The sequence below is a fragment of the Rhinoderma darwinii genome, chromosome 2 (assembly GCF_050947455.1).
Source record: "Rhinoderma darwinii isolate aRhiDar2 chromosome 2, aRhiDar2.hap1, whole genome shotgun sequence".
NCBI lineage: Eukaryota > Metazoa > Chordata > Amphibia > Anura > Rhinodermatidae > Rhinoderma > Rhinoderma darwinii.
The window spans coordinates 259,063,785-259,135,873 of NC_134688.1; the positions used below are offsets into that span (position 1 = coordinate 259,063,785).

The 72,089-nt window shown below is 41.2% G+C and overlaps 2 protein-coding genes across 2 annotated transcripts; both read left to right on the forward strand.

Annotated features, from left to right (window-relative positions):
* Window positions 1–18,951: 18,951 nt before the first annotated feature.
* LOC142741103 (gap junction beta-5 protein-like) lies at window positions 18,952–32,847 on the forward strand. The gene is made up of 2 exons (XM_075850497.1): window positions 18,952–19,042; window positions 30,693–32,847. The coding sequence occupies exon 2, from the start codon at window positions 30,712–30,714 to the stop codon at window positions 31,531–31,533; it is 822 nt and encodes a 273-aa protein (XP_075706612.1). The 5' UTR covers window positions 18,952–19,042; window positions 30,693–30,711; the 3' UTR covers window positions 31,534–32,847.
* Window positions 32,848–40,565: 7,718 nt separating this feature from the next.
* Window positions 40,566–46,205, forward strand: LOC142741105 (gap junction beta-5 protein-like). The gene is made up of 2 exons (XM_075850498.1): window positions 40,566–40,612; window positions 44,683–46,205. The coding sequence occupies exon 2, from the start codon at window positions 44,913–44,915 to the stop codon at window positions 45,699–45,701; it is 789 nt and encodes a 262-aa protein (XP_075706613.1). The 5' UTR covers window positions 40,566–40,612; window positions 44,683–44,912; the 3' UTR covers window positions 45,702–46,205.
* Window positions 46,206–72,089: the final 25,884 nt, after the last annotated feature.

Sequence of the window (72,089 nt, forward strand, 5' to 3'; positions counted from 1 at the left end):
TAAATGTCTAAGATGGGAATTCCACTTAATCTTGATCCCAGTGGTAGTCATGTCAACTAATATTTCCATAACTCTTAAGGCCCTATTACACCTGCCGATAGTCAGCCGGTGCAGCGAGCACCAATCAACGAGACATCGTTGATTGGCGCTCGTTTGCTCGTGTCACAAGGAGCTATGGATGGGGATGAGCAGTCGTTACTATGATAGCTCGTCCCCATCCGTTATTATCATGTCGGCAGCGCGTCTACCTGTTTACACAGGGAGATGTGCTACAGACAACGATAATATTTAACTTTTTTAAAACGATACGATCAGCAGATGATCGAACGTTTGCTCGTTCATCTGCTGATCGCTTCCCTGTTTACACAGGGCAATTATTGGCAACTTAGTCGCCCAGTGTAAAACACCCTTTATACTACTGCTTTCCCACAGTGGCAACATGCATGGTGGAAGTAGTAGTCTGAGTTTCTCCCTACACTGTGCTGATGTCTATAATTTGACGCCAGCTCATTGTAAGTGAATAAATCTGGCACAGCTGGTGACATCCTTCACCATCGTTTGCCCACCTACTAAATTTTGTAAAATAAACCTAAAAAAGACTGATAACAAATTGGAACACAGAGGCACTACAAGACCCAGCATAACCTAGTAATAAATAATATACAGTGGAGTAGAACAGCTGGGCGCACATATCCTAGGGCTAACATACGGTCACAGGGGCAGGCTGGACAAGAGGGCAGACTTCAGAATTCCTCAAGAGTGCTAGGGACAGATTTCAGTCTGCTGCATATAAGTGACTATCTTTTGTTTCTACAGGCTCAGCACACTCCTCCCAGTATGCAGAGTAGAGACGGACACTGACTGCACTACTCTGTGCAAGAAGTTTATGATCCCCCTTTCTTCAATGCCAACAAAACTGCAAAAAATAATGTTCTATTCTTCATATATATTATATATTGTAAGCCTGTGGTTGGGAAAGCACTGGAACGGGTATATTTCTCACCTGGCTGGTTAAGGTGGGTAAGATGTGGAATCCAGGAAAGGTCGGCCTTAGCAAACTTGGTTTTCTGAGGCATTACCAATGTTTGTTTTCCGGGCCTGGATTTCTATAGAATAGCAGGTAGGATTGGTAGAGGCATTTGCCATTCCCTCTCCGCTCCAGTACATGGTTTTCACGAGCTCAAACCTGTACAGCTGAAGCTACTGAGCTCATTATTGGACTCGATGAGTCGTAAAAACTCTGGAGTTAGTGCAAAGAGGGTTCAGAGCCTGGGAATCCACAAAAGGATAGTGTAGAAAGCCTGATCCAATGAACACTATAGTCATGGGTTATAATAGGTAAGGAAACCTGCTGTTTAGTTAGTGCCCACATGGGCTAGGTGTTTGTTTTGTTTATATGCTGCAAGTCTTGTATGTTGGATAAGCACTTGGTTATTTTTGGTTTGCAATAAAGCCAAGCGTGGACTTTAAACTTGAACTGATTCTACGTTTTCATTGGCCACCACAACACCCTTGTACTGTACATACAGATTCCCCCCCCCCCCCAAAAAAAAAAAATTATATATATATATTTGTGTGTGTGTGTGTGAGTAGAAATGACCGCAGCACTCCAAACGTTGATGTCAAACAAAGATGTGGTTTATTATTCCATGTTTTAAAGACAAGCTACATTTCAGTCCTCTCACAGGACCTTTTTCAAGCTCAAGTGACATGTGCAAAACAGGGTTTTTATATCCATGTGTAAACAATGCATAATCAGCAGTGATAAATGTCAAGTTGCACAAATCAGGCCAACATTTGGCTAATACAATGTGTAAGAAGTGCACAGTACAATATAACAATGTTAAAAACATGTTACATACAATGTATATTAAAAATTCATTGCAAAACAGTGTGTAATATCAGTTACATAACATTAGAAAAGTATAAATATTTATGAAGGGGAGGAGTCCCGAGCCACTCACCAATCGTCGAACCAACAGACAGGTGTATGCAAATAGCACTTCAATTAGAAACTATGATCCTCCAGCGTCTACAACAATCAACAGTGCATGCGTAATAGAACATTATGCAAGCAGGGACTGACAACCAATCCACAGACGGTGTCCCGCATTGCCATGGGCACAATTCCTGTCGGCCTATCAGAAACAAGCTAGTTCCATTGCTACAGTTACGAAATCACTGCTGTTAACAGCATACAAACAATGCATATTGCTTATAAAATGCTGATATTCTACGAGAAATGCCTCAATATACATCACAAGACAAAACCTTTATTCGCTCCAAGATCAGAGATAGTTTATAACTTAGCGACCGGGTCATTGTCTCAACCTCCACATAAATAATGTAGTATATAGACAATCTCCATGTCTAATATGGTCTACCACCCCCACCTTCGTGTGATGGTTCTCTATTATAAACATAATGGTCAAATGTGCATTAAGGTCGAGAAACAAAAGGAGTTTTCAAGGTTGATTTTGTAGGAATAGGCAAATCCCTTTATTATATATGAAACACAAGTTTTACAATGATTTAAGCAAGTCATACTGTCTGTTGATCATTGTTAGATTAAAGAGGAACAAACATATCAATGGATATACAAAGTATATAGATACGATATTTTGTTGAATGTCTGTTGCTCACAGGTGGTGTGTGGCTCTTCCCCATTCGATATTGTGATTCTAAATAAAAAAAGAAGAAAATATATAATATTTACTAAAAAATTACTTTCATCATGTCACCATTATACTTTATAAGACAATGACAGAAAAAAGGTTTGAGGAATGAGAGCAAGATATAAGCGAAATTTTACGAAAAATAGTAATCAAATAACATTATCTCGACATAAGTCTAGATACCTGAAAGTCAACATTCAGGCCATTAGGTCTCAATGTACCAAGTTTGAAAATCCACTCTAATTCACGTTTCTTTAGAGCAGTGAGCCTATTACCTCCACGTTTTAACACTGGTATATGATCGATGATCATAAAACGAAGGTCACGTTCCCCGTGTCCCTTATCGAAAAAGTGTTTGGACACAGGTAGATCTTTTATTTCTTTCCTAATAGTGTACCTATGATTATTAAAGCGTGTCTTCAGGTCGCACATTGTTTCACCAATGTACAAAAGTTTGCACGGCACCAAATCACATATATTACCCAATCTGAACTACAGGTCAAGAAATGCTTAATCTTAAAATTTTTACTGGTTTGAGGATGTACAAAAACACCCCCTTTTGACATTAGTGCACAATTGATGCATTCCAAACAAGGGAAGCACCCCATTTTCTGCAGTTTCAAAAATAATTGTCTTTTACCAGTATTGCCAACAATGTCCAATTTGACCAATCTGTCCTTCAGACTTGTTGGGCGTCGATATGACATAAGGGGACAAACCTTAAATTGTTTGATTTCCCCATGACCATCCCTAATTAATGGCCAATGGTGTCTAATGATATTGCCTATCTCGGGGCTCAGATCATTATATGTGGAGACAAAAGGTAATCTATCCAGACCCTGATTTTTATGATGTTTATGTAATGCCTGCTCTCTACTAAATAGTCGTGCCCTATTTCTTTGTTTATCAATGACTCATTGTGCGTATCCCCGTCTTCCAAAATTGTCAATCATAATTTTTAAAGTGGGGTAAAAAAATTTCTTCCTCATCAACGATCCTTCTAACACGTAGCATCTGACTAAACGGTAGGGAGTCAATAATTTTTCTCGGATGACAATTATCATAATGAATCAAAGTATTGCGATCGGTAGGTTTTGTAAAGAGTTCAGTATGCAAACTAGTGCCAGAGATAGTAAGCTTGGTGTCCAAAAATTGTATGGACTCATTTGAGAACACCAAGGTAAATTTAATGTCAGGATCTATCTCATTGAGAAATTTATGAAAATCCAAAAGTTGGACTTCTGTACCCAGCCAAATGAGGAAGACATCATCAATGTATCGCCACCACCTCAGCACCATGCTGAAGTGGTGGGATACATAGACTGAAGTCTCCTCAATGAAGTCCATAAAAATGTTTGCGTATGTGGGTGCGACAGTCGAACCCATCGCTGTACCAAGTTTTTGCATGTAGAATACCTCTAAAAATCTAAAATAGTTATTCGTAAGTATAAGTGTCAGTAATTCAAGGATAATTCCACACAATTGGTAGAAAAACTAGATTTAGAAAGAGCACATTTAACTGCATCAATGTACCTAACATCAAACCAAAGAAGGAAAAAACGGTCACGACCATATAATTGAAAAAGTACAAAAAATCCTTTATTATGTCAATTAGACAAATGCAGACAAACAATGAAGAAAGAGAGAAAAAATGATCCAGCGCTGAATCGTGCTTTTGGTATCGTGCTTTTGGTTTAAAAAGGAAGAAGTGTTCCCACCTTTATTGGGGAAATAAGATTAAAAATGACGGGAGACGCAGTCCCAAGATGTATAGTAGTTCTGGGTGGTTACCCTGGCCTACGTGTTTCAAGCACGTACCGTGCTCTTAATCATGGCAAAGAAGAGTGATTCTTCTTTGCCATGATTAAGAGCACGGTACGTGCTTGAAACGCGTAGGCCAGGGTAACCACCCAGAACTGCTATACATCTTGGGACTGCGTCTCCCGTCATTTTTAATCTTATTTCCCCAATAAAGGTGGGAACACTTCTTCCTTTTTAAACCAAAAGCACGACTCAGCGCTGGATAATTTTTTCTCTCTTTCTTCATTATGTACCGCCAGCCGTAGCGGGGATCCGAGCGGCAATTCTGGAGATGCATCAGACCGGTGAGCTGTAGGTTTCCTCCCTTTCTATACTATATCAGCAGACAAACAATATTATGCACAATAAAATATCATAACCCTCGCAGGATAAAAAAATGGAATCGGAACAATAGCGCAGCAAGACAACCAGATAGTAATCCGATCGAACGATCCCCCAAAAGTGCTAAAGTGCATGAATAATTTTAGAGCAGGTACAAGCTATTGAACTTTTGCACAGATTGGTATATAGATAAGTGTAAATACAATCTAGATAATCAAGTTTAAACAGCAATATACATACACCTGCAGAGTAGGAAAATAGCCGAGAGATCAAAGACCGGGGGTCTGCTGTTGAGCCCGACGCGCGTTTCGCAGGTGCTTCATCAGGGAATGATGTCCAGCCCACCCATGAAGCCCTAAATAGTCCCTCCACATGAATGATTTCAGGTGAAGCATAAACCGGTAATGATTAATGTCTCTTCTCATAGGGCGGCATTGTGTTTGGCAGCGGTCACCAATGACAGCCGACGACACATCCTGCGAGCCCACGATAGCGTCCTATCATATGGTGCCATGGTGTAGATCGCCTCCTCTAGTGTACACCCCCACCAACCAAGCATCACTCCCCCGTCAAATGCGACACGGCGCCTGAGGGAAAACACCAGGAGCAGAGAAAAAAATAAATAAAAAGGGCAGTATAGGGATATAAGCCTACATATCGACACTATATTAGTATCTAAAACACCAGCTAAAAAAGTGCAGGAAAGGTGACTAAATAGCTAAGTAACATAGTATCTGTGACGCCAAAGCGTCAAGTTGCCAAGCAACAGTGCAGTAACAACGCTAGCTGTCAGCCTTACTGAAGATAGTAAGAAAAGGTGGTCATAGCTGCGGCTGCTGTCCAAAGTGCTGAAAGTGATAGAAAGAGGCCAGAATACAGCAGAAAACTGGTACAGTGTACCGAAAAGCAAAACTGGTGCTGTGAAAGTGAAAAAAGTGAAAAAAAGGAAAGTTAAAAAATGTGTGAACAAAACGTGAACATGCAAAGACAAGATACAAACCATACAATACGTGAATAATATGAACAAATTTATTAATAGACCAACAATTTATTGAATAAATGAAAATACATACGGTACATAATAATAAATATGTCGAATAAGGTGCTAAACAAATTTGAAGTTCAAAGGGTCGACCCAGAAGGGACAAGTAACCCCTATAAAAATATCAATAGAATTCATTATAGTGCCAGATATGGAATACATCCAGGACCAGTAGTTACCAAGGGCAATAGTAATGCATGTGTTATCAGTAGCAATACAAGCATTATAAAAACCTAATACAACAATCAATGCCAATCTGTGCAAAAGATGCCGAAACGGCAAGGAAAAGGGACAACGGTACAGTGCCAAGGATACCATCAGTAAGTAATAGGCTACCTTAGAAAAGAGGTAACGAATGTGAGCCAATATGTAATAAGAATACAGATGGTGCATAGATACATTCAGTGTGGGAAAGGTACATAGAATGGGCAATCAATACCCATAAATGCAGAACAAATTGTGAGAGTAGGTATAAGATGAACCACGAATAGTAGTAATGAGTGGTGCTGGACCTCGACCACCCTCATTCAAACATGATGGTGAAGAGAATGCCAACATAAGAACTGATGTTGAATGCAGCAGCGGAGTCTAGGTCCGGAAACACGATAGGAACGCCATAGTGGGCAAGGCTGACACCACCAAATGGTGTATAATGAGCCATACTGAAAAATAACAGATATATGTAAAAGAACATGGCAATAGATGTATATCAATAATAACAATAAGATTCAATGATGTAGATCAATCAAAACCTTATATATTGGAGAGGACCGAGCATGGGTGAAACGAGAAATATGCAAACTTAAACTGCACCATATACAATGCATAAAAACAAGATAAAAAATGAATAAAATATTGGTGGACACCAATAGGAAGGTGGCAACTCAAGTATAGATATAACGAACAAACCTACAAGAATGGAACAAAGCTATTATATTCGTTAAGGCCGTAAGGGAACAAGGTTCCCAACCTCATAATCCACATGGTTTCCTTCTGCCCCAACGTTTTCTTCCAATTTCCTCCTCTTGGTCCAATTAATACACGATCAATGGCTCTTACTTTCAGAAGTGATGCGTCACAATTGTGATGTAACCTGAAATGGCGAGGGATCGTTTTCAGTAATGACACATCCTCAGTTTTAATGGCTGCTTCAATATTAAGTACGTGTTCCCGTACCCTTCTGCGGAGTTGTCTAATGGTCATACCAACATAGATTTTGTCACAGGGACAAGTGACAAAATAGATCACTCCTGTAGTGGCGCAGTCGATATGGTGGGTAATCTCGAAGTCATGCCCATGGTCAAAGTCATAAAACCTTGTTGCCTGTTCAATGTTGGGGCATGCTACGCATCGCCCGCACCTAAAGCAGCCCCATTTGAGACTCTTAGACCCAAAGGCATATTGGAGTTGTAAGCCCCTATGGTAACTGTGTACCAACAGATCCTTGAGATTTTTTGCTCTCCTAAAGGTGATGGAGGGAATCATGGGCAATAACTTTCCCAAGGTATAATCTTGTGTCAGTATTGGCCAGAATTTTTTCATTGTCCCTACAATTTGCTCGGATTTGCAATTAAAATCAGTAATCATACGAACCTTATTGTCCAATGTAGTACTCCGTCTAGAGCCTTGTAGCAGCGTCGTCCTCTGACTGCATCTTGCCCTGTCATAGGCTCGCTTGATGGAATGATTACTATATCCCCTTTCTCTGAATCGTTTCTTCAGGTCCTGGGCTTGTACCTCGAAGGACCGTTGGTCCGAGCATACCCGTCTTGCTCGCAGATATTGTCCAACCGGGATTTTAGTGATGAGGTGTCGAGGATGAGCTGAAGATGCATGCAGTACAGAGTTCGCTGCGGTCTTCTTCCTGTACAAATCCGTATGTAGCAGGCCCTGGTCGTCAACCTGAACCTGGATATCAAGGAACTCAATTATTGATTTGCTAAGTTGATACGTTAATTTGACATTAATGTCATTGCAGTTCAGATGATCAATAAACACTTTGAGCTCCTCAGATGTTCCCTGCCAGATTAACAGCACGTCATCGATATATCTAGCCCAAAGATGTACTTTCTCGATATTAGGAAAAGGATTAGACAAGAAAATCTCTCTTTCCCACAGTCCCAGGAACAAATTGGCGTAAGCGGGTGCACAAGCTGCGCCCATCGCCGTTCCCTGGAGCTGTAGGTAGAAAGACTCCTTAAAAATGAAGAAATTCTGGGTCAAGATAAATTGAAGGGCTTTCAGTAAAAAATCTTGAATCCTACAATCCAGGTTACCCATTGCCAAGAAAAATTGTACAGCCTTCAAACCATCTTTATGTCAATTAGATGTATAGAGTGATTCGACATCACATGTAAACAAGTACATATCTGGTTGAAGGTGTATCCCCTCGATCTTTCTCAAGATGTCATTGGTATCTTGGACAAAAGATGGAAGGGTTTCAACAATTGGTTTTAAGAAATGGTCTATGTACTTACAAAGTGGTTCCAAAATACTGTTGGATCCAGAGACAATTGGGCGTCCTGGGGGATTTCGAGCATCTTTGTGTATCTTGGGGAGTAGATAGATTGTAGCCACAGTCAGTGGCGGATCCCCATATGGGCGTTTCGGGCGGTCGCCCGGGGCCCAAGGCTTGCAGGGGGGCCCATAGCTTCCCACACCGCACACAAGTGAAACAAAACTCTCCAGGGCTGCTGCTGCCGGCCGCATTCTAGAGGCGGGGGGAATGTGCAGGGGGAGTCAATTGCGGCCAGGGAACAGGGGCACAGCACATCAGCTGTAGAGAGCAGACTGTCAGAGATTGTGATGGGCAGGTGCTGGAGTCTCCCTGACAGTCTGCTCCTCTGTGCTGCTGTGCACTGTCCCTCCTGTCTAAACCTCCAGCAGCTGCCTGATAACGGCAAAACTGAAACTAGAGGGTGAAGGACCTGTGGTGACGTCACAGTCACATGATTAAGGTCCTGGAGGCTGCCAGAGACAAGCACCGCAGAGGAAGAGACTGGTAAGTGTGTGTGTGTTAGTTAATGTAAGTCTATATAGTGTGTGCTGTGTATATAGTGTCTATAATGTAAGTCTATATAGTGTGTGCTGTGTATATAGTGTGTGCTGTGTATATAGTGTCTATAATGTAAGTCTATGTAGTGTGTGTGTGTGTGTGTGTGTGTCATAATGTAAGTCTATATAGTGTGTGCTGTGTATATAGTGTGTGCTGTGTATATAGTGTGTGCTGTGTATATAGTGTCTATAATGTAAGTCTATGTAGTGTGTGTGTGTGTGTGTGTCATAATGTAAGTCTATATAGTGTGTGCTGTGTATATAGTGTGTGCTGTGTATATAGTGTGTGCTGTGTATATAGTGTCTATAATGTAAGTCTATGTAGTGTGTGTGTGTGTGTTTATGTGTGTGTGTGTCATAATGTAAGTCTATATAGTGTGTGCTGTGTATATAGTGTCTATAATGTAAGTCTATGTAGTGTGTGTGTGTGTGTGTGTTTATGTGTGTGTGTGTGTCATAATGTAAGTCTATATAGTGTGTGCTGTGTATATAGTGTCTATAATGTAAGTCTATGTAGTGTGTGTGTGTGTGTGTGTGTGTGTGTCATAATGTAAGTCTATATAGTGTGTGCTGTGTATATAGTGTGTGCTGTGTATATAGTGTCTATAATGTAAGTCTATGTAGTGTGTGTGTGTTTATGTGTGTGTGTGTGTGTGTGTGTGTGTGTGTGTGTGTGTGTGTGTGTGTGTCATAATGTAAGTCTATATAGTGTGTGCTGTGTATATAGTGTGTGCTGTGTATATAGTGTGTGCTGTGTATATAGTGTCTATAATGTAAGTCTATGTAGTGTGTGTGTGTGTGTGTGTCATAATGTAAGTTTATATAGTGTGTGCTGTGTATATAGTGTGTGCTGTGTATATAGTGTGTGCTGTGTATATAGTGTCTATAATGTAAGTCTATGTAGTGTGTGTGTGTGTGTGTGTGTGTGTCATAATGTAAGTCTATATAGTGTGTGCTGTGTATATAGTGTGTGCTGTGTATATAGTGTGTGCTGTGTCTATAATGTAAGTCTATGTAGTGTGTGTGTGTGTTTATGTGTGTCATAATGTAAGTCTATATAGTGTGTGCTGTGTATATAGTGTGTGCTGTGTATATAGTGTCTATAATGTAAGTCTATGTAGTGTGTGTGTGTGTGTGTGTGTGTGTGTGTGTCATAATGTAAGTCTATATAGTGTGTGCTGTGTATATAGTGTGTGCTGTGTATATAGTGTGTGCTGTGTATATAGTGTCTATAATGTAAGTCTATGTAGTGTGTGTGTGTGTGTGTGTGTGTCATAATGTAAGTCTATATAGTGTGTGCTGTGTATATAGTGTGTGCTGTGTATATAGTGTGTGCTGTGTCTATAATGTAAGTCTATGTAGTGTGTGTGTGTGTGTGTTTATGTGTGTCATAATGTAAGTCTATATAGTGTGTGCTGTGTATATAGTGTGTGCTGTGTATATAGTGTGTGCTGTGTATATAGTGTCTATAATGTAAGTCTATGTAGTGTGTGTGTGTGTGTCATAATGTAAGTCTATATATAGTGTGTGCTGTGTATATAGTGTGTGCTGTGTATATAGTGTGTGCTGTGTATATAGTGTGTGCTGTGTTTATAGTGTCTATAATGTAAGTCTATATAGTGTGTGTGGTTTGAATATATAGTGTTTGGTGTTAGTGTGAATTGTATATAGGGTGTTTAATCTCACATTTTTTGTGTGCAAAATAATTTCCCACCCATAGAGCCCTCTGCAGTAAGTCAGATGCTCAGAACCCCCCCTGCAGTATAATCTCCCCCATGGAGCCCTCAGTAGTTATTATTCTGCAGGGGGGGGGGTCAGAGCGTTTGATTGACTGTTCAGGGTTCTATAGGGGAATAACTCCTTTCCCCCCCCCCCCAAGAGCCATAAGGGCGGATTTACACGAACGTGTAATTTGTCCGTGCAACGCGCGTGCTTTTCACGCGCCTCGCACGAACCTATGCAAGTATATGGGGCAGTGCAGACTGTCAGTGATTTTTGCGCAGCGTGAGTCTGCTGCGTAAAACTGACGACATGTCCTATATTTCTGCGTTTTTTGCGCATCACGCACCCATTGAAGTCAATGGGTGCGTGAAAATCACGCATGCCACACGGAGGCACCTCCGTGGGACGTGCGTGATTTGCTCAACAGCAGTATAACTATGATTGCAAACAGAAAAGCACCAGGTGCTACAAACATGCAAACAGAGTGTCATAATGATGGCGGGTGCGCGAAAGGCACGCAGCCGCGCATCATATGGTGATGACACACGGAGCTGTTAAGTGCCTTTTGCGCGCGCAAAACGCCGCATTTTTTGTGTGCGCAAAACGCACACGCTCGTGTAAATCCGCCCTAAGTGTCAGACACTTAGACCCTCCCATAGGGCACTCAGCAGTCAGTCAGATGCACTGGGGAGGGGTGTCTGACTGCTTAAAGGGTAACTAACGAAACTTTTTTAAAAAAAATACATGTCATAGTGACATGTCAAATGTTCTAATCGGTGGGGGTCCGGGCACTGAGACCCCACCAATCGCTGAAACAAAGTGGCAGAAGCGCTCAGGTGAGTGAGGAGCCACTTTGTTTCTGATCGTCTTTCCTCTGATAGCCGAGCATGCGGTGTATGGGCACAACAGAAAGTCTATGAGTCCGTACACCGCGACGAGGAAAGACAATCAGAAATTAAGTGGAACAGCGCTCACCCGAGCACTCCTGCTGCTTTGTTTTAGTGATCGGTGGTGGTCTCAATGCTGGGACCCCCATCAATCAAAACTTCTGACATATCACTCTCACTATGACACGCCAAATGTTTTTTAAAAGTTTAGTTACCTCTTGGGGACTGAATTTATTGGGTTGAGTTAATGTATGGGCCTGGGTCTTAATTTGCTTAGGGGTCTGGGGTATAAGACAATTTATGGTGTTTATGTCTGAATTTTTATGTTGCTATAGACGCTGAAAATGGCTACAGAATCAAGGGGAAAAGATTTCTCATCAGGAAACTGCAGTCATCAGGAGAAGTCGCCATAGCGGTCTGTGTCAGATGGAGAAGAAAAGAGAACGACCTATCAGTGAAGACATCACCTGTGAGTCATTGCATTTATAGATCTGTCACCTCTCCTGACATGTCTGTTATCGGAAATCCTTGTATTCCACATAAAGTCTTTGTGTACCCAGGACTAATAGACAAATGCGTGTTACCATTCCCCTTGTCAGGAGGATGTGTCCCTACACAGTGTGATACTGTCAGCGATGGTTGAAGACTGTCAGTGTGTAGGGACACAGCCCTTTGACAAGGGGAATCGTAGCACTCATTTGTCAGTGCTCACACAGAAAGGTGGTGTTTAATATAGACATGACGTGGCAGGGCGGTGGTGGACAAGGGGGCCCAAGCTTGTGGAACAGCCCAGGGCCCATGGTTTACTTAATCCGCCACTGGCCACAGTCAGTTCCAAGATCTGTAATCTGCCTGTTTTTTAGTAAAAATACCGTCATTACATGCCTAACCAATAAGAATGGACAATTCCTGTTGGAATTTAGAAAGTGGGTTGAATGTTAGTTTTTCTCTCTCTTATGCTGGAGTGGGCCACAAAACTATGTTCCCACCTTTGTCAGAGGGCTTAAAGACGATCCCCTTCATAGAAGTCAATTCCTTAATCGCCATTCATAATCATGCCCCTAACATGATTAATTGAGGTATACAGGCTCACTATATCGAATGAAGCCAAAAAGGCTCCTTCCGGTAAGTCTATTTCCTGTAACTTCCTCAAGAAATCTGAGGTGTCCTGTATATACGATTTAGCCCCAACAGACTTGTGTATTTTTGGTAATAAATACAATAGTGGAGTAACCGGATATTGAACAATCAAAAATAAAATAATCTCTCAATTTTTTTATCAATGAGACCATCATTGTATTTATCTTCCAATAATGTAGATATCTTTTTTTCAATATCCCATCTGGGATCATGTGAAAGTGCCTCATATGTGACCCCATCATTGAGCTGTCTGTAAGCCTCTTTATGTATTCTTAGGTATCCATAACCACGACCGCACCACCCTTGTAAGCCGACTTGATGGTGAGGCCATGGTTGTGGGTCAATGTCCTCAATGCTGTCATCTCTTGGTTGGTCATATTGGGATACTTCAATTTAATATCTTGTTGACTCGATTTTAATCTATCAATATCCTTCTTCCTTAACTCCAAAAAAAGCATCAATAGTATGCGAAGTAACAGGTGGATAAAAATTGCTACCACAAGACAGATTGTATTTTTTAAGGCATAATTTTGGTGTAACAGCAGGAATAACCACAGGTATATCATTATGCAAATTAAACCACACCTTCAATTTTAAACTATGGATGAAATTCAAAATATCCATCTCCAGTTGGAACCAATTCATTTTCTGACTTGGGCAAAAACTTAAGCCCTTACTTAATACTTGTAATTCGATAGGATTGAGACAATAAGAAGAAATATTTACCACTATTTCATTATTTCTTTCTTTTTGGATAACATCAATTTCTGATTCTGACCCTTGTTCAATTTGGCAAGTCTTGTTCTTCCTCCCTCTGTTCCTTCTCCGCCCACCTCTTCTGGTTGGCTTATTCCTATGTTGTCGCTCAATATTGGATCTAAAAAACCTGACTCCATTTGGTATTTCTGTAATTCCTTAGATCTTTTTTGTTTGTGGAAAGCATTATAATTGTCCTGATTATTAGACCAGGTGTAGAATTTACCCGTTGAATAGTCCTCAAGGTTGCGATGCCATTTATTTATTTTCAGGTCTTCAGATTCCGCTTTAAATTTGATAAGATACATGTGTTGTCTCTCGACGAATCTAGTAAACTCCTCGATAGGCAATGTCGTTTTTAATGTAGTGTCCACCTCCAATAGTTTGATGTTAATTGATGATAAGTCCTTTTGCAGAAATTCCAGATTAAGTAAGATAATGTCCAACGAATATTTGTTGGAAACTTGCTCATATCTCAGACGAAAGTCCCCATCGTGTGAAAACATATTGGGCCTTAATTGTGTCCTCATTCCTCTCGGTATAAGCTGGTTCGTAAAATATTGTCCCAAAGTAACCAAGAGTAGCTCCAGTGTCACTTTCTTTTTTGAAAAAAATTTGTAGTTACGTTTTAAGTTGATAATTGACGGAACGCTCAAAAAGGATGCATCTACCTCAAAACCTCCCAAAATTCTGCCAACGTCTGAGTCAGTATAAGAAAAAACATGGGTAGATAACGTACCACTATGTGAACCAGATGCTTCATCCATGATGCAAATGAGTGCAGGCTCTTGGCTTAATCAATAGCAAGGTAGAAGAAAAAAGCAGCACTTCATATTTGTATATGTTGGTGCGATGTGATCCTGACCTCGATCCAACGGTCCTATAGATATATGTAGAAATGACCGCAGCACTCCAAAAGTTGATGTGAAACAAAGATGTAGTTTATTATTTGATGTTTCAAAGACAAGCTAGGTTTCAGTCCTCTCACAGGACCTTTTTCAAGCTCAAGTGACATGTGCAAAACATGATTTTTATACCCATGTGTAAACAATGCATAATCAGCAGTGATAAATGTCAAGTCGTACAAATCAGGCCAACATTTGGCTAATACAATATATAAAAAGTGCACAGTACACTTGTACCTAACCTGACGAAGAGGCCGGTACGGCCTTGAAACACATTGTTGTTGTTGTACAAATAAAAGCAATTTCCAGTACAGCTGCGCCCTCGGATATTCAATTTTTTATCTCCCTATCTCCTGGATCTACATAGTGGATTTTTACCAATCTTCAAACCGGAATTTGGGCTGCAACTGTCTCTACCTAAGTCTAACTTGGACATGCACCTTGGGATGTTATGCTCCGAGCATAACAACATCAGGTCAGCACAATTGACCACTTTTTTCCTTTTGTTCTCACCTAATACAGGCTCATGCACTATGTGCGCTTTGTTTCCTTTTTCCCTATAGCGTGAACATGATGCACATGAACACTTACACAACATAAGACACCTGACGGCATTAAACACTCGAAAATAGGACATGTGACGCACATGCACCCAGTGGTATAACGGGACCCCCTGCGACCAAGTCCAGGCCCAAAAAGGAAGGGGGCCCACACCTGATCCACTCCGGCTGCCACATAACTCCCGCAGCACATAAAAAATTCTGATGCTGGGCAACGTCCTGACCTTATATGTGATACAGCAAACCACGAGGATGTGTACTTCATTGCATACAATGTCCTGACACTATTTAGTATGTAGTGGTGCAGATCACACTAGACTTGTCTGGTGCACGAATAGGGTCCCAACCCAATCGTAATGAACAAAAGTATTCGGCACACAATGTTGTAGTTAGAAGAAAATCTTGTTTTTATTAGACAATTTGCGGACAAGAGAAAGTGGTGAGTACATTTATTTTGCATATTTTTTTTAATGTCTGATCGGTAAGGGTTAGTTTGGGAGGTATGGGCCCCGGGATGTAACTTTATGTCCCTGCATACACAACTTACGCAACATAAGACACGTGATACATATGCACCACTTACACAACTTTGGGCACGTTATGCACATGCACCACTCACATAACATAGGGCATGTGAAACACATGCACTACACACACACACACACACACACACACACACACACACACACACACACAGGATGTATAAGCGCCATTCACGCATTACTCACACAATGGAAACAAGCAACACACATAGGAAACATGTAGCACACATGCCACTCACACACAGAGGACGCATACCACACATTGACCACTTGAATTACACATCAATCAATAAAACTTACCAGGTCTCACTTATCCAATAGCAGGGAGAACCGTGGTAGAATCCCTATAGGCAGCAACAAGCCCTGCACTTGAGTTCAGTTTGTCCACCCCTAAACTAAAAAGACACGCCCCTTCTGGACTCGTGCCCACTTAGGTTCTGCTCCCTAGTCTTACTGTGACAGAATGGGTGCCTCTGACTCCTTGGGACCCATGGGCTGCTAGATCTGCTGCACAGGCGGTATGTCTGCTCCTGAAGCAGAGAGAAAAGTAAAAGGAAGAGAGCAGGAGCTAAGTAACTGACCCTGCAGCATGCAGCAACAAGTTAAAGTGAAGGAGCTAAAGAGGCCTGCCAGGCAGGGACGATATCAGGAATTTCTGAGCCCCATACAGCCAATGAGTTTGGGCTCCACACTTCCTCATTACCGGGGGGCGGAACAATTAAACGTGGCAACAGGGGTAATACGCAAACTTGCAGGGGCTCTGTGGAGGGGTAGGGTGGAGACAGTAGGTGCATAGGGGTTCTGTCAGGGGCAAAAGGTAGAGACTAAGTGGCAGGACTCTGTGAGGGGGATCAGAGGGTTGGCGGAATGAATAGTGGGAGGAGCAGAAGGGAGATGCAAAATGACAGGGGCTCTGTTGAGGAGCAGGGAGAAGACGGTAGGTGTTTATGGCCTCTGTGGAGGTGTTGGAGGGGTCAACATAAAAAATAGTCTCCACCTCCTCCTCACATGTGGCACCCACGTCACCTGCATAGTTTCCAGACCAGATGCCAAAATAAATTCAGACCTTAGACCAGACCCCTCTTAAATAAATTTAGGCCTTATACCAGACTGCGAAATTGACTTATCGCTCCACAGTCCTGCCTCCTCTCAGTGCCACCTCACTAGGTCCAGATGCAGCGCTGCAAGGAGACATGACTACAGAGTGAGGAGCTGTAAGGATTCCCGTGTGTGCGCTACTGAGTGGCAGGGGGTAGACTTGAAGAAACAAGGGGGAGAGGCGACGAGGCAGGGGGAGACACGAAAAGGCAGGGGGGAAAGACACAAAGAGGCAGGGGAAGAGACGCAAGGAGGCAGGGGGTAGAGAATTGATGAGGCAAGAGGGAGAGACACGAGGAGGCAGTGGGGAAAGACGCAAGGAGGCAGAGAGTAGAGACGGGAAGAGGCACGGGGGACAGATATCTGCTGCCGAAAAGTGTGAAATAGGGCAATACCTTGGACAAGGTATGAAAACATTGGATATTTCAAGAAAACTTAAGCGTGATCATCGTACTGTGAAAAGATTTGTGGCTGATTCAGAGCACAGACGGGTTAGTTCAGATAAAGGCATAATGAGGAAGGTTTCTGCCAGACAAATTAATAGGATTAGCAGAACAGCTGCTAAAATGCCATTGCAAAGCAGCAAACAGGTATTTGAAGCCGCTGGTGCCTCTGCAGTCCCACGAACCTCAAGGTGTAGGATCCTCCAGAGGTTTGCAAGTGTGCATGAAGCTATTATTCGGCCACCCCTAAACAATGCTCACAAGCAGAAACGGTTGCAGTGGGCTCAGAAATACATGAAGACTAATTTTCAAACCGTGTTGTTTACTGATGAGTGCCGTGCAACCCTGGATGGTCCAGATGGATAGAGTAGTGGATGGTTGGTGAATGGCCACCATGTCCCAACAAGGCTGCGACGTCAGCAAGGAGGTTGCAGAGACATTTTTTGGGCTGGAATCATGGGGAGAGAGCTGGTAGGCCCCTTTAGGGTCCCTGACGGTGTGAAAATGACCTCTGCAAAGTACTTAGAATTTATGACTGAGCACTTTCTTCCGTGGAACAAAAAGAAGAACAGTGCCTTCCGTAGCAAAATTATCTTCATGCATGACAATGCACAATCTCATGCTGCAAAAAATACCTCTGTGTCATTGGCTGCTATGGGCATAAAAGGAGAGAAACTCATGGTGTGGCCCCCATGTTCCCCTGACCTGAACCCTATTGAGAACCTTTGGAGCATCCTCAAGCAAAATATCTATGAGGGTGGGAGGCAGTTCACATCAAAACAGAAGCTATGGGAGGCTATTCTGACATCCTGAAAAGATATTCAAGCAGAAACTGTCCAAATACTTACAAATTCAATGGATGCAAGAATTGTGAAGGTGAGATCAAAGAAGGGGTACTATGTTAACATGTAACTTGGCATGTTAAGTTTTTTTTTTATTGAAAGAGCTTTTGATTTCTGTAAATATGACCTCCTGATGTTGCAAATTCAACAAATTACCATTTTAGTTCTCTTTACAACCTTTAAAATGTTTCGATCTCTGTTGTGCATAATAATTTTGGGTTTTTTACTTCTAAAAAAAAATCTGTTATCATTAGGAGATTTGTTCAATAAAATTAGCATTATACTCCCACGGTTGATGGCTTGAAGATTATATTGACTGTCATTTGCACTTGTAATACTCTGGCAGTGGACTCCATAGTTGAATGTTCCTGACATCACTGTCCATATATGGACAGTGACATCAGGGCTCCTCCAGGAGGGAAATCCCCGGCCAGAGCGTTGCCGATGCTCTGGTTGTGGATTCCAGATTTTTAAGCTCCTAACTTCACTGTCCACATATGGACAGTAACGTCAAGGGCTTTTCCAAATAAGGAGTCCCGGCCATATATGGACAGTGATGTCAGGGGCTTCCACAGGCTCAACTCTTAAAGTAGCGCTATGTCTGTGGAGTTCGGGCGACGTATCTTACTGTATGCCTATACAGTGAGATACATCAGGGCCTTTAATCGGAGGTATACATCGAGACTCCTCCGTATACCTCTGACGGAAGTAAAAAAAATGTCATCTGAACAGGCCCTAAGCAGTGTTTAGCTTTTGTTTTAGGTTTGTAGTTTTTTGATAATCGCCTATATTTATGTTCAATTATAAAATATAAAAAAAGCTAGTGTGAACATAATCAAAGCCATCTTTATGTTTGAAGAGTGAACTGAGTTTCAATCCTGAAGTTTTCATATTGAAGTCTTTAGAAAATTTTATAATAAAAGAAAGAAATATTACGTTTGCATTGACTTGCTTATTGAGCATACAGTATTATGAGTGTTTGCTCACTAAGGTTTTGTGGCTATATGTCTATATGTTTTTCCTGCACACGTCTGTATCTCGAAGATGTTAAGATGATTGAAAGAAAGACAATCTGATTCCTTGGTTTCTACTCCACCTTAAGCTGTATGACACACCCATGCATTCTATTTGTGTTAGTTTTAGACAGAGACAAGACATGGCTGACAACTTGAACTATGAAGGCTGATAAAAAGCAGTAACTACAAACTGAAAGCACCAACTGATTACCTGGAGGGTAAGTTTTAGATCTTAGGTGGTCGTTTCGTCTTGTGTCTTTAGTATATGATACACAAGTCATGGTAAAAAAAAGTAGATACATAGTCTCATGTATGTGTGTGAGGTAGGATTTAATGTACGGTACTAATAACAGTGATTCACTATAGAAGAATAGAAACTGTAAACAGGATTGACGGCGATATATATAGATATAGTATATAGATATAAATATACACTATATATATATATATATATATATATATATATATATATACACACAGATGTGGCAGTTCTTATCTATACTCTAATAACTTGCTGCAGTGTGATAACATCACTTACGCCATTAATATATATATATGTATATACAGTATATGTTATATATTTACAGATTTAATGTTTTATTGATTTCATGTTTTATTTTTAAATTAACCCTACAGAAAAACATTTGCTACATTACCCAAGTTAAATACTTTGATAACAGAAAAAGTAACGTTTAACGGTTAACATCTCACAGTAGAGTGGTAGAGTTATATTTATTGCTAAAGGGAGAAACGTGTTAAACCACTAAAGAGATGATTTTGTAGTATATTTCTCTATGTCCTGCTTCAAGTAATTAGTAAGACTGCTAAATATTTAATAGAAATTCCTTTAAGAAAAAAGTCTATATTCCGTAAAGCTAACAGAATGAAAATATATTTTATAATAAATGCAATACTGCTCATCAGTGATCTGTTGCTAATAATAACTATGTTGTATATAAATGAGGTAAAGGTGTGCCCCCTACTCCTCAGCGGATTGCTAGGGATTTTCTAATAATAGACATGTGGTGGACAACTTTAATTTAAGCATGGGTGGTGATGATAAGATTCTGTTCTTATCTGTTATAGTATATATATATATATGAGCCTTATGCATAAAAACTGTTCTAAAAAAAGTGTCAGCCGTGCCTGACAACCAATCAGATTCCATCTTTTTTCTTCCCAGAGCTTAAAATTAAAGTGCAGATCTGATTGGTTGCCATGGGCAACACTGGAACATTTTCTTATACATATTTCCCACAGTATTAAAATAGTCTGAAGAAGGACCAGATGAGAAGAAGTGTATGGGTATGTTCACTCGCTTAACAAGAAACGTCTGTAAATATGGAGCTGTTTTCAAGGGAAAACAGCCCCTGATTGTCAGCCGTTTTTTAAGCATCTTGCGTTTTTTATGGCCGTTTTTGGAGCTATTTTTCTATTGTGTCAATGAAAAACGGCTCCAAAAACGGTGACATGCACTTATTTTTTACACACTGTTTTTACAAACTGAGCATAAAAAACCATCCCCGTGGAAACAAAACACAGTTTTTCCCAATTAAATCAATGGGCAGATGTTTGGAGGTGCTCAGCCCCCATATTTTCAGCCATTTTTGGGGCGTTTACGGCCCGAAAAACGGCTGAAAATAAGCCGTGTGAACATACCCTATAAGTAAGCACTTGCTTACTGTTCAAGTTTTTCCACGAATGGTAACATGATCTATTTTTTGATTACAGGAGAAGATAACCTTTCATTTAGGAGCTTTGAAATTATAGTTGGAAAGTGAAAAATGTTTAACATGTAACAGATTACGTCAACATCTGTGTCCAAGTTTGGTCCAACTGCTATTGTACGTTAGCTACATATGTGCTACATATGTAGTGCAAGTGAATTTATAGATGTCCTGGAAATGTCAAGGTTCAAAGCATCTTCTTTGTTCTATCTATCTATCTATCTATCTATCTATCTATCTATCTATCTATCTATCTATCTATCTATCTACCTATCTACCTATCTACCTATCTATCTATCTATCTATCTATCTATCTATCTATCTATCTATCTATCTATCTATCTATCTATCTATCTATCTATCTATCTATCTATCTATCTATCTATCTATCAAATATCCATAGCTATAAAAAGATGTATTCGCTAGAAGTCATCTACAAAATTGAAAAAATCTTTGACTGCAGCATAGATTTAGAGATCACACGCTGATTTTCCAAAAGTGGATCTGTTTACAAAGTCTTGCTTTATTTGAAGTTTATTGACCAGCAAAACGGAAATTGGATTGTTCATTATTATTTTTATTTTTTTATCTGTGACATGTGTTTAGACTTTGACTTATGCCATCAATGGGATATGAATTTCGTCTTCCCAGTTGGAAAGTAAATTGTTGGTTTATTTCCCTACTGTAATAAATTCACAGTAAAGCACCATATCAGATCTGTCAACTCTGTGGCTCATGCACATTGAGCCATTTTCACAGAGCCTGTACCGCAGTCCACAGAGGGTGTATGGCTAGTACAGAGCTACATAGCCTCCCAGTGTTGCTGTACAGTCTCGTCAGGTATTGTACATATGGAGATATTTGGAATTCCATCATAAGTATGGAATCCGATTAAATATGCCACATTTCTTTTTCTGACGGAATCCAACAAAAATACCCTGTATACCTCTGTATAAAATCGTAAGCCTATGTATCTACAGTAAAGGTCCAAACATCTTGGAGGGTGCATTAGCCATTATGGTTAAATCAAAGTATACCTGCACCATAATTTGGTCCTCCAGATCATCATTTTGAACATATAAAGTGTAATACCTCACATCCCTATACATAGATTACTTTTGACCAAGCATTAGAGAAATATTTGACAAAACAAAATAAAATCTAATTTAACTCAGAGAGAGGTATTAATGAGGAGAATAAGGAAGATTCTAAAATGCTTCTCATTACTCTTCTATTTGCATTTCCATAAAAAATCCTATATATAAAAACATCAGACCAAATTTTTCAGGGAAGAAAAACTGGGTTTATGAGCTTAGTCATGCAATGAAAGGAATGGAAACTAATCCGGGATGTGGCTAGATAATAATCATAATATGACAAAGGGGAAGTAACAGTGTCACATATTTTGCTAAGCAGGACGGCTCCATACCAATACAATAGATAGCATTAAGCTATAATTAATTACAGTTTTATGTCATATACAGGGTGGGCCATTTATATGGATACACCTAAATAAAATGGGAATGGTTGGTGATATTAACTTCCTGTTTGTGGCACATTAGTATATGGGAGGGGGGAAACTTTTCAAGCTGGGTGTTGACCATGGCGGCCATTTTGAAGTCGGCCATTTTGTATCCAACTTTAGCTTTTTCAATGGGAAGAGGGTCATGTGACATATAAAACTTATCAAGAATTTCACAAGAAAAACAATGGTGTGCTTGGTTTTAACGTTACTTTATTCTTTCATGAGTTATTTACAAGTTTCTGACCACTAAATGTGTTCAAAGTGCTGCCAATTGTGTTGGATTGTCAATGCAACCCTCTTCTCTCACTCTTCACACACTGATAGCAACACCGCAGAAGAAATGCTAGCACAGGCCTCCAGTATCCGTAGTTTCAGTTGCTGCACATCTCGTATCTTCACAGCATGGACAATTGCCTTCAGATGACCCCAAAGATAAAAGTCTAAGGGGGTCAGATCAGGAGACCTAGGGGGCCATTCAACTGGCCCACGACGACCAATCCACTTTCCAGGAAACTGTTCATCTAGGAATGCTCGGACCTGACACCCATAATGTGGTGGTGCACCATCTTGCTGGAAAAACTCAGGGAACGTGCCAGCTTCAGTGCATAAAGAGGGAAACACATCATCATGTAGCAATTTCAGATATCCCGTGGCCTTGAGGTTTCCATTGATGAAGAATGGCCCCACTATCTTTGTACCCCATATACCACACCATACCATCAATTTTTGTGTTCCAACAGTCTTGGAGGGATCTATCCAATGTGGGTTAGTGTCAGACCAATAGCGGTGGTTTTGTTTGTTAACTTCACCATTCACATAAAAGTTTGCCTCATCACTGAACAAAATGTTCTGTGTAAACTGAGGGTCCTGTTCCAATTTTTGTTTTGCCCATTCTGCAAATTCAGTGCGCCGATGTGGGTCATCCTCGTTGAGATGCTGCAGCAGCTGGAGTTTGTAAGGGTGCCATTTGTGAGTAGCTAATATCCGCCGAAGGGATGTTCAACTGATGCCACTCTCCAGTGACATGCGGCGAGTGCTACGCTGTGGGCTCTTGCTGAATGAAGCTAGGACAGCCACTGATGTTTCTTCATTAGTGACAGTTTTCATGCGTCCACATTTGGGCAAATCCAACACTGAACCAGTTTCACGAAACTTGGCAAGCAGTTTGCAAACTGTAGCATGGGAGATGGGTGGTCTCGTAGGGTGTCTTGCATTGAGATCTGCTGCAATGACCCGGGTACTGCGTTCACCAGACATCAACACAATTTCTATCCGGTCCTCACGTGTTAACCTCTGCGACATGTCAATGGCTGTAAACAAAGAGAAGCTTGTAAATAACTCATGAAAGAATAAAGTAACATTAAAACCAAGCACACCATTGTTTTTCTTGTGAAATTCTCGATAAGTTTGATGTGTCACATGACCCTCTTCCCATTGAAAAAACTAAAGTTGGATACAAAATGGCCGACTTCAAAATGGCCGCCATGGTCAACACCCAGCTTGAAAAGTTTCCCCCCTCCCATATACTAATGTGCCACAAACAGGAAGTTAATATCACCAACCATTCCCATTTTATTTAGGTGTATCCATATAAATGGCCCACCCTGTATACTACTAGTACTATGTGTTTTATTTCAAATATAATAATATAACATGTAAGGCTCAGCCGATAAAACAAATATATATATATATATATATATATATATATATATATATATATATACATATACATACATATATATAAATACATTCACAATATGGACAAAAGAATGTGGACGCCAGACATCTATACACCAGACAGCAATTACATCTATATGAGCTTATTGGACATCCTATTCCAAAAGCTTGGCCATTAATATGGAGTTGGGCCCTTGGTTTTGCGATTATAATGGAACAAGAACCTTAATTGAAAATAAGGAAAAAGAAAACGAAAGAAATGTTAATTATTCACCTCACTTCTCATTCAAGATGCTTTATTCCAACTTGCGGTCGCAAGTCACATCCTTGCTTATATTGGACAGTCCTTCACTCAACAGACAAGACAATTCATCCACTTTACCAGGTTCAACAGCACAATGCCAGCTATATTATGCACTTTCCCGTTTGGCATTCCCTGATTCACCTTCTGCCAAAACTTCTAGCCTCAAATATAACTCCTGAATACCATATTCTCCAATGCAATACTATCCATGCCTTCCGCCACATAATGTTAAGTATTTTTGGGTACAACCAAAACATTCCATGGCTCATCTTAAAGGGGTTGTCCGCTACTGAACAGCTGATGACCAGATAGGTCATCAGTATATCATCGGTGCGGGTCCGACACCTGGACCCCGTACTGTTAAGCCGCTCCAGCTATCTCCGGGCACCAGATGTCATGGCCCATTATGCTATGTACAGAGCCGGAAGCAATTGGCTCCGTACATAGCATAGCGGCCGTGCTTCTGAACTGCAGCTCTGCTCATATTCACTTGAATACGAGCAGAGCTGCAGTATGGCAGCTCGCCGCTATTCAGTGACTGGAGGCAACTGCTTCAGGTATGTACGTCCGGTGCTTGAATGCAGCCGGAGTGGCTTAACGGTGCGGGGTCCGGGTGTCGGTCCTCCACAGATCATGCACTGATGACCTATACAGTGGATAGGTCATCAGTTGTCCAGCTAAATGTAGATTGACCTCTAAACTGCTACTCACCCAAAATCCATCAATTCCTCTTCATACACCAATGACCTTAACATGAAAATGGACACGGCTAAACAAAGTGCTGTCCTTTAAAGAAAGCATGGATTAGAATTATACAGCCCAAACCATCAGTTCAGACCCTCTGGTCAATTACCCTAAAAAAACAATGCAGTGTAATTTCACAGGTAAAGCCAAAATAAGCCTCCCCAGATTTGTTGGCATTCTTCAAAACCTCTCCTCCAAACCATCAAGAGGCTGTTGCTGTTTAGGCCATCACATCTGCATAGGGTGCTGCGTTTGGAGACTCAACCACAGATTCTGTCAGATTTGACAGGCAGACTAGCACTGCATGTCGCGTTGTTCTTCCTGTCAAAATAACGGACAGCACAGACCACATTATAAGTCAGTGGGGTCCATTGGGCCGCTGGTGATATCCTTTATATGACGGATCCGTCAATGCAACGTGTTTTTCGTTATAAATTGTGGTTTCCATTATAAATCTCACACCCTCTATCCTTCCACTCTTTGGCCAAACACAACATTCTCCCATGCTGATCACTGATTTCCTGACTGCCATTTCCATCATATTGCCTGACATTGTGTATTAGCTCCTGTATTCTGGCTGTTTATGCCTGCAGATTTCAGGGTGTACACTGTATTCATGTCACACTAACTTACACTTATTCAATGTTCAAAGAGCATATCTTCTGTAATGAGTCCTATATTTACACTGACTACATCTACGGCATGAGTACTACATGAATGGCTTCTGCGAACATTCCTAACTTAGGAAAAATGCATTTTAAATTGGGGTTATCTCCTGATACGACTTGTGTGGTTTTTTTTTACACGCTATAAACAGCAAGAATGTTGCACAACACCAGAAGTTAGTATACCTGCTTATAGCAGATAATTATGCAAGGGCTGGGAGTGTAAAAGAAAATAATCATCTTGCTTATTTTGTGTCCCAAAAATACATGGTTGGTGAATATCTTTAAAATTTTCTTGTACATAATTTTCTAGTACTACTGTATATCAAAACTCCATATAATAATAATTAGGGTGGGTAGATAAGTGCTAAATAGAGATGAACTAAACATTTCTGCTTGGATTAGGATTCATGCCAAAATTGGTCAGTTTGTGGAGTTCACTGAATATCAAATTAACCCCTTCAGGATCAAGCTCATTTTGACCTTCAGGACCAGCCTAAGTTTTTCAAATCTGACATGTGTCAATTTATGTGGTAATAACCTTGGAATGCTTTTACCTATCCACGCGATTCTGAGAATGTTTTCTTGTGACATATTGTACTTTATGTTACTGGAAAATTGTGGTCGATAAATTCATTCCTCATTTGTGAAAAACACCAAAATTTAGAGAAAATATGCAAAAATTATGATTTTAATGTATCTGCTTGTAAAACAGATAGTAATACCACCCAAAATAGTAACTAATTAACATTTCCCAAATGTCTACTTTATGTTTGCATCGTTTTTTGAACATTGTTTTATTTTTCTAGGACGTTACAAGGCTTAGAAATTTAGCAGCAATTTCTCACATTTTCAAGAAAATTTCAAAAGCCTCTTTTTTCAGGGACCAGTTTAGTTCTGAAGTGGCTTTGATGGGCTCATATATTTGAAACCCATATAAAACAACTCATTTTAAAAACTGCACCCCTCAAAATATTCAAAACAGCATTCAGAAAGAGTTTTAACCTTTCAGGCGGTTCACAGGAGTTAAAGCAAAGTAGAGACAAATTTTTTTTTACCGAAATTCATTTGTAATACATTTTTTTCTGTAGCACAGAAAGTTTTACGAGAGAAACGCAACTCAATATTTATTGCACAGATTCTGCCGTTTTTAGAAATATCCCACATGTGGCCCTAGTCTGCTAATGGACTGAAGCACAGGCCATCAGAAGCAAAGGAGCACCTAGTGGATTTTGGGGCCTCCTTTTTTTTTTAGAATATATTTTAGGCACCATGTCAGGTTTGAAGAGGTCTTGTGGTGCAAAAACAGTGGAAACCCCCCAAAAGTGACCCCATTTTGGAAATGACACCCCTCAAGGAATGTATCTAGTGCTATAGTTTGCATTTTCACCCCACAGTTTTTTGCTAAATTTATTTGAATTAGTCTGTAAAAATGAAAAAATAAATAATTTCTGAAAAACATAGAATTTTCAAATTTTTACAAAGGAGAAAAAGCACCCAAATATTTGTAAAGCTATTTCTACCAATTACGGTATTACCCCATATGTGGTAAAAAAACAAAACCTGCTGTTTAGACCCATGGCAGGGCTCAAAAGGGAAGAAGCGCCATTTGGATTTTGGAAGCGCAGATTTTGCTGTAATAGTTTTCGGTGCCATGTCACGATTGCAACGCACTGGAGGGACCAAAATAGTGGAAACCCCCCAAAAGTGACCGCATTTTGGAAACTACACTCCTCAAGGAATTTTTCTAGGGCCATAGTTAGCATTTTGACCCCACAGTTTTGGGGTGAATTTATTGAAATTAGTCTGTGAAGATGAAAATCTAATTTTTTTTCTGAAAAAACATAGAATTTTCTAATTTTTACAAGGAATAAAGAAGAAAACGCACCCCAACATCTGTAAAGCAATTTCTGCCGAGTACTGCAATACCCCATATGTGGCAGGGCTTAGAATGGCAGGAGCGCTACTTGGCATGCAGACTTTGCTTGATTCGTATTTAGACGCCATGTTTTTTTTGCAGAGCCCCTGAGGTACCAGCCCAGTAGAAACCCCTGGAAAGTGACTCCATTTTGGAAGCTACACCTCTCAGGGCATGCATCTAGGTGTGTAGTGAGCATTTGGATCCACATGCGTTTCATAGATTTTATTAGAATTAGGCAGTGAAAATAAAAAAATTTCGTTTTTTCCAAAAATATGTAGATTTATCTCCCAATTTTTTTATTTTCACATGGGGTAATAGGAGAAAAACACCACACAATTGTTATTCAATTTCTCCTGAGTTTGGCAATACCCCATGTGTGGCCCTAAACTGCTGTTTGGGCACATGGCAGAGCTCAAAATAGAAGGAGCGCCATTTGGCTTTTAGAGCACAGATTTTGCTGGATTGATGTACGGGCGCCATGTGAGGAAAGGATCGGCACTGCTTTGGCTCTTGGAGCACTACAAGTCTCAATAATCCAGACGACCACATAGGTCTAAATGGGTTCAATTGAATCCACAACAGGTGGTGTTCAGTGCTGTGATTAGACAAACACAAGTATGATAGTAAAAAGTAGAAAAGATCCATGGCACTCTCCATTCAGTAGAATTTTCATTTAATGTTGCGGCAGGCAAAAAAAAGCAGTATGGATGTGGAACACAAGCCTACAGCTGTTTTGCGTGTACCCACGCTTTGTCAAGTCCTTCAGGCGAAATGGCCGTAGGCTTGTTCTCCACATCTATACTGCCTTTGTTTGCCTGCCGTAACATTTAATGAAATTCTATTGAATGGTGAGTGCCGTGGATCTTTTCTAATTTTTACTAGCATTTTTTAAGGGTTGTAGTGAGCATTTTGACCCCACAGGTTTTTTTTTTATTTATTAGAAATGAACACTCAGCGGATAGTGCAAAGTGAAAATTGCAATTTTCCACTGATATGCCATTTTAGTCCCCAATATGTTGTGCCCAGTTTGTGCCACTGCAGACAAATATCTCAAACTGTTAAGTGGGTTCTCTCAGGTATGGTGATGCCATATATGTGGAAGTAAACTGCTGTTTGGGCACACTGTAGGGCTCAGAAGGAAGAGAGAACCATTTGGCTTTTGGAGCGCAGATTTAGCTTGGTAATAGTTCTGCATGGATTATACTGGTATTTCAGTTTATAATGTGGGGGCATATGTAAGCGTGGCGGAGTACATCAGGGCATAATAAGAGGGTATAATAATGCGGTAAATAAATAATAATCCTCACATGTGTGGCCAGTGTCGCATGGTGGCCAATACTATCCCCCTTTTGGAACACCCGGACATTTTGTGTCGCCATATTCTGAGAGACAGAACTTTTTAATTTTTTTTCCGACTGGAGCTGTGTTTGTTGCGGGAAAATCTGTCATTTTCATTGTACCCTTTTGGGGTACATGCAATTTTTTGATCACTTTTTATTCAATTTTTTGGCAAGCGAGGTGACCAAAAACAAGCAATTCTGACAAAGATGTTTATTCTTTTTTTTTTTATGGCGTTCACCATGCGCTATAAATTACATATTGATAACAAATTCAATTTGCGAAGAATTGATTTGCTCATCTCTAATAGGAATTTCAATGTTAGTTTAATAAGATGGCCATAAACACAGTGACTTAGCTAAACTAAGAAGGTAATCTTACAACAGAACATTCTTCTGGAAACATTCAATGATATTTATCACATTAGACATTGGGAATTGGTATCATAAAATCAAAGGAATAATTCAAGATGGCGTCATTCTCAAAATTACCCATTTCATGACCAAGGCCTTTAAATGCCTAAATGTCCACAGCAAACATTCAAACTTTTTGAAATTACACATTGTAAGAGTGAACTTTTTTTTCCCCCTACTTTAACCAAATAGTAAAAAATTATATTTTCCTTTTCTCATTTTGTGATTTCATGTAATAATTGTAACCCAAAAAATGAATGGTACAAAATAATCCTCTCACTTGCTTGTGTATGACAACACCAAATTTGTGTGCTTTGAACAATACTCATCAATGCTATAACGTCCTTGTTTTATACCATGTGTATAGGACAATTTTGGTCATCCCAGCTCCTTGTCATTTTCAATAGGATTCGGCAGACACAGGGTTTAGCCCATCTCTTTAATGGAAGCACACTCTGCCATAGAACTAAAGGACATTTATATCCTAGCATTATTAATTCGGATGTATTAACAAAAATCCACAGATTTGTGGTGTGAAAAGGATGCTCTCTGGAGCATCGGAACTATTCTTACAACAAAGCAGTGCAGCTGGTGAAATTCAAAGTGACCATGTCTTCCTTGCTGACCAGTAAAAAGACTTTCGGCTATTTTATGGTCTAACATTGTACTCAGCATCAGATAGAAAATGTTTTAGGGTTTGTCCACACACAACGGAATTGCTTCAGAAAATATCTGCAGCAATTCCGTTGAAAAACGCAGACTTTCCGCTGCGGCAAATACGCACCATTTCCTGCGATTTTTGCAGCAGAAAATGGTGTGTATTTTGCTGCGTTTTTCATAATGGAAAGAGATGGTGATATCTCCTCTGAAAAACGCAGCAATTTTGGCCACTTTCCGCAGCAGGAATTGACATGTTGCAGTCCGTAAAAAACGCACAACAGGTCAATTTATGCTCAGAATTTTTACGAAGCGTTTGGATGCTGCTACTGTATTCTGCTGCATTTTTTCTGTCCGAAATGATGGACCGGAAAAAACGCGGCAATTCTATAGCGTGTGTACCAGCCCCTATTGTGTGGCTCCCAAAAATAGAATCAAACGTGTTTAATTTCAAAATATTGACAAAAAAAAACAATATTAGGCAGTTTGACAGTTAAAGACGGTCCATTTTCTCGTAATACATACATCTTCCCAAAAAACGCAAAAAAATAATTATCCAATTTAACCAACATCTGCGCTATGAATTTTGTGTTTCTGTTCCTTCATAGGAGCATAAAAACGAAATTCAATGCTGTGACAGATCTGATGACAAATACCATTTATGCACGACAGACCCCATTGACTTTAATGGGTTCCATCAGGTTTGCGTCATGGCAACTGTCAATTTAGTGGAAAAAAAAATATTTTTTACAGCATTTGTTATTTTAACGATTCTGCGTCAAGGGATCCTAACGGAATCTCAAACGCTCATGTGAACACAGCCTAAGGTATGTGGACAGAAACAAGAAACTTTAAAATAGAAAAATATTTATACATAAATTGTCTTTTCTTTTTCAGTGAATGCTGAATAGCAGAAATGAACTGGGGAGTATATGAAGCTCTACTGACAGGTGTTAATAAATTCTCCACTGAATTTGGTCGTATTTGGCTGTCCATAGTTTTTATCTTTCGGATTCTTGTGTACGCAGTAACAGCAAGTCGGGTTTGGGGAGATGACCAAAAAGACTTTGACTGCAACACTCGACAGCCTGGATGTAGCAATGTCTGCTATGACCAATATTTTCCTGTCTCACACATCCGTCTGTGGGCTTTGCAGCTTATCTTGGTTACATGTCCTTCTCTTCTTGTTGTAATGCATGTGGCATACAGAGAGAACAGAGAGAGGAAGCGTAGGGAGAAAATCGGAGAGAACTGTCGCAAGCTTTACCAAGATATTGGAAAAAAGAGAGGAGGGCTTTGGTGGACCTATCTCATTAGTCTTTTTGTTAAAGCAGTGGTGGACTCTGTTTTCATTTACGTGTTTCATCGGCTCTATGAAAATTTCTTTCTTCCTCGAGTAGTAAAATGCACTCTTCCCCCATGTCCTAACACTGTGGACTGCTTCATATCCCGGCCATCTGAGAAAAATATATTCACGCTCTTCATGATAATTAGTGCTGCTGTATGTGTTCTTCTGAACCTTGTAGAAGCTGCATATCTTATTGGAAAGAAGTGTAAAGAGAACGTGTTTTCCAATGGTCAAAAATTTTATTCAAAAGAGGACTCTAACCGTTGTGAAGTCAATGAGTGCAAATGGTCGAAATGTGACAGGAATATTCTTATTTCAGGAGATTGTAAGACCTCCATTACTGAAGCTAAACAAAATAGCATCAATCAGGATATTAATTCTGCTCAGTGACACAGTCAGTGTGGGACTAATGGACTTGTAGTCAAGGCGGTTTTTGCCACAATTCATATTTCTATGGTCCTAAGCCAGTTCTAAGCCAATATAAAAGCAACAGCTAAAGTTCAGATTGGTGGCTATATCCTTTGCTTATTTATTGACATACACATCAGGCACATTGACAACAGCTCGGCAGCCATTGGAAAATGAATGCAAAACCTAGTCATCTTACTCATCATTCTAGCATAACACACAAGAGGAATTGCCAGCCATTATGACTGCCTGCATTACATTGGAGTAAATGGATAAAACACACATACTGTTTTTATGGCATATGTAGGATTTTTAATATGTATTTATGGAATTGTTATTGCATAAAGTAAGAAGTATTAAATGACTTCATGAAATGTTAGTACTAAGTAATTCTACGTTACATTTGAAATCCGTATTTGCAACAATTCCTCTATTATATAGTCAAAGTACAGGATGTCCTGTGATAGCAGAAATAACAATCCTTCATGTACTATATTATACATATAAATGACTACAGTTTATTATGTTTCTTACTATATTTTTAAAATAGTTTCATGCAAACAATGTTTTTTCCTTTTTTTCCTCTTGTTGAGCATTGATCATAGATACCAATACCAATCATTCCAGGTCTAAAAGGTAAATATCTGGGTAGACAACCTTTGCACCATTTAGAAGAGCAAAATATATTATACCACAATACATATTAGGTTATATATTTAATACCCTTTAGGGATTGATGAATGGGGAATATTTTGGGTTGCCAAGCCCTATGTCCTAGTTTAATGTTTTATGGAATACATCATTGAAAAGTGTGATGCCGTACATCCCAGGTATTTGCAAAAAAAATTAAAATTGGCCCACATTAACTTTTAATTATTTGCCAGTCTAAGTAAAGGAGATATTTGAAGTGATTTACGCCAAATTTATTAAAAGGGATGAAATATTTTTTCATCATTTGCATCAAAATGTCAATTTTTTTGCACCTAGCTTGTCAGATTGTAAAAGTGGAGTGAAAAGGGCAAAGTTTGCAATTTGTTAATCTAATGCTACATTTCAGAAAACAAAGCCCTATTTGTATGCCACAATGATCCTGACGTAGGAAAACTGTGCTAGCTCAAAACTATAGAAAATGTTACGGACACAAAAAACAGATACAAAATGTAATATACTGTACTTATTATTTATACACCTAATAGGGTGAGGGGTTCAAAAAAAACCTAAATGGAACAAAAACCACATACATAGAATTAAATAATCACACTATATACATTATATACAGTGCATAGATAAAAAAAAATAAGACTAGTTTCAATTCATAAATGTAAAATACACTCGCCAAATTTTAAGAGTATAAATTAATTAGAAGTAAAACAAATAATTTTTAGATACAAAATTTAAATAGCAGATTCATTCATGGCACCAGTGGTCTATTAAAGGCACACACAAAAAAGTTAGCCACGTGTGTGAGGATCAAGACCACACAGCAATAGTGCCTAAGGCTGGGTTCACACGTGGCGGAATTTCACTTGAATTCAGCTGCGGACACTCCGCAGCGTTAATCCGCAGCGGTGCCGTTTCTCCATTGACTTCCACTTCTATTTAGCAGTGTTCGTTTAGACGATGCGTAAAATTCCGCTGCGGAGCATAGGCTGCGGAGCGGAATTTGGTGTCCGCAGCATGCTCTGTCTGTTGCGGACCAGTAGCGGACTGGTTGCGGACTCATGGCGGAATTTCTCCATTGACTTCAATGGAGATTCTAATTTCTGCAATGAAGTCCGCAGCTGTCATGCACATTTTATGTGTGCTGCGGATGCGTCCTGCTTTTTTGACATGACATTTCTTCATTCTGGCTGGACCTATGTATTTCTAGGTCTACAGCCAGACTGAGGAAGTCAATGGGGCTCCCGTAAGTACGGGAGCATTGCTAGGAGACGTCAGTAAATAGTCACTGTCCAGGGTGCTGAAAGAGTTAAGCGATCGGCAGTAACTGTTTCAGCACCCTGGACAGTGACTACCGATCCCAATATACAGCAACCTGTAAAAAAATAGAAGTTCATACTTACCGAGAACTCCCTGCTTCTGTCTCCAGTCCGGCTTCCCAGGATGATGTTTCAGTCTAAGTGACGGCTGCATCCAATCACAGGCTGCAGCGGTCACATGGACTGCCGCGTCATCCAGGGAGGTCGGGCTGGATGCCGAAAGAGGGACGCGTCACCAAGACAACGGCCGGTAAGTATGAAATTCGTTTACTTTCACTAGGGAAAGTGCTGTCCCTTCTCTCTATCCTGCACTGATAGAGAGAAGGGAAGCACTTTTCCCGCAGTCCGCAGCAGCTAGTCCGCATCAATTTACTGCACATTTTGGGCAGATCCGCCGCAGAATCTGCAACGCAGATTCTGTGCGGCATTGATGCGGACAGTTGCGGAGGAAATCCGCCACGTGTGGCCATGCCCTTATGTGTTGTGCCATCCATTGGTTTCATTAGGGATGATAAATGACCAACCAGTCCATACACATATCAAAGATGGTGCAATCCTAAGGTCAAATACATATGTCCATAACGTGCAAGTGAAGTACATGTTAAGGAACATGTTCAAAGTTCTTATTACGTATTATTCAAGCATATGCAGGATAGTATAATGTAATGCAATATTCAGCTATTCAAAATGCACCAGCATCTTGGCTTCAACTGTTTCAGAATTCTAGAGGCACATTTATTAACTTTAAACACTATGTGTGCTGTGCTCAACACGGGGTGTGGATTAGATAGAAAGAGATCGTGGTCAAGCAGAAAGGGGCATGGCTAAGAATGCTCCACATTGCGCTAAAACTTAGGCGCAAAGACGTTGGTGTAAAGTAAGCAAACTAAGAGGAGGAATAAAGTTAGACAAACGTGACTAAAGATCTTCCAAATGTATCATTCAGCGTGATCCACTGTGATAAATTATGACATCTAGTCTAGTTGTAAGATTTGTCAGTATTAATAAATCTGCCCCACTATACTAACAAAAGTTCAAATACATGCCTACATATACACCAAAACAGTGTTTCTCAAACTGTAAGGCCTAATTCACGTTTTTTTGCAGGCAGAAAAAATGTGGCTCAATTTCTTCAGTAATTTTGAGGCAGACTTTGAATTGCCAGCGTTGTTTTGATGCTTTTTTTTTAAAAAAAAAATTGCCCATGAATCGAATGCAAAAACCGTGGGTAAAAATGCCGCAAAAAAAATGCTTAAAACGAGCGCCGTGAGTTTTTTCTGCCTCCCACTGTTTTCAATGAGAGGTCACAGGCAGAAACTGCTCAAAGAAGGAGCTGTCAATAGCTGAACGGGGAAAAAAACGCCCTTGCCTCCCTTTGAAATCAATGGGGGCGATTTGGGCTGTTTTTTGGAACGGATTCCTACGTGGTTTCCGTGTCAAAACAGCACCAAAAAAATCAGTGTGAACTGACTATAAGGAAGACCTTACTGGTGAGCTGTTGTTGGTGAGGTACAGCAGGGGGGACAGTTTTGACAGGCCTTTCTTTGGCTGCACCAATCTCTGAATTAGCAACATAAATGACTCCTATTGTGTTTATGTTAATGTTGTACCGCGTTCCGGTATATTGAGATACATTTTCAATTTTGCCATTGATTTCGACCAATGTTAAGATCCAGGCATCAAAGCATCAGCATTAGTTTGTGCATACATATATACATCATGACTGTCAGGTACTAGCTTCAATTATTAATGTGCATTAAAATTGCTTAATATTCTAACATCCTGAGCATGTTTAGGCTTATTGCACATATTCTGTGAGTCTTACACAATGTACTTATTACGTCACCTGTTTTTAACCTTAGAATTCTGTCACCTTTGTGTCATTATATATGGACTGGTTGATCAATCATTACCCCGGATAAAGCCAAAATAAGGGTTGGTATAACGCATCAGGCGCTATTCTTGGGCAGTGTTTCCAACCTCCCATTGGCCTTTTTTTATGTTCTTTATTTTTACTACTTTATGTCTTAAGTTACACACATAGCGGTTCTGTATTTTTGTGTCTATAAAAGCTATGTCAACTTTTCAAGATGGTTTTTATGTAATATATGTGTTTTGTCATTTTACATTTTTTTCTAATATACATTTATTAAAAATGTTTTTTCGTTTTAGTGCTGCAGCTTTTATGTATCAACTATACATAGAAGCTGCATAACGTCGCTGTAAATCGAATCCATCAGTCAGCTGGACTGACGGCTCACATGACAGCGGCTCCTGTGTGCCTCTGACACACAATCTAACTCTAGTACCGTTCAAAACATTTTATAAACATTACATTAAATAAAACATCTACAAAGATGTTTACTCATAGTCTACTCATAGAGATTACTGGTTCCACCAATTCTTATACTCTTGTTTAATAAATGAATTCTGTATGTGGTATATAATATTAGTATTTTTTCTTTGAACTCCTAATTTATTGTGCAATTTGTGATTATTTAAGTTTATGTATGTGGTTCTGGCAGATCTGGATATACACACATTATGGGATTCATTATATTTAGTTATTATACCTTATTTTGTACTTGTTTATTCAAGCAGTGTTATTGCAAGTCATATCTCAGTAGTGCATAAACATTTGAGATATGACTTAACATCGAAAGTCTTGTTTGTATCTTGTTTTTTTTTGTCTGTATGGTTTTCATTTTTTAAGTGCCTTTTTGTATGTTTTTGTCAATAACAATAAAGGTTTTGGCTTATTAACATATGTGGTTATACTATTTTTGAGTGGGCATACCAGTTACTAATCCTTGTGTCCTGAAGGAACCATCAATAATTTCTCACAGGTAGCCTCATCTGAAACCAAGTGTGGCCCAGGAGGAGTTTACTTGCAGACCCCTTGTTAGGCTATGTTCACATCAGCGTCGGGTTCCGTTCATCAGTTCCGTTCGCCCTTTTTGTCGGAGGAACCAATAAACGGAAAGCCAAATGGAAACCATAGCTTCCGTTTGCATTACCATTCATTTTAATGGTAATGCTTTCATTGCAGTTGGTTGCCTTTTGTTTTCGTTCCGTAAGGTTTACGTTTTTTTTTTGCGGAAACAATAGCGCAGTTGACTACGCTATTGTTTCCACTAAAAAAACAGAACCCATGAATGGAAGCCAGACGCTGATGTGAACAGGTCCTTAATGAATGCTTATATTAGGTATTCATAAATAAAATTTGTTATATGACACATTACATAAATATGTGTTTCAAGCAGTAACAAGATGAACTGTGAAATTTGACTCATGTTATACTTACATAAAAGGTGGGTTATGATTAATCTAGTTAAACATTTATGAGCTTAAGGTGGCAAGATTACATGTATACAATAGACGGGAGTGTCTTACCTATGGGGCAACACAATGAGGATAGTCGAGTGTACTGGTTCAATTTAATACCAACTAATAATCTTCAAAAACGATATTAGGCTTCGTTCACATCTGCGTCGGGTTCCGTTCATGGGCTTCATCAGACCTATCCATCAGGGGAACCCATGAACAGAAACCAAATGGAAACCATAGCTTTCTGTTTGCATTACCATTGATGTCAATGGTAACGCTTCCGTTACTAATGGTTTCCTTTTGTCTCCTTTTGTCGACTGCGTTATTGATTCCACCAATAAAAGGGAAACCTTGCGGAACAGAGACAAACGGAAACCATTAGCAATGGAAGCATTACCATTGAAATCAATGGTAATGCGAACTGAAAGCTATGGTTTCCGTTCGTGGCTTCCCCTGACAGAAAGGTCTGACGGAACCCACAAACGGAACCCCAACGCAGATGTGAACGAAGTCTTAGAGACGATAAACTATCGTCCCGTAAGATTCTTTAAGATAATATGACATATAATGTCTATGGTTGCCCTATGTTCTAATAGGCAATAACTTCAGAAATAAATATATGAAAATAAAAAATAGACTCAAAAGAGAAATTGATAGATGTTTACATCATCTTGATAGTATCTTTATTACATTATGTATATATTTTTATTCTTTTATTCTCATTATTTTTATTACTTATTAGAACATAGCGCACCCGTGGGCATTTTATGTTGCAAGTTTTAATGTATCTGTGATACTTTTGTTGATATTGGCATTTTGCCATAAGGAGTACGCACTATTGATATATGATCGTTTAGGAGATTACATGTATGAGGACATTGCCTCAAAACATTTTTGTCTCACACAAGGACATGAGTTTACATGCTTTTTATGGAATGTTCGTATAGTAGGTGCATTATTGGGCCAAGGCCAAACTCAGAATGGTATGTTATCCTCTTATTGAACCAGGATAAAAAAAAATGAATACCTCCCCAGACATTGCAAACTTAGCCCACATGCACATGTTCTTTCTATGTGCATTCTGGTAAAAATAAAGCCATAACATAAACACCAATACGAATGTCCAGTGTTGAATGACCCAAACATTTCAAATAACATAATTTTTTAGTCAGACATGATTTAAAAATACAAATGGAAGCATAAAAGTAAAAATTAAAAAGAGTCCACACAGTGAGAAAATACTGAGTGGGCTACTGGCCATAACATCTATACCATAGTATAGTACATTGTAAATAATCAGCTATGGTAAGTCAAGAGACAGGTTTAGAACTAATGAATTTGACCATCATAATAGATAGACAGTAATGGCAAAGTAACCAAGAAATAAAAGACAAGTAACAAACCATGCAGATACACAATGGGGTAAAGAGTAGAGATGTGCCAGGAGCCTACTTACACCCAACGCATTTCGCTACCACGCTTCGTCAGGGGGAAAAACATGTGCACAAGCAGGGCCGGCCTTAGGATAGATGGTGCCCCGTGCAAAATTATCTTAAATACAGAAAACGGCTAAAAACATGCACTCTTATGGTATGTTCACACAGTTTTCTCTAAGGCAGATTTTGAATTGACAGCGTTATTTGACTTTTTTTTCCGGTTTTTTAAGCCGTTGAAGCTAATGCAAAAGATGCACTCCAAATGAGCGCCGGAAGTATTTTCTGCCTCCTAAAATTTTAATTGAAGGTCAGAGGTGAAAACCACTTGAAGACCATCAGCCCCAACTCACAGTAAAATTACCATCAGCCCGCCACTCACAGTAAAATGTCCATTAGCCCGTCACTCTCTCTAAAATGACCATGAGCCCACCACTTACAGATGTCCCCTTGTAGGTAGTGCCTCACAGCTCCCTTGTAGGTAGTGCCACACATCCCCCTTGTAGGTAGTGCCACACAGCCCCCTTGTAGGTAGTGCCACTCAGCCCCCTTGTAGGTAGGGCCACAAAGCCCGCTTGTAGGTAGTTCTAGAAACCCCCTTGTAGGTAGTGCCATACAGCCCCCTTGTAGATAGCACCCCCCCCCCCTTCCTGTAGATAGCCCCACTGTAGCTCCCTGAAGGAGCGGAATCCTCCTGTGGCCAGGGATTCCGCTCCTGGACAGAGCGCTTGATGTCTCTGTCCATATATGGACAATGACATCAGGGGCAAATGCTGAAGCGGAATCCCCGTCCACAGCGATGCCAACTCGGTGGCTGGTAATTTGGCTCCAGGAGAACCCGTGTGACGTCACCTCCCTGCTCTGCTATATTGTTCAATAGTATCTGCATCCTAAGGAGCAGATACTGTTGAATGTGGCGTTGCTACCGCTGTAGCAGCCACAGCGACTGCTAATGGCGCCGCCGGCCATGGGGGGCCCGTCCCGATGGGCGGCACGGGCGCCCTGATGCTCGGTGTCGCCGCTAGTAGCTGCTATGGCTGCTACAGCGGTAGCCACGCCACTGAGAGAAGATGTGCCTGGGCAGAAAGGCAGCTGCTGAGTCGCCGGGCCCGGGTGCTTCTGAAACACAAGCAGGGGAAGGGAGCCAGTGATGCGGCCCCTTCCACCTGCTGGAGTGATGCGCCTTGTAGAATGGCACAGGTCGCACACCCCTAAGGCCGCCCCGGCGCACAAGAATAAGGGAAGACACCTAAACATCCCCTCTAATATTCTCTTATATACATATATTAAGTTTAATAATAAAGCCCCTTAAAATAAAGCTAGTAAGGGCTTATGCATTTGACTGTATTGCTCTGTACAATGTCTAAGTTGTACCAAGCCATAGCACGGCACCCATAGGCTTCTATGGAGCCCTGCGGTACCTTAAAATGTCTCCGACTCCAACAGCAAGAAAATCGGACTATGCTCTAAGAAATTACTTCTAGGAAAGAATATCTATATATTATGGTGCTGCACAGAGGCCTCATACACGGCCTGCTGCCATGTGAATGGCAACTAAGCCTTCAAGCACTGCCTGAAACACCAGCATGCACTACTCGCCACATTTTTCATTATGTTTTTCTTCATTGACTGTAGTAAGGAATAAAACAAAGACACATGTAAAAAAAAAAGGTGAACGTCGTACCACAAAGCAGTTTTCCATAGAAGCAGTTCTAGGAGCATTTAAAGGAACTGCTTGCTTCTAGAAGAAAAAAAAAAACATGGCACATTAGCATGCAGATTTTCAGCTCTTTTTTGTGTTATGATTATTATTATTATTATTATTTTTCACTCAGCAATTGCCATTCATACTCCAGAAAACGTTCTTTAGCTTTAGAGCAGCATTCTTCAACTGTTGGCAAACTACAACTCCCAGTATGCCCTTAATGCCACCGGCAGTGTTCCAACAGCTGAAAAGCCACAGGTTGCAGATTACTGTGTTAGAGCATGCCACTGCATCATTTTTAGAAGAATTGATTTCTAAATCTTGGATAAAGTTTTTTTAAGTCTGCAATGAAAGGGTTAAAGCATTCACTCCTGTGTCTTAAGAAATTCTAGAACACACCTCTACCTGCCCACTTCCCACAGATTGGCTGTAAAAGTGAAAGATCCGGTTTCTTTTGTGCTTGTTTGATTTAGAAAAAAGAAATGACACTCCCTATGACTTGTGAGTCTTCGTTTTCCAATTGACGAAAGTCTAAAAAAACACACATTCTTTTTGTATCTAAATAGAATATGGCAATGGCATTCACGGTCATGGGAACCTTCTAGCACACTGTAAAGGTAAGTGTTTCATTCACTATTCCTATTTGTCCCGTAGTCCTATTACACTATATATGATTGTCAGGGTCGAAATACAAGGTGTATGGAATATACCTGGCCATGGGCTGCTGTTTCACTGCACAGGTAATAGGCAGTTTCAATAACAGTATGTGTCTGAAACATGCTTGAAATCCATAATATATTAAGTTAGGAAACCGCAAACACTGAACACTGGGAAATGAATGGACACAAGTAAAACGGGTTTGGCATTCCACTGTACGTAATGTTTATAAAAAAAATCTGTATTTCTAAGTGAGTAAATAATAATTACTTATAAACTATGTTAATATAATCTATGCAGTCATTAAATGTATATACGGCGGATTCATTTGACGAATCACAGTTTAGCTTTGCGAAACAACTCCGCAATTGGCCTTTCGTTTGTGAAGATTGTGAGGACACCAATAGAGGCATGAGTGCTAGATCCAAGAAATACAATGAAAAAAATTATAAACGTTATTGATATACATTAAAAACATACATATTCTAAAAAGAGAAAAGGTACAGACCACATAAAACAGAAATGGGTATCACGGACAAAAACACTTGCCTCATCTACTTTTGTATCTTTTCAGGCAATTGCCTTACTAACTATTGCATTTCTTTGATAGGCTTGCAGGTTTTTATGTATTGATTCCTTTACTCTCGTATTTGCACTGGCAGCTTGACCATCCTGCCTCTACTATTATAACTTGAATTACAGGTCTAGTGGATTGCTCATCTTCCTTACTTATGTGACCAGATACTTTATCCATGATACCCATTTCTGTTTTATGTGGTCTGTACCTTTTCTCTTTTTAGAATATGTATGTTTTTAATGTATATCAATAAACTTTACACTTTTTTATTGCATTTCTTGGGTATAGCACTCATGTCTCTATAGGTGTTTATTTGGATATAGGAGTTTTTTTTAGATCCTGACTTGATCAAACACTGTTATTGGGACCATTGCTTTGTTTTGGTCTTGAAAATATGTACGCTGTGTCCCCATGGGGAAAATTTAGGTCTGTTTGCAAAACCAGAAAAAGGTATTTTTTTCTTATGCCAAACAGCATCTGAAAAACTAGAGCGCAATACAGGAAGCTGGTGGTAAATCTGGGCATCTAATTTTTTCTTTTTAACTATTTAACAGTTTTTATCTTTTTCACGACTGTGATCTCAGATGAGAGAATGTGGCAGAAAATTACATGGAAGTAGTTTTTTATTAGCTGATACATGTGACTACCAGGCAGTCAGTACAAGTGGAAGCAGTGTTGATGCATAGAGCATGTCTGTGTAATGTACATTCTAGACACTACGATTCGTACTTTGTTATGGTCACTATAGGTCATACTATTTAAAGTAGTCACTCCACTTATCCTTGCCTCCGCATCTCCTGTCAAAAGTTTAGGAGGGACAGCGGGCAATACAGCAGGTAGAGACACTGGAAGCCTCTCTTTTCAAGTTTATTTATATTTAATAGGAGATTTGCAGGAGAGGCTTCTGGCTTCCATCAGAACCACTCAATCAGCCAGCCACATCTCCCACTGTCATTTTTAAACTTCTGGCAGGAAACATACATAACTGGAGTGACCCTTTAAAAGGCACCCTAGCTCTTACTATTGTATGTGTACAATCGTTGGTAATATTATATCGATTTTATGTTATTATATGCCAGCTATTATTATATAGGCTCCAGGGCTTGTACAATTCTACTATTACAATATGGTACCAAATGAAATTAACTCTTGTACTATTATATGTGTACTAATACGGGGTACTATGTATGGTAATAGAAGTAGAGTTGGCACTGTTTGATAGGCTCCAGTCACACATGTTGGACTTGGCACGGCTCTCCAGATGGCAGATTACGCACTTAAAACCCAGTCAAATCCCATGACAATCTTCATTTTACAGAAAATTTATATAAGGAAAACAAATCTGCCACAGAAATAAATAGTATGCTCTTTATTTCCACGGATTCGGAAGCAGAAAAGCCGAGGTTTAGCCCCATTGAATGACGGTGCACATCCATGGCAAAAAGCCAAGTGATGGCTTGAATTTCTGAAGCGGAAATATACATCAGATTTATTGCCAATGTGTGAACGGGGCCATAGGACAAGATGAGACGTGGCAGATGTTTTCTGCTACGATTTCACTGCAAATCCACGGCAAATCCGCAACTAATCCGCGGCAAAATCTACAAGTATTAAATACAGATTTTAACACCTTTTTTGCAGATTTGCTTTGTATATCACCCTAAGCATTGCAAAGGGTGAAATCCAATACAAACTTACAACAGGTTTCACATACTGTGTATTTGAAAATCCACAGCATCCCCTAAATTCTGTGTGAATTTTTTGCGCTATACGTGGAAAGGGTTTTCCACAAATAGTGTACTGTAATTGTGGCAGAATCTGAACGTAGCCTTATGGTAGTACTATATAAGCAATATATGACATTATTAAACTGATTTCATATTTTGTGGCACGCCATTGAGGCATGTCAGAGGATGTCATCAGGTGCTCACAGTGCTTATCTGGTACCCAAGAGATAAAAAAAAAAATCTCTGAGCTACAAGCCAAATGGTCATGGTTCTCTATTATTTAAGCACTGTGTGGAACTATTCATTGGGCACTATTATTTGAGTATACAGTGGTACATACATTATATCATGAATATATAATTCCTGTGTTTCATTCAGTCCCATTGCCAAGCACCTAGCCATGCAGTCTGCCTTTACAAACATTTGTGAAAAAATGGGTCGTTCTATAGAGCTTGCTGAATTCCAATTACAATTTGGTACTGTAATAGGATGCCACCATTGTAACAAGTCAGTTTGTGAAATGTCTTCCCTCCTAGATATTCTATGATCAATTTTGAGTGGTGTTATTGCAAAGTGGAAGTGTTTAGAAACCACAGCAATTCAGCTCCGAAGTGACAGACCACGTAAAGTTACAGAGCGGGGCTACCGAGTGCTGAGGCGCATAATGCATAAAAGTCGCCAACACTCTGCTGACTCAATAAGTGCAGAGTTCCAAACCTTTCCTGGCATTACCATCAGCTCAAAAACTGTACACGGGAGCTCCATGGCATAGGTTTCCATGGCTGAGCAGCGGCATGCAAGCCTTACATCACCAAGCACAATGCCAAGCGTCGGATGGAGTGATATAAAGCACACTGCCACTGGAGTCTGGAGCAGTGGAAATGTGTTCTGTGGAGTGATAAATCACTTCTCTATCTGGTAGTAGGATGGACGAGTTTGGGTTTGGTGAATGTCAGGAGAATGTTACCTGTCTGGCTGCATTGTGCCAACTGTAAAGTTTGGCGGAGGAGAAATAATGCTATGGGTTTGTTTTTCAGTGGTTGGACTAAGCCCCTTATTTCCAGTGAAGGGAAATCTTATTGCTTCAGCATACCAAGACATTTTGGACAATTGTATGCTTCCAACTTTGTGGGAACAGTTTTGGGAAAGCCCTTTTCTATTCCTGTATGATTCTGCCCCAGTGCACAAACCAAGGTACATAAAGGCATGGTTGAGTTTGTTGTGGAAGAATTTGACTGGCCCGCACAGAGTCCTGACCTCAACCCCATCGAGCACCTTTGGGATGAACTAGAACGGAGATTGCAAGCCAGGCCCTTTCATCCAACATCAGTGCCTAACTTCACAAATGCTCTTCTGGATTAAAGGGCAAAAATTCCCACAGACATACTCCAAAATCTTGTAGAAATCCTTCAGAGAAGAGTGGAAGCTGTTTAAGGCTGCAAAGGGGGAATCAACTCAAAATTATTGCCTATGGATTTAGAATGTCATAAAAACAATACAGATGTAAAGTGTATATGCTACATATATATTCAATATTTATTAGCGGTGTTGGATTTGTGGCAAATGATTTCAGGGGGTGTGGCTATAAACGAAAATAATTATTTGTATTTAAATTGAAAGTGTAGCTAAATCTAAGAGATTGAAGTGTTTAAACACTAGTACCCCTTTGTAGTCTTTAGTAGTTATGCTACTTGGAAATTACTAGTGTTTTCCTTTTTCATTACAGATAATGAACACAGCAGTGACAGCAATACAACAACTACTGTTGATTAGATCTTCAAGTTCCGGCATCCTATGAGGTCTTAATGAGGGCGAAGAAAACAAACGTGCAACATATATATGAATTGATGGATAATGTTTAGAGAGAAGAAACAACAATTGTGAAACAGAGGAAGGACCAGTGGCTTAAAGCATCTGTGCTCAAATTGGAACTTTTTTTTTCTTTCCAGATTAACCATGAATTGGGGGATTTTCCAAGGTCTTCTCAGTGGAGCAAGTCATTTCTCTACTGCATTTAGTCGCCTTTGGATGTCAGTAGTCTTTGTCTTCCGGTTACTGGTATATGTGGTAGCAGCTGAAAGAGTCTGGGCTGATGATCAAGGGGAATTTGACTGTAATACAAAACAGCCCGGTTGCACTAATGTCTGTTATGATTACTACTTCCCAGTATCCCATATTAGACTTTGGGCTCTCCAGCTCATTTTGGTTACTTGCCCATCTCTTCTTGTTCTCATGCATGTGGCATATAGGGAAGATCGAGAAAGAAAACATAGAGAAAAACAGGGAGAGGATTGTGGGAGACTCTATATAAACACAGGAAAAAAAAGAGGAGGTTTGTGGTGGACCTACCTCTTTAGTCTTATAGTAAAAGCATCAGTGGATTCTGTGTTCCTCTACATATTTCATCTCATCTACAAAGACTTTTCCCTGCCCAATATTGTAAAGTGTACATTGCCTCCATGTCCAAATATTGTTGACTGTTTTATATCAAGACCTACTGAAAAAAATATTTTCACCTTGTTCATGGTTGCAACTACGGTTGTTTGCATTGTACTCAACCTGTGTGAGATAGGATACTTGATTTCTAAAAGATGTTGTGAGTATCTAACCCAACGAAATCAGTCAAATAATGTTATTGCATATCTCCAAAAACAAGACATGTTTCATGCCAACAACAAGGTGAATGAAGTGATCGACATGATGCCTCACATTCATGTAACCCCACCTGAAACTAAATTAAAATAAGATAATACATATCTTAAGATAGCACTTAAATTACTGACCGAATAGACTGTGCAATAAAATAATGAGTCCTAACATAATATATAAGCCCTGTTAAAGTGTCAATCAAGCGATTGCAAAATGTTTCACATCTTAGCTTATTTTCTAATATTCTTAAGAACCCTTTAAAACGTAAATGTATCAGAAACACACAAAACAGGCTTTATATGTGATGAGAGTCCTTGGCTAAGGGCAGCTGAAAACATGATGCATATCACTGACATGGTGCTTGCTTTACCATTTCTGTTGTATCTTGTCTATATTGCATGCAGCACAAAGTGTGCACCAGGGAAACATCATGAAGAGGTAAATGGCCTAACTGGGAGACTTGCCAACCTTTTAACTTTCCAACATTTTATAACATTCTTAGCCCTTGTGTTAAATCTCATCATTTATTTAAAAGTCTAAAGGTTGCAGTCATAAACTTGAAAGCGTACATCAGTGCACATAGAGGTCTCTGAACTTTTGAAAAACAAAGTGTAACATTATTATTATTATTATACAATTATGTTTTATGTTCTTATTTGATTAGAATATATCCATTCAGATAGAATATTATCTTCAAATATAAGCATCCCCTTTTAATACAAAATAGAGGCTAATTTTGTAGTCATTTGAAGTGACTGTATCATGTATTTAATCTCAGATTATTATATTTTGTGTGTGTGTGTGTGTGTGTGTGTGTGTGTGTGTGTGTGTGTGTGTGTGTGTGTGTGTGTGTGTGTGTGTGTGTGTGTGCTTTATGGCAGCTGCATAAAATGGGAGTTCATTGTAATTAACTTAAGTAAGCTAATAATAATGACATGACTCTTCTAATATTGTCCCAGCCTACGCAGCAAAGCTAAAAGTGGTTTGCAGAAAACAGGAAATGTCAGCCTATTATGTACCCTCCAATGACTAATTTAATATTTCAAGATTTTATTAAGATAGTAACATAAGAAAGTAGAACACCAAAAATGTAGAAAAAAGGATTTTAATAATAAAAACCTGATTTAAATAATACATATTTTTTGTAAATTAGATATTCCCCTTAATGCATACTTGGCAGTGCCATGCGTACATCATATGTGGTTCTGGTATGACATAAGGGAAAATATGTTATCATGTTGGAATTGAGAACAGTAAGGTACATTTATGATAACAAAGGTACATATTGGCTTTGATGTGTAATGTAAAACTTTGACTATGCATGTTTTTATCATTCGCTGTTTAGTAAACAATATTTTGTATCTATAGTTGTTTTTAATTGAAACGAAAACATGTATTTTGTTATTTATTTTTACCTTTTTATATTTACTTATATATTGGCATCGTGACCTGTATTTTGCAAAAAATAAAGTATTTTTTTGAAAAGTCTGTATAAAAAAAAACTATGATTATATTTGTAAATTAAATTTTTTGTTCACTCACCAATTAAAAAAATAAATATACACAATAAGGCCCCATGCACACGATCTTATATTTCATCCGTAATTATGGACCGTAATTACGGACCCATTTATTTCTATTGGCCACGGACACCTTTCAGTATTTTTACGGATGGGTGTTCATGCTAAAAAAATGATAGAACCTGTCCTATTCTTGTCTGTAATTATGACACAAACCTATGGGAGCTTCCGTAAATACGGACGGCTACGGATGTGCATCTGTAAACCGTCCGTATTTACAGAAGCGTTGCTATGCAACATGGTGACATAATTTGCAGCCTCCCTCTTTTTTTTTACGGATCCGTATATACGGATCAAATACAAATGCAATACGGACTGTATTTACGGACCCCCTCCTGTATATACAGATTAGTTACGGATGACTACGGATCCGCATTTACGGACAGTATTAACGGATTGATGAAAATACGGCCGTGGTGTGTATGGGGTCTATTTCTGCAGTTGTCTATATAGCATCACATTGGATTGACTTGTAAATGATGTGAATTTTGATGCATCACCATTTACCTCACCAGCTAATACCTCACAATGCCTTAATATGCCCTAATGTGACAATCTGGCGATCAGATTGTCTGATGAAGGTCAAAGCTGACCAAAAACAGAGAGAGAGAGAGAGGGAGAGAGAGGGAGAGAGAGGGAGAGAGAGGGAGAGAAAGTGAGAGAGAGGGAGAGAGAGGGAGAGAGAGAGAGGGAGAGAGAGAGAGGGAGAGAGGGAGAGAGGGAGAGAGGGAGAGAGAGAGAGAGAGGGAGATAGGGAGAGAGAGAGAGAGGGAGAGAGGGAGAGAGAGAGAGGGGGAGAGAGAGGGAGAGAGAGGGAGAGAGGGAGAGAGAGAGGGAGAGAGGGAGAGAGAGAGGGAGAGGGAGAGAGAGAGAGGGAGAGAGAGGGAGAGAGGGAGAGGGGGAGAGAGGGAGAGAGGGAGAGAGAGAGAGAGAGAGAGAGAAAAAAAAACTAATCACAGCTTCAGTGGTCGGGTGCAAGTCAATCCTCCCAGACTCAGGCTACAAATCCAAAACATTCCAATAGCCAAAAAAATAGAAGCAGTACTTCAATAGCATGATAAAGATCCCACTGAGTCGGATTGAAACGTTGCTACTGAGGTGAATTAAACACATCACTTTATTCACACTATTGGAGTGCTGCCTCTATTTTTTTGCCATTGATATATATAATTTGCATCAGTGTAGGTTAAATCCCAGCCTCCTAATTTTCTGCATTAAAACATTCACTTACAGATTTCTGAGTAAGGCTCTGCTCACGTTAGTGTCATTGCTCCTGTTATAACGGAATCATGTCTGCTATGCTTGATCTATTTTTCAAACATGTTCAAGCAAACCCCAATGGTCCCCATTTACTTTAATTAGTTCCATTGTGTTTCCAACATTTTTGACGGCAAGAAAGGTGCAGCAGAATGAAACTACTGGAAAGGCTGACATAACCCCTAAAGAAGGCTCTGAATGCAAATGTAAGCAGAGCTTAAAAGAAATTAAATATGAGCCTGAGTTTGCATCATCACTACTATTTTATAGAACAAAATTACCCAACACCTACAGTTAGGTCCAGAATTTTTTGGACAGTGACACAAGTTTTGGCATTTTAGCTGTTTACCAAAACATATTAAATATACAGTCATATAATCAATATGAGCTTAAAGTGCAGACTCTCAGCTTTTTATTGAGGATATTCACAATTTGAGGAAGGGTTTAGGAATTACAGCTCTCAAAATGTAGCTGCCTTTTTTTCAAGGGACCAAAGGTAATTGGACAATTATCTCAAAAGCTATTTAATGGGATGCATGGGCTATTCCCTCATTAAACCATCATCAATTAAGCAGGTAAAAGGTCTGGAGTTTATTCCAGGTGTGGCATTTGCATTTGGAAGCTGTTGCTGTGAACCCACAACATGAGGTTAAATGAGCTCTCAATGCAAGTGAAACAGACCATCGTTAGGCTGAAAAAAAAGAAGAAATCCATCAGAAATACAGCACAAATGTTAGGAGTGGCCAAATCAACAGTTTGGTACATTCTTGAAAAAAAAGAGCCCACTGGTGATCTCGTGAACTTCAAATTGCCTGGACGTCCATGGAAGACAACAGTGGTGGATGATCACAGGAAGCTTTCCATGGTGAAGAAAAACCCCTTCACAACATCTAACCAAGTGATGAACACTCTCCTGGAAGTACGTGTATCAGTATCTAAGTCTACCATAAAGAGAAGACTTCATGAGAGCAAATACAGAGGGTTCACCACAAGGTGCATACAATTAAATAGCCACAAAAATAGATAGGCCAGATTAGACTTTGCCAAACATCTAAAGAAGCCAGCCCAGTTCTGGAACAGCATTCTTTGGACAGATGGAACTAAGATCAACCTGTACCAGAATGATGGGAGGAAGAAAGTATGGAGAAAGCTTGGAATAGCTCGTGATCTAAAGCAAACCGTATCCTCTGTAAAACATGGTGGAGGCAGTGTGATGGCATGGGCATGCATGGCTGCCAATGGCACTGCGTTACTAGTGTTTATTGATGATGTGACTGAAGACAGAAGCGGCCGGATGAATTCTGAAGTGTTCAGGGATAGACCTTCTGCTCAGATTCAACCAAATGCCGCAAGGTTGATTGGACGTCGCTTCAGAGTACAGATGGACATACTGTGAAAGCAACCCAGGAGTTTTTTAAGGCAAAGAAGTGGAATATTCTGCAATGGCCAAGTCAATCACCAGATCTTAACCCGATCGAGCATGCATTTCACATGCTTAAGACAAAATTTAAGGCAGAAGACCCACAAACAATCAACAACTGAAGACAGCTGCAGTAAAGACCAGGCAAACCATCACAAAGGAGGAAATCCAGCGTTTGGTGATGTCCATGAGTTCCAGAATTCAAGCCTGCAAAGTTATTGCCTGCAAAGTATTCTCTACAAAGTATTAAAAAAAACAACAACACTTTATTAATGGTAATGTTAATTTGTCCAATTACTTTTGAGCCCCTGAAATGAGGAGGCCGTGTAGAAAAATGGTTGCAATTCCTAAACGTTTCACAGGATATTTTTGTTCAACAGCTTGAATTAAACCTGAAAGTATACACTTCAATTGCATCTCAGTTGTTTCATTTCAAATCCAATGTGGTGGTATGCAGAGCCCAAATCATGAAGATTGTGTCACTGTCCAAATAATTATGGACCTAACTGTATATGACCATTTGCACATTAAACCTCTTTCTGCACACACAATAGTATACCTTGGGGAGTCAGTAGTTTAATGATTACATTGTTAAATAGTTCAATAAGGTTCTTAGTAAACATTTTGATCAAACTGTATAAGCCCACTTGCTACTTTACGCAACCTCTTTTTAGTGGGTCCCTACTCTGTCAAGTGCAGTATCGCAACCAGTGCCGCTGCAACACAGCACCTGCAGAGGGCGCAACCCAGGAGAGCTGTCAGTCTAAGCCACCTTGGCTCTTGGCCACGTCCCCCCACAGACACAGCACTAGAGCAACAAAGACCACCACACAACACCACAAAAAAAGTGAATAGATGGAAAAAGCTCACCTTTCCTTGTAGTCTCAGTGGCCATTGAGAGCAAAATACGTAGAAAACCTTATGCAGTCTCCTGCTATTTAAAAACATGGGAAGTGGCTTAGACTAGCAGCAGGTGCTGTATTGCAGCGGGACTGGTTGCCATGGGATACTGCACTTGGTAGGGTAGAGACTCACTTAAAAGAGTGGCGAGTGAGCTTATTCAAAATATTTACTAAGAACCTCATGATCGTACATTTTTTAATTTTGCTGAGCCGCAATAGATCAAGTATAGCAAGTGGATGTGCGGTCCAGGTTTTTCCCTCTCCCTTTATTGTTAAATAGTTGCTTAGGTTAAAAAATGACACATGTCCATCAAGTTCAACCTTTCTCAGACCAATTATACATCAGTCATTGCTATATTATTTATAACCCTCAAACCCATTTGTCATAAGATAAGCATCAAGCCCTTTATTTAATGCTGTCATTGTATTCACCATGAATTCCTCTTATGGTAGGGAATTCCATAATTGAACTACTCTAACTGTAAAAAAAACGTTTGTACAGCTCTTGGAGTGAATAAATCATGTGCCAGTTCTTTGTATTGAGCACATATATATTTATACATGTTAATAAGATCACCTCTAAGGGCATGGCCACACGTGGCGGATTTCCTCCGCAACTGTCCGCATCAATGCCGCACAGAATCTGCGTTGGAGATTCTGCGGCGGATCTGCCCAAAATGTGCAGTAAATTGATGCGGACTAGCTGCTGCGGACTGCAGGAAAAGTGCTTCCCTTCTCTCTATCAGTGCTGGATAGAGAGAAGGGACAGCACTTTCCCTAGTGAAAGTAAAAGAAATTCATACTTACCGGCCGTTGTCTTGGTGACGCGTCCCTCTTTCGGCATCCAGCCCGGCCTCCCTGGATGACGCGGCAGTCCATGTGAATGCTGCAGCCTGTGATTGGCTGCAGCCGTCACTTAGACTGAAACGTCATCCTGGGAAGCCGGACTGGAGACAGAAGCAGGGAGTTCTCGGTAAGTATGAACTTCTATTTTTTTGACAGGTTGCTGTATATTGGGATCGGTAGTCACTGTCCAGGGTGCAGAAACAGTTACTGCCGATCGCTTAACTCTTTCAGCACCCTGGACAGTGACTATTTACTGACGTCTCCTAGCAACGCTCCCGTAATTACGGGAGCCCCATTGACTTCCTCAGTCTGGCTGTAGACCTAGAAATACATAGGTCCAGCCAGAATGAAGAAATGTCATGTCAAAAAAGCAAGACGCATCCGCAGCACACATAACATGTGCATGACTGCTGCGGACTTCATTGCGGAATTTAGAATCTCCATTGAAGTCAATGGAGAAATTCCGCCATGAGTCCGCAACCAGTCCGCCACAACTCCGCAACATCCCTTGCATGCTGCGGACACCAAATTCCGCACCGCAGCCTATGCTCCGCAGCGGAATTTTACGCATCGTCTAAACGAACACTTCTAAATAGAAGTGGAAGTCAATGGAGAAACGGCTCCGCTGCGGATTAACGCTGCGGAGTGTCCGCAGCGGAATTCAAGTGAAATTCCGCCACGTGTGAACCCAGCCTAAGGGTGCAGTCACATGCAGCAGATTTTCTTTGGCGAAATTTCCTCAAATCAGTATCAATCATATGAATGGGGTTGTCTCTGCACCAGGTGTATAGATTTCTATATAGGTGAATGAAACTGAATTTCTGCAACAAAATCTGCCACGTGTGACTGCACCCTAAGGTCTCATGCCTACTTCAGTTTTTTTCATCAGCGTGCTATCCGTTTTTGGAACTGATAGCACCCTGAAACATTCCTTTCAATGGGGCCATGCACACTTCCGTTTTAACGGAACCGTGCAGCCGTTCCGTCAAAAATAGGGCAGGTCCTACAGTCTCGGCCTTTGCATTGATTTGATCCGTGAAACAACGGACTGCACACGGAAGCCATCTGTGTGCGGACCGTGAGTCACGGAACCGTCATTAGCGGCCGTTCAACAGCACACGGAAGTGTGCATAAGGCCTAAGGCTGCATTCACATGGGGCAGATACGCTGCTTAAAAGCACGCAGCGTATAAGCCCTGTGCGCCGAAGGGAGTTCTGGGCAAAAAAGCGCATCAAACTGTGGTGCAGTTTTCGCCCTGAATGTCCGCTGCGGAAAACTGCTGCATTAACCAGCCGGCCTCCTGGGATGACGTTTCATCTCAGGAGACCGCTGCAGCCTGGACAAACTGCTATTTGTTGTGGGTTTTACCTCCCCATTGAATTCAATAGGGAAAGCCCGCAGCAAATTTGCAGCGATTACGCAAATACAATTGACATGCTGCTGAATAAAATTCTGCACCGCAGATCCATTTCTCAGCTCATCCACTTTGCTGCTACTGTATTCTACTTCGTTTTTTCTGTCCGCAATTCCGGACGGAAAAAACTCAGCAATTCCGCTACATGTGGACAAGCTCTAAGACGTCTTTATTTCCAAGCAGAACAAGCCCAATAATTTTGTAAAATAAAGTCTTATATTGAGCAAAAGAACTAAAACATTGAAACTAGTAATGTCATTATCGTAATGACCCACAGAATACAGTTAACATATTACTTACAATGCTCAGAGAACGCTGTAAAAATATATTCAAAAAAACAATGGCAAAATTGCTGGTTTATGTTCCATTCCCCTCCAAAAAATTTTATAAAAGTTATTCAAAACATCATATGCATCCCAAAACTATGACCTTGAAATACAAAATTCATTCTGCAAAAAAACAAGCCTCATGAACGCAAAAATAAAAAAGTTATGGCTTTCGGAAAGCGGAGATGAAAAAAGGGAAAGAATGCTGCACCTTAAAGGGGTTGTCCACGACCGGACAACTGATGACTTAAGGCCCTATTACATCGGCCGAGACATCGTTTATCGGCGCTGGTTTGCTCCTGTCACAAGGCGCAATGGATGGGGACGAGCGGTCGTTACTCTGATCGCTCGTCCCCATACGTTATTGTTATGTCGGCAGTGCGTCTCCCTGTTTACACTGGGAGATGTGCTGATGACAACAATAATATTTTACTTTTTTAAAACTATATAATCAGCAGATGATCAAGCCTTTGCTCGTTTATCTGCTGATCATTGCCCTGTTTACACAGGGCAATTATTAGCAATGAGCGTTCTATGAATGCTTGTCTGCCTGATAATCGCCCAGTGTAAAACCCCCTTTATCCACCAGATAGGTCATCAGTATATGATCGTTTGGAGTCCAAAACCGGCAGCCTGCAGCGATCAGCTGCTCCGGCTGCCTTCAGGCACCGAACGTTCATTCCGGAAGCAGATGACTCAGGTCACAGAATAGCAGCCGAACTGCAGTACTGCAGCTCTGCTCCTATTCAAGTAAATAGGAAAAAAGCTGCAGTTCTGCAGAATGGCCACTATGCAGTGGTCAGAGCCATCTTCTTTCGTCTCCAAGTACTGCATACCATTCAAAACATCCGGTGCCCGAAGGCAGTCAGAGCAGCTGATCGGTGTGGGGTCCAGGTGTCGGACCCCCACTAATCATATACTGATGACCTATCCGGTCGATAGGTCATCAGTTGTTTGATCGTGGACAACCCCTGTAAGTCTCAAACAAGGCTGGGTCCTTAAGATGAAACAGATTTTTTTAAATGTAAAAATATATGCATTTCGGCTCAAAATCAAAAACAACAAATTTTGCAATGCACTTTCCTTACGGCCCTTTAACACCGGCCAAGTATCAGGCAAGCAAGCGTTCATAGTTCCCGATCATTGCCTATGTAAATAGGACAACGATCTGCCGATGAATGAGCTTTTAAACGTTTGATTGAATCGTTTAAAGTGGCAAAAATATAATCGTTGTCGGCAGCACATCTCGCTGTCGACATAATAGAAATGTATGGGGACGAGCGATCGTAGTAATGAGCACTTGTCTCCATAATAGCTCCTTGTGAAAGGAGCAAACGAGCGTCGTTCAACGAGCTGTCTCATCGATCGGCGCTCGTTTACATGGCCCACGTCGGGCCGTATAAGACCACCTTTACTGGTTCTGTTGTGATTCCTTAACTCTGGTCGCCTGTTGTCCTTTCATGTGTGCTGACGTGACATAGTGACAACATGTCAAGTTAACATGGAAGACAATCAGTCGCTTCCTATACTGAGTCTTTCACTTTACTATAGAGAAATTTTAGCCCAGCTTGCAAAACTGCTTTAACTCGTATATTCTGGTAGTTTTTTTTTATAAATCAATCAATCATTTCAGGTCTTTCATGTTAGTGATTATATACGAGAATGGCAATGGCAACATTGTTATTACTCCCATCACAAGTAGAAACAATCCAATAAGAACAGTGCAGGACAAAGGGAAATTTATAATTTCCGGATCATCCTGTATAGCAGCACATATACTGTACATGAGGATATAATTCCCTGCTGCATGATGTGACCAGTGACACGAAGGGTAAAATTTAGCCTTTAAAGGCCCCCATATCTCCTTCCCTACCCTATTTTTGTTGTCCTACCGCTCCTCCCCTGTTTGTTCAGGTAGGTGGGCTGGGTGAATCTCAGATCAATTTATGTTGCTCTTGAGTTGGTGTCAGTTTCTGGCATATGAGTTGACTGGCACCCGCTTTTGCCAGCTTACTGCTCCGGTCATCTCTTCGTATTACCGTAGATGTTACTGCGTATGCACTTCTTCCATTAGCTGTTAGATCGGCTATGGTGAGGGTCCAATCGGTGCTGAGACGCATGCGCACTAGTGCTTTAGGCTGCAGTGGCCAATTTTTGTTCTGGGCATAAAGACAGGTATGATGTTTGTACCCGGTCTTTATGGCTTTTTTTTGGCTCAAAAGAATGCTATGGCTGCCTGTTATCCTTTTTGAAGGAGTTTTAAGGAAACTCCATCTTGCTGTATTTAAGGTGGTAGCCCCCACTGCTCAGAGTCTTTGATGTTTGGACAGACTGGTAAGTGGAATGTGCTCTGGGGGTTTTCATTGGTCTTTTTCTGTTGCTAAACCACTTTGTGTTTAACACAAAGTATGTCTAGCGAAGACTCTGGACATTCTCGTCAATATTCAGGTCATCGGAAAATATCTGCAAAACATTTCAAACCTTGTTTGTAGAAATTGAGACACTTCTTTAACGAATGGCTCGGAGGACAGGACGAACTCTGTATTAAATGTGGCTTTGGGATTCACCTCTTCTCTTGGTAGGCAGTTTCTTATGCATTCCTTTTCTTGTCTCTAGGAGATTGTCTGAGACGTGAGTCAAATGTCGCACCATCCTTATCTTCACGTGAAATTGTGTCGTGGGTAAAGGACTTTATCCAGTCCTCCATGGCGGAGGCTCTATGAGGACTTACGGGACCAATGCTAATCACATAGTAGGGGATGGCGAGCAAGCATCTCATCCCACATGTCGGTTGGGGATCTTAGAGTTCTTGATGAGGTGGAATCATCACCAGAAGCAGAAGAAGATGCATCAAAAAACTTTTTCCCAGTAGGGTATTGTTAAGGATCTGCCAGGCACAGCTTCTGTATCCACGCCCATAGGTAATCAGTCTGCACCTGCTTCTATGTCTGTGAGACTGACTCCATCTTCCACCACTCAGGATGGCAGGCTTAGGAGTGGGAGAGCCTATCACAGCCTGGCCAGACGGAGCTAGCTCCCGCCCTCTGTCTACTTATACCTGCCTTTCCTGTTCCTCCTTGCTTGTGATTCTTCTCTGTTGGTTTCCTGGCCCTGCTGCAGCTTCTTGAACTACTTGTCCCTGCTTCGTATTGACCCTGGCTTACGGACTACTCTTCTGCTCTGCATTTGGTACCTCGTACACTCCTGGTTTGACTCGGCTTGTTCACTACTCTCCTGCTCTACGTTTGGCACCTCGTACTCTCCTGGTTTGACTCGGCTCGTTTACTACTCTTGTTGCTCACGGATCACCAAAAGGATCACCAAAATGTTGAGAAAATTTTCAAAAATTAGCATTTTTCGAAATTTTAATGTAATTGCTTGTAAAACAGATAGTAATACCACACAAAATAGTTACTAATTTACATTTCCCATATGTCTACTTTATGTTTGCATAGTGTTTTGAACGTCCTTTTTGTTTTTGCAGGACGTTACTTTAGCAACAATTTCAAACATTTTCAAGAAAATTTCAAAAGGCAATATTTTTAGGGACCAGTTCAGTTGTGAAGTTGTTTTGTTGACCTTATATATTAGAATGATCCCATGAATCACCCCATTTAAAAAAAAACTGCACCCCTCAAACCATCCAAGACAGCATTCAGAAAGTTTCTTAACCCTTTATGCGTTTCACAGGAGTAAAGCAATGTAGAGGTGAAATTTACAAATTTCATTTTTTTTTTTTTGCTGAAATTCATTTGTAATACAAAAAAATTCTATACAGGTTTTACCAGAGAAACACAATATCAATATTTATTGCCCAGATTCTGCAGTTTTTAGAAATATCCAATCTGTGGCGCTCCCATGTGGACTGAAACACAGGCCTCCGAAGCAAAGGAGCACCTAGTGGATTTTGGGGCCTCTTATTTTAGAATATATTTTAGGCACCATGTCAGATTTAAAGACGTCCTGTGGTGCCAAAACAGTGTAAACCCCCCAAAAGCGACCCCATTTTTAAAAACTACACCCCAAGGAATTTCTCTAGGGGTATAATAAGCATCTTGACCCCACAATAAATTTATTGGAATAAATAAGAAATTGTTACTTTTTACAAGGAATAAAGAATAAAAAGCACCTCAAAATTTGTAAAGAAATTTCTCTCGATTACGGCAATACCCCATATGTGGTAATAAAGTTCTGTCTGGACCTGGACCCACGGCAGGGCTCAGAAGGGAAGGAGAGCCATTTGGATTTTGGAGCGCAGATTTTGCTGGAATGGTTTTCGGTGGCATGTCGTGTTTGCAACGCCCTGGAGGGACCAATACAGTGAGAACACCCCAAAAGTGACCCCCTTCAGGAAACTATACCCCTTAAGAAATCTATCTAGTGGTATAGTGAGCATTTAGACCCCACAGGTCTTTTGCAGAATTGATCAGAAAGCCTCATGCACACAAACGTTTTTTTGTCCTCCCGTAAACACTGGCGTAAATACGGGTCCTTGGTCACACGTATTCGACCCGTATTGCACCAGTATATATGGACTCATGCTCGTAAATATGGGTCCGGTGTCACCCGTATTCCACCCATATTTACGGGCACGTTTTCACTGCAAAATTACACTGCAGTAATCGGCAGCCCTTCTCTCTATCAGTGCAGGATAGAGAGAAGGGACACCCCTTTCCGCAGAAAAAGTAAATGAAATTCATACTTACCCGGCCGTTGTCTTGGTGACGTGTCCCTCTCTTGACATCCAGTCAGGCCTGGATGACGCAGCAGTCCATGTGAACGCTGTAGCCTGTGATTGGCCTGTGATTGGCTGCAGCGGGCACATGGGCTGAAACGTTATCCCAGGAGGCCGGACTGGAGGGAGAAGCAGGGAGTTCTGGGTAAGTATGAACGTCTTTTTTTTTTTACAGGTTGATCTACAGGGTGGGCCGTTTATATGGATACACCTAAATAAAATGGGAATGGTTGGTGATATTAACTTCCTGTTTGTGGCACATTAGTATATGGGAGGGGGGAAACTTTTCAAGCTGGATGTTGACCATGGCGGCCATTTTGAAGTCGGCCATTTTGTATCCAACTTTAGTTTTTTCAATGGGAAGAGGGTCATGTGACACATCAAACTTTTCGAGAATTTCACAAGAAAAACAATGGTGTGCTTGGTTTTAACGTTACTTTATTCTTTCATGAGTTATTTACAAGTTATGGGTGATATTATGGGTGTCAGGTCTGAGCATTTCTAGATGAACGGTTTGCTGGAAAGTGGATTGGTCGTCGTGGGCCAGTTGAATGGCCCCCTAGGTCTCCCGATCTGACCCCCTTAGACTTTTATCTTTGGGGTCATCTGAAGGCAATTGTCTTTGCTGTGAAGATACAAGATGTACAGCAACTGAAACTACGGATACTGGAAGACTGTTCTAGCATTTCTTCTGCGGTGTTGCTATCAGTGTGTGAAGAGTGGGAGAAGAGGGTTGCATTGACAATCCAACACAATGGGCAGCACTTTGAACACATTTTATAAGTGGTCAGAAACTTGTAAATAACTCATGAAAGAATAAAGTAACGTTAAAACCAAGCACACCATTGTTTTTCTTGTGAAATTCTCGATAAGTTTGATGTGTCACATGACCCTCTTCCCATTGAAAAAACTAAAGTTGGATACAAAATGGCCGACTTCAAAATGGCCGCCATGGTCAACACCCAGCTTGAAAAGTTTCCCCCCTCCCATATACTAATTTGCCACAAACAGGAAGTTAATATCACCAACCATTCCCATTTTATTTAGGTGTATCCATATAAATGGCCCACCCTGTATATTGTGATCGGAAGTCACTGTCCAGGGTGCTGAAACAGTTACTGCCGATCGTTTAACTCTTTCAGCACCATGGACAGTGACTATTTACTGATGTCGCCTAGTAACGCTCCCATAATTACGGGTGCACACACGTAGTCACCCATAATTACGGGAGCCACATAGACGTCTATGGGCCTGCCAGTGCCGTAATTACGGCCTAAAATAGGGCATGTTCTATATTTTTCAACGGCACGGGCACCTTCCCATAAGCATACAGGGAGGTACCCGTGGCCAATAGAAGTCCATGGGCCCGTAAAAACTTGCCGTAATTACGGCCCGTAATTACGGGCGTTTTTACGTTCGTGTGCATGGGGCTTTAGGCCGTGAAAATGAATATCAACATTTTTTTCCATTAAATGTTACATTTTTTTTCATTTTCACCACAACATTTGTAAAGCAATTTCTCCCGAAGACGGCAATACCTGTGGTCACAAATATTTTTCATTATAAATTAATTAACCCTATCAGGACTGATTCATTTTTTGCTTCTTCAGTTTAGATTTTCACTCCCCGCATTCATAACTTTTTTGTTTTTCCGTCAATAGATTGGTGTGAGGGCATATATTTTGCAGGAGGAGTTGTAGTTTATATTGACACCATATAAAGTACCATATAATGTACTGGTGAACTGAAAAAAAAAATTGCGTGCTAAAATTGGAAAAGAACTGCAATTCCTCCATTGTTTTTTGGGTTTAGTTTTTACAGATTTCACCGTGTAGTAAAAACGACAACTTAAATTTATTCTGAGGCTGAATACAATTACGGCAATACCAAATATATATAGTTTTTTATATATATATATACATGGCAGGCATTCCGTACATGGCAGACCTGGAGGCCATTTTTTGGCCTCCGTTTGCCATGCCAACCATCAGCGCCCCCCCCCCCTCGCGATCGTATCGTGGGGGGCTGCCAATGTGCTACAAACTACAAAACTTTTTAAGGGGTTAATTTCCTAAATCAGCTGCAAAGGACCGCTGACCAGCAACAGGGGAGATCCTGCACTGTTAATTGTTAAAGTGCAGATGTAAATGCACGTCAAGGTGCACAAAGTTACTGCTCGCCTGGACGTTCAGTTTAGACAAGGTGCGGGAAGGGGTTAAGGATACCTTACTGGAGTCCATGGTTACCGAATGGAAGAATCCAGGAAAGCAAACCACGATTATGCTACATTTCAAGACCTTGTATCCAATTAAAGAAGAAAAGTGCGAGTTTCCCCCGAAGGTGGACATGGTGATTGCAAAATTGTTAAAACGCATAGTGGTTCCGTCCGAGGATAATGCAAGTCTGTGTATTCCAATGAATCACAAGATAGATTGTGCACTAAGAAGAACATATATGTCTAATGCAGCCCAAGTGAGAGTGGCAATAGCTTTGACCGAGGTAGCTAAGACATTGAGATCCTGGGTTATACACCTTCAGGAGGATATCTGTGAAGGTGTCTGCAGAAATGAACCTGCCTTTCATTCCAGCAAGAAGAACTGCGATGCTAGAGGTTCTAAAGGAGTTTCAGCTCAAAATAGTGTTGTAAGAAGTACCAAAAGATCAGTTCTATCAAGGGGTATATTCTCAGATTTTCCTGATCCCCAGAAGGGAAGTTCAGGAGAATCATAGATCTCTAGTACTTAAATACATTTACCAAAGGGGAAACATTTCCGGATGGAGACCATTTGCTCAGTGGAGTAGTTCTTAGACCTTGGACCTCAAGGAATGCGTATTTCCACGTTCCAGTGGAAGTGGACATAGGAGGTTTCTGAGGGTGGCAATTAAATATCTAGGCTGGAGACATCCTTACCAATTTCGAGTACTGCCTTTAGGGATCTCCATGGTTTTCAGTATTTTTACCAAATTAATCCTGACTATGGTAGCAAAACTTAGTCTGGAGGAGATAGACATCGTCCCAAATTTAAATGATTGGCTTATCAAAGTGGTCTCCATCTCTCTTCTTCAGAAATAGATGGAACCCGTCATCACTTTTCTTACTTCACTTCGATGTCCGGACTTTCGCCTCCAGAATTTGTAAATTCCTGGGATTCATAGTGGATTCAGAGACTAAGAGGGTCAATCTGACCACAGGAAGGGTGCCATCTCTGGTGAATCAAGTTCAAGGTCTCTTGGAATCCAGACCAGTCTCCTTCCTAGGCCATAGGTCCGCTGCCATAGTAGCAGTGCCCTGGGCCAAATGGCACAGGAAGCCTCTCCAAATATGGATTCTGGACAGATGAGACAAGCAGAGCAGCTACCTGGATCAGAAAGGTATAATTTTGGAGAAGACCAGAGATTATCTCCAGTTGTGGTTGAATCTGAAGCATGGCAAATGCATGACTCCCACACAGTGGGTAGTCTTAACTACAGACGGATCCATCAAGGGTTGAAAATCTCATGTCCTAGGAGCATTACCCCATTGACATTGGACTGCAGTGGAGAGTGCCCTGTGTTCCAACACCAGGGAACTGCTGGCAGTATCCAAAGCTCTCCACCACTTCCACCTGCTGCAGTTGACCAGAGCGGTGAGAGTCCAGTTTGACCATGCCCCTACAATGGCATATATAAATTGTCAGGGAGGAACAAGGTCCCTGACCCTTCTAAGGTGTCAAGAGTTTTGACCTTGGCGGAGGCATAAGGTAGACAACTCAGCTGTGCACATTAAGAGAGTGCTTAATGTATGTGTAACGTCTATGGCCACGGCCCATCGTTCGGTCGTTAACCCCGACGGCCGTGGCCATGGACAGCTTACCTCCCTGCAGCGTCGTCCCCCAGGCAGGCGTCGGCACTCACTTCCGGATTCTGTGTGTCTCCGGCGGGGGCGCGCGCCCGCACATGCACGGCCTTAAAGGGCCAGTGCGCGCGTTTGTGCAGTAAACCTGCAATCGGGCCCAGGATGCCCTGGGCTATAAAAAGGGCTCTACCCTCTTGCCCTTTGCCAGAGCGTTGTTAGTTTTCCCATTGTTCGTCTTGCTTATGGTCTCCCAGTGTCTTCCAGCCTCCCAGTGTACCTTGCTTGTAATGACAGGGATAGGGAAACAGACAAGTGAGCCCTAATCTACCCGCCACTCAGTCCCTGCCTACTTGCAATGACCCGCCCTAGGCGACGGGGTACAACTGGGCGACGGTCCCTACACTCAGTAAGTGCACGACAGACAACCAGACAAGGAAACACAGAACAAGGGAAACGGGGCAGTTGCCCACAGCAACACCGTGAGCAACAAGAGTAGTAAACGAGCCGAGTCAAACCAGGAGAGTACGCCCCCTTTTATGAGGGCCACCGGACCCTTTCTAGATGGACCTGGTTTATTGGGGAAACGAAGGTGGAACCTCCTGACCAATACCCCAGCGTGAACATCCCGGGCGGGTACCCAAGTCCTCTCCTCAGGCCCGTATCCTCTCCAATGGACCAGGTACTGGAGGGAGCCTTGGACCATCTTGCTGTCCACAATCTTGGCCACCTCGAATTCTACCCCCTCAGGGGTGAGAACGGGAACAGGAGGTTTCCTCGAGGGAGCCAAGGACGGGGAGCAGCGTTAAAGGAGGGAGGCATGAAACACGTCGTGTACTCGAAAAGATGGGGGCAACTCCAGTCGGAAGGAGACAGGATTGAGGACTTCAATGACCTTGCACGGCCCTATAAACCGGGGAGCAAACTTCTTGGACGGGACTTTAAGGCGCAAGTTCTTTGACGATAGCCACACCAGATCACCCGACCATAAACAAGGGGTTAGCAGAACGTCTTCTATCTGCCTGAGTTTTTTGTATGCTCTGGGACGCCTCTAGGTTCTTCTGAACCTGGGCCCAGACTGTGCACAGTTCCCGATGAACGACCTCTACCTCGGGATTGTTGGAACTACCAGGTGAAACGGAGGAGAACCGTGGATTAAACCCAAAATTACAGAAAAAGGAGGAGACCCCTGATGAGTTACTAACCCGGTTATTAAGGGAAAATTCAGCGAGGGGAATGAATGAGACCCAATCACATTGACAGTCAGAGATAAAACACCTTAACCCCTTAAGGACGCAGCCTAGTTTGGGCCTTAAGGCTCAGAGCCCATTTTTCAAATCTGACATATTTCACTTTATGTGGTAATAACGTCGGAATGCTTAAACCTATCCAAGCGATTCTGAGATTGTTTTCTCGTGACACATTGGGCTTCATGTTCGTGGTAAAATTTGGTCGATATATTCAGTCTTTATTTGTGAAAAATTGCAAAATTTAGAGAAAATTTACAAAAAATAGCATTTTTCAGAATTTAAATGCATCTGCTTGAAAAACAGACGGTTATACCACCCAAAATAGTTACTAGTTCACATTTCCCATATGTCTACTTTAGATTGGCATCGTTTTTTGAACATTCTTTTATTTTTCTTGGACGTTACAAGGCTTAGAACATAAACAGCAATTTCTCATATTCTTAAGAAAATTTCAAAAGCCTTTTTTTGAAGGTGCCAGTTCAGTTCTGAAGTGGATTTGAGGGGCCTATGTATTAGAAACCCCCATAAAACACCCCATTTTAAAAACTAGACCCCTCAAAGTATTCAAAACAGCATATAGAAAGTTTTTTAACCCTTCAGGCATTTCACAGGAATTAAAGCAAAGTGGAAATTAAATTTGCAAATTTCATTTTTTCTGCTGAATTTCAATTTTATTCAATTTTTTTTAGTAACAGAGAAGGTTTTACCAGAGAAACACTACTAAATATGTATTGTCCAGATTCTGCAGTTTTTAGAAATGTCCCACATGTGGCCCTACTGCGCTCGTGGACTAAAACACAAGCCCTAGAAGCAAAGAAGCACCTAGTGCATTTTGAGGCCTCTTTTTTATTAGAATATATTTTAGGCAGCATGCCAGGTTTGAAGAGGCGTTGAGGTATCAAAACAATGGAAACCCACCAGAAGTGACCCCATTTTGGAAATTACACCCCTCAAGGAATTCATTTATGGTTTTTGTTATCATTTTGACCGCACAGTTTTTTCACAGCACCTATTTGAATTGGGCTGTGAAATGAAAAAAATGATATTTTTTCCAATAAAATGTCATTTTTGATCAAATTTTCTTATTTTCACAGGGAACAACATACCCCATTTTGTTGCCCAATTTGTCCTTAGTGCGGCAATACCCCATTTGTGGTGATAAACTGCCGTTTGGGCCCATGGGAGGGCTCAGACGGAAAGGAGCGCTATGTGTTTGTTGGAGTCCAGATTTTGCTGGATTGGTTTTCGGGTGCCATGTTGCATTTGCAGAGCCCCAGAGGTATCAAAGCAATGGAAACCCACCAGAAGTGACCCCATTTTGGAAACTACACCCCTCAAGGAATTCATTTATGGTTTTTGTTATCATTTTGACCGCACAGTTTTTTCACAGCACCTATTTGAATTGGGCTGTGAAATGAAAAAAATGATATTTTTTCCAATAAGATGTCATTTTTGATCAAAATTTCTTATTTTCACAAGGAACAACATACCCCATTTTGTTGCCCAATTTGTCCTTAGTGCGGCAATACCCCATTTGTGGTGATAAACTGCCCTTTGGGCCCATGGGAGGGCTCAGAAGGAAAGGACCACCATTTGGCCTACTGGAGCTTTTCTGGTGCTAAGTCATGTGTGCAGAAGCCCCTGAGGTACCAGTACAGTTGAAACCCCCGAGAAGTGACCCCATTTTAAAAACTACACCCCTTAAGACATTCATCTAGAGGTGTAGTGAGCATTTTGACCCCACAGGTACTGTGTAAAAGATAATGCGCAGCAGATGGTGCAGTGTGAGATTTGCAATTTTATATATGTATATGCCATTTCAGTGTCCAATATAGTGTGCCCAGCATGCGCCACCGGAGATATACACCCCTTAAATTGTAATGTGGGTTCTCCTGGGTACGACAATACCCTACATGTGGCTGTTATCAGCTGCCTGGGCATACGGCAGGGCTCAGAAGGGAAAGATGAGGGGGGTAAGCTGTGCGGAGTGCATCAGGGTAAATTGAAAATCAAGGGATGTATGATACATTTTAAAACAATCTTTTATACAGAGCCCTGGTTTTTCGGGACACGTGTCACATTGGTATATTGTGTTCTTCCTTATCCCCCTCTTATAGCAGACTCTGCACCTCTTTTGACTCTTTCCCTTTCCACCGGTTTGGGGACCTTCTCCTGGAAAGTGTTGCCCTGGTACGATGCGCCCCCCCTTCCTGGTCCCTAAAGATTAGATCTTGAAATTCCAGGAAAGTTCCCCTCTGGCCTGCACATCGACGTAGCACGTACGCATTGTACAAAGCCATCTGTATGATGTGCCCGGCCAGCTTCTTATACTACACCGCATGGCGCTGTAGGGCTTCAGGACTTGATTTGACAAGTCCATCCCTCCCATGTACCTATTGTAGTCTAGGATGCAGTCTGGTTTGGGGGTGGCCTTTCCTTCATATATCCTAAACCTGTAGGTATACCCTGATGCACTCTCGCACAGCTTATACATCTTCACGCCATACCTTGCCCTCTTACCTGGCAGGTACTGGCGGAATTGAACCCTCCCTTTAAAATGTACCAGGGACTCATCAATAGAAATACACTTCTCGGGGGTGAATGCTGGGAAAACCGGGCACTGGAACGGTCTAATAGGGGTCTCCGTGTATACAAACGGTCAAAACTGGGGTCATCTCGGAGTGGGCACGGCTCATTATCAGTATAATGTAAGAAGCGAAGTATTGCCTCATTTATTTATTTTTTTAGGTTCCAGTTCATTTCTGAAGTTGCTTTGAGGGGCCCATATATTAGAAACCCCTATCAAACACCCCATTTTAGAAACTAGACCCCTCAAAGTATTCACAACAGCATTTAGAAAGTTTATGAACCCTTTAGGTGTTTCACAGAAATTTAGAGGAAAGTAGAGGTGAAATTTACTCTTTTTATACCATTTTTTTTATAACACAAAAGGATTTATCAGAGAAACGCAACTCAATACTTATTGCCCAGATTCTGCAGTTTAGAGAAATATCCCACATGTGGCCCTCGGGCGGTAATGGACTGAAGCACCGGCCTCCGAAGCAAAGGAGCACCTAGCGGATTTTGAGCCCTCTTTTTTATTAGGCACCATGTCCGGTTTGAAGAGGTCTTGTGGTGCCAAAACATTGGAAACCCCCCAAAAGTGACCCCAATTTGGAAACTAGACCCCTTGAGGAATCCATTGTAGTTTTCATGGGGTGCATGCGGCTTTTTGATCAGTTTTTATTCCATTTTTAGGTGGCGTGGTGACTAATAAACAGCAATTCTACTATTGTTTTTGTATACTTTTTTTTTTACAGCGTTATATGCTATAAATGATATATTAACTTTATTCTGCGGGGCGATACGATCACGGCGATACCAGATGTTTATAGTTTTTTTTTATGTCTTATGGCGTTTGCACAATAAAATACGTTTTGTAAACAATCATTCACTTTTTGTGTTACCTTATTCTAAGAGCCATAACGTTTTTATTTTTCAATCAATAAAGCCGTGCGAGGACTTATTTTTTGCGTAACGAACTGTATTTTCCATCAGTACCATTTTTAGGTACATGCGACTTTTTGATCTCTTTTTATTCCATTTTTTGGGAGGTGAAGTGACCAAACAATTGTGATTGTGGTACGGTTTATTAATATTTTTTTTTACGGCGTTCACCGTGCGGGATAAATAACAAAATAATTTTGTAGTTCAGGCCGTTACGGACGCGGCGATACCAATTATGTATAGTTTATTTGTTTGTTTATATATTTTTATTAATAATAAAGGCCTGATAAGGGAAAAAGTGGGACTTTTACTTTTATTACTTTTAAAACTTTTATTTTCTTATTTTTACACATCTTTTTTTAACTTTTTTTTTACTTTATTACTTTGTCCCACTAGGGGACATGAGGGCAGGAGGCCCTGATCGCTATTCTAATACACTGCACTACATGCGTAGTGCAGTGTATTAGAACTGTCAGCTACTCACTGACAGCAAGCATAGTGGGTCCTGACGTTGTCAGGACCCACTAGGCTTCCGTCTATGGCATAGCCGGACGCCATTGTTTGGTGTCCGGTTGCCATAGTCACCATCGCCGGCCGCTATCGCGTAGCAGGCCGGCGATGGCAGCTTAACCCCTAAAAAGCCGCGATCTCTATAGAACGCGGCTTTTAAGGGGTTAATCAGCGGGGACACAGCGATCGGTCCCCGCTGTAGGAGCTGTGACAGCTGCTGAACAAGACAGCAGCGTCACAGCTCCTGTATGTGTCGGGAGGACGGCCGAAACGGCCGTTACTCCCGTGACGTACTATTACGGCATGGAGCGCGAACGATACAGCTGCCATGACGTAATAGTACGTCAAGGAGCGGGAAGGGGTTAAATATTGTTCTAGAGACTGATTAGTACTCTCGGCTTGGCCATTAGTTTCAGGATGGAAGGCAGAGGAGAAGGACAGATCAATCTCCAACTTTTTACAGAAGGCTCTCCAAAACAAAGAAACAAATTGTACCCCTCTGTCAGAAACAATATTGACAGGGACCCCATGGAGACGCAGGATGTGTTTGACAAACAAGGTAGCTAACGTCTTAGCATTGGGTAGTTTTTTGAGGGGCACAAAGTGGCACATCTTACTGAAGCGGTCTACTACAACCCACACCACCGACTTGCCTTGGGATGGAGGCAAATCGGTGATAAAATCCATGGAGATATGGGTCCAAGGTCTCTGGGGAATGGGCAAAGAACGTAGTAAGCCCGCTGGTCGGGACCTGGGAGTCTTGGACCTAGCACAAACCTCACAAGCGGCGACGTAGGCCTTAACGTCTTTAGGCAACCCAGGCCACCAATAGTTTCTGGCAATGAGGTGCTTGGTACCCAGGATGCCTGGATGACCAGATAGTGCGGAGTCATGATTTTCCCTAAGTACCCTTAGCCGGAATTGCAGGGGAACAAACAGCTTGTTCTCAGGAAGGTTCCCGGGAGCTGAACCTTGATCAGCAGCAATTTCAGAGACTAAATCAGAATCAATAGAGGAAATGATTATACCTGGAGGCAAAATACAAGCAGGATCTTCCTCCGAAGGAGGGCTGGCCATGAAGCTACGCAACAGTGCATCAGCCTTAATATTTTTAGTTAAGCCAAAAAAAGAATACCTATAAATTCAAGGTCATATATCAATGAATAAAGTTGCATATATGGGACCCCATGCATAGTAAACACCAAAAAGATATCCCCATATGCTATAATAAAACAAGATCAAACGTATCTTAGAAAAAATACAAAATGACTTTATTAAGGACAGACAACACAGTTGATCAAGACGATTTTAAAAAAATGTAACCACCCATAAAAACAATGTACAACAGTACACAGAAGACAGTGTTGAATATAAGGCAGGGCAAACAATGGTAGTATAACAATATCAACGACTATAAAGTATGTATACTGATAATAATCACCATAACAAGGGCCTATAAAATAGTCACAAAAATTGTAAAGTCACAGTCATGGAGAGGAAGCTCATTGAGACCTCAAGATACGCATACCAAAAGACCAACCATGCGCCATTCCACTGCCACAACACTGTCAGAACACCCCAACGCGCGTTTCGCACGAAGCCAGGTGCGAAACGCGCGTTGGGGTGTTCTGACAGTGTTGTGGCAGTGGAATGGCGCATGGTGGGTCTTTTGGTATGCGTATCTTGAGGTCTCAATGAGCTTCCTCTCCATGACTGTGACTTTACAATTTTTGTGACTATTTTATAGGCCCTTGTTATGGTGATTATTATCAGTATACATACTTTATAGTCGTTGATATTGTTATACTACCATTGTTTGCCCTGCCTTATATTCAACACTGTCTTCTGTGTACTGTTGTACATTGTTTTTATGGGTGGTTACATTTTTTTAAAATCGTCTTGATCAACTGTGTTGTCTGTCCTTAATAAAGTCATTTTGTATTTTTTCTAAGATACGTTTGATCTTGTTTTATTATAGCATATGGGGATATCTTTTTGGTGCTTAATATTTTTAGACCCAGCCCTATAGGTAACCCAAAAATTTAATCTGGTAAAAAATAACGCCCATCGAGCTTGTCTCGGGTTTAGCCTCCGGGCCGATTCTAGGAAAACCAGATTCTTGTGGTCGGTAAGGACCGTTGCCTGGTGCCTAGGCACCCTCCAGGAAGTGGTGCCACTCTTCAAATGCCCATTTAATGGCTAAGAGTTCGCGGTTGCCAATATCATAGTTACTCTCAGTGGGCGAAAACTTCCTGGAGAAGTAGGCACAGGGATGGAGATGGGTGAGGGACCTGGTACCCTGGGACAAGACAGCCCCCACTCCCACCTCGGACGCATCAACCTCCACAATAAATGGCTCCATTTGGTTGGGCTGAACCAACACCGGGGCCGAGATAAAGCACTTCTTAAGGGCCTCAAAAGCCTGGATAGCCTCATGAGGCCAGTGGAGGAGATCAGCACCCTTGCGAGTGAGGTCCGTAATAGGCTTAGCGATGACCGAGAAGTTAGCAATAAATCTCCTGTAATGATTAGCGAACCCCAAGAAGCACTGTAACGCCTTCAGCGAGGCAGGTTGGACCCATTCCGCCACAGCCTGGACCTTGGCGGGGTCCATGCGGAATTCATGAGGAGTGAGGATTTGACCCAAAAATGGTATCTCCTGCACCCCAAACACACATTTTTCGGTCTTCGCAAACAGTTTGTTTTCCCGAAGGACCTGGAGCACCTTCCTGACATGCTCAATGTGGGAGGACCAGTCCTTGGAAAACACAAGTATGTCATCAAGGTACACTACAAGAAATACCCCCAAGTAATCTCTTAAAATCTCATTTATGAAATTCTGGAAGACCGCAGGAGCATTACACACCCCAAAGGGCATGACGAGGTATTCGAAATGACCTTCGGGCGTGTTAAACGCAGTCTTCCACTCATCCCCCTCTTTGATGCGGATAAGGTTATAAGCCCCCCATAGATCAAACTTAGAGAACCATTGGGCCCCCTGAACCTGATTAAAGAGATCAGGAATCAAAGGAAGGGGATACTGGTTCCTTACAGTGACCTTATTCAAGTTACGGTAGTCAATGCATGGCCTAAGACCACCATCCTTCTTCCCTATGAAGAAGAAGCCAGCACCTACCGGAGAAGTAGAGGGGCGAATGTAACCCTTGACCAGGCATTCCTGGATATACTCTCTCATGGCTTCACGTTCGGGACAAGAGAGATTAAATATCCTACCCTTAGGGAGCTTAGCTCCTGGTACCAAATCGATAGCGCAATCGTATTCTCTATGAGGAGGTAACACTTCGGAGGCCTCCTTAGAGAAAACATCAGCGAAGTCCTGAACAAACTCAGGTAGCGTGTTCACCTCCTCAGGGGGAGAAATAGAATTAACAGAAAAACATGACGTCAAGCATTCATTACCCCATTTGGTAAGATCCCCAGTATTCCAGTCAAACGTGGGATTATGCAACTGCAACCAGGGAAGGCCTAAAACCAAATCGGACGATAATCCCTGCATCAACAGTACAGAGCACTGCTCCAAATGCATGGAGCCAACAATAAGTTCAAAAACAGGGGTATGCTGTGTAAAATAACCATTAGCAAGAGGAGTGGAGTCGATACCCACTACCGGGACAGGTTTAGGCAAATCAATCAAAGGCATAGCTAGAGACATAGCAAATTCCACAGACATGATATTAGCAGACGACCCTGAATCCACGAAGGCACTGCCGGTAGCAGACCTACCACCAAAAGAGACCTGAAAGGGAAGCAAGATTTTATTACGTTTTATATTTACGGGAAATACCTGTGCGCCCAAGTGACCTCCCCGATGATCACTTAGGCGCGGAAGTTTTCCGGCTGCTTATTCTTACGCCTAGGACAGGTGTTCACTTGATGCTTGTCATCCCCACAATAGAATCAGAGACCATTCTTCCTGCGGAACTCTCTACGTTGTTGGGGGGACACGGAGGCCCCGAGTTGCATAGGTACCTCCGAGTCTTCCGTGGAAGAACGAAGCAACGGAACCTCGGGAGGCATCATGAGGGAGTCAGAGGAGAAAACACATAAACGTTCACGTTGTCATTCCCTGAGACGTCGGTCAAGTCGTACCGCTAAAGCCATAACCTGGTCTAGGGAGTCAGAAGAGGGATAGCTAACTAGGTCTTTCAGGGCCTTTCGACAGACCCAACCTAAACTGGCAACTTAAGGCAGGGTCATTCCACCGAGAAGCTACGCACCACTTCCTAAAGTCAGAGCAATACTCCTCAACAGGTCTCTTACCCTGACGTAAGGTCACCAGCTGACTCTCGGCAAAGGCAGTCCTGTCAGTCTCGTCATAAATGAGTCCGTGAGCAGAAAAGAAAAGATCAACGGAGGAAAGTTCAGGGGCGTCAGGAGCCAAGGAGTAGGCCCATCCTTGGGGCCCTTCCTGGAGCCGGGACATAATTATACCCACCCGCTGGCTCTCAGAACCTGAGGAGTGGGGCTTTAAACGAAAATAGAGCCTACAACTCTCCCGAAAGGAGAGAAAAGTCTTCCGGTCCCCTGAGAACCGGTCAGGCAACTTGAGGTGGGGTTCAAGAGGTGAGGTGAGGGGCACTACCATGGTAGCATCAGGCTGGTTAACCCTCTGAGCCAGGGCCTGGACCTGTAGGGAGAGACCCTGCATTTGCTGAACCAGGGTCTCAAGGGGGTCCATAGTGGTGTGAGGGACCAGGGTAGAGTAGGTATATGGGCTTGTGATTATGTAATGACAGGGATAGGGAAACAGACAAGTGAGCCCTAATCTACCCGCCACTCAGTCCCTGCCTACTTGCAACGACCCGCCCTAGGCGACGGGGTACAACTGGGCGACGGTCCCTACACTCCGTAAGTGCACGACAGACAAACAGACAAGGAAACACA

Bases quoted from the DNA above. Each gene is read 5' to 3' on its own strand.
- LOC142741103 (XM_075850497.1), top strand. From the start codon at position 30,712: ATGAACTGGGGAGTATATGAAGCTCTACTGACAGGTGTTAATAAATTC.
- LOC142741105 (XM_075850498.1), top strand. From the start codon at position 44,913: ATGAATTGGGGGATTTTCCAAGGTCTTCTCAGTGGAGCAAGTCATTTC.